General features: G+C 37.1%; 4 protein-coding genes across 11 annotated transcripts in view; 1 reads left to right on the forward strand and 3 right to left on the reverse strand.

Annotated features, from left to right (window-relative positions):
- Positions 1 to 6,869: 6,869 nt before the first annotated feature.
- On the reverse strand, positions 6,870 to 22,411 carry LOC126619348 (uncharacterized). 4 transcript variants are annotated; one of them, XM_050287700.1, is made up of 14 exons: positions 17,974 to 18,122; positions 17,694 to 17,837; positions 17,476 to 17,587; positions 14,827 to 15,095; positions 13,986 to 14,176; positions 13,820 to 13,880; positions 13,640 to 13,688; positions 11,346 to 11,400; positions 11,182 to 11,269; positions 10,187 to 10,305; positions 9,868 to 9,993; positions 9,378 to 9,471; positions 7,864 to 8,018; positions 6,870 to 7,649 (listed from the first exon to the last, which is right to left on the reverse strand). In XM_050287700.1, exons 2-14 carry the CDS (start codon positions 17,731 to 17,733, stop codon positions 7,596 to 7,598), a joined length of 1,413 nt encoding a protein of 470 aa, XP_050143657.1. In that variant the 5' UTR covers positions 17,734 to 17,837; positions 17,974 to 18,122; the 3' UTR covers positions 6,870 to 7,595. The 4 variants fall into 4 exon arrangements, with proteins under 4 accessions (XP_050143657.1, XP_050143656.1, XP_050143658.1 ...); XM_050287699.1 differs by having other exon boundaries at positions 9,868 to 10,011; XM_050287701.1 differs by lacking the exons at positions 6,870 to 7,649; positions 7,864 to 8,018; positions 9,378 to 9,471; ... (5 more) ...; positions 13,820 to 13,880; positions 13,986 to 14,176 and adding exons at positions 18,274 to 18,345; positions 18,455 to 18,491; positions 18,738 to 18,796; ... (3 more) ...; positions 20,474 to 20,613; positions 21,823 to 22,411 and having other exon boundaries at positions 14,892 to 15,095; positions 17,974 to 18,124.
- Positions 22,412 to 28,136: 5,725 nt separating this feature from the next.
- Positions 28,137 to 41,022, reverse strand: LOC126619358 (uncharacterized). Its single transcript, XM_050287714.1, has 7 exons — positions 40,399 to 41,022; positions 38,802 to 38,901; positions 38,202 to 38,267; positions 35,978 to 36,092; positions 35,190 to 35,272; positions 29,451 to 29,512; positions 28,137 to 28,750 (listed from the first exon to the last, which is right to left on the reverse strand). Exons 1-7 carry the CDS (start codon positions 40,596 to 40,598, stop codon positions 28,642 to 28,644), a joined length of 735 nt encoding a protein of 244 aa, XP_050143671.1. The 5' UTR covers positions 40,599 to 41,022; the 3' UTR covers positions 28,137 to 28,641.
- Positions 41,023 to 54,005: 12,983 nt separating this feature from the next.
- On the forward strand, positions 54,006 to 57,272 carry LOC126619351 (probable peroxidase 26). Its single transcript, XM_050287706.1, has 4 exons — positions 54,006 to 54,363; positions 55,607 to 55,786; positions 56,286 to 56,445; positions 56,633 to 57,272. Exons 1-4 carry the CDS (start codon positions 54,106 to 54,108, stop codon positions 57,058 to 57,060), a joined length of 1,026 nt encoding a protein of 341 aa, XP_050143663.1. The 5' UTR covers positions 54,006 to 54,105; the 3' UTR covers positions 57,061 to 57,272.
- A 116-nt stretch (positions 57,273 to 57,388) lies between these two features.
- LOC126619345 (uncharacterized) overlaps positions 57,389 to 72,089 on the reverse strand; it is a 17,754-nt gene continuing 3,053 nt past the window's right edge. For 2 of the 5 annotated variants that reach the window (XM_050287695.1, XM_050287691.1), the window contains exons 3-12: positions 65,245 to 65,343; positions 64,548 to 64,651; positions 63,104 to 63,912; positions 62,849 to 62,971; positions 62,617 to 62,705; positions 62,334 to 62,534; positions 61,412 to 61,807; positions 60,033 to 60,116; positions 58,914 to 59,108; positions 57,389 to 57,662 (exon numbers count right to left, since the gene is read on the reverse strand). In XM_050287695.1, coding sequence (XP_050143652.1) covers positions 59,067 to 59,108; positions 60,033 to 60,116; positions 61,412 to 61,807; positions 62,334 to 62,534; positions 62,617 to 62,705; positions 62,849 to 62,971; positions 63,104 to 63,912; positions 64,548 to 64,651; positions 65,245 to 65,343 — 1,947 coding nt within the window. In that variant the 3' untranslated portion in view covers positions 57,389 to 57,662; positions 58,914 to 59,066. Of the gene's footprint in view, positions 57,747 to 58,913; positions 59,109 to 60,032; positions 60,117 to 61,411; positions 61,808 to 62,333; positions 62,535 to 62,616; positions 62,706 to 62,848; positions 62,972 to 63,103; positions 63,913 to 64,547; positions 64,652 to 65,244; positions 65,344 to 72,089 lie in introns of all 5 variants that reach the window. The other 3 variants (XM_050287694.1, XM_050287692.1, XM_050287693.1) reach the window with 3 other exon arrangements.

A 72,089-nucleotide genomic window follows, 5' to 3' on the forward strand; every position in this document is an offset into this window, starting at 1 on the left:
ATCTAGTAAATTGGAAAAGGAAAAATAATAACAGACTAGCATCATAAATAATTATCATTATAAGCATATCAAGGACTCTCCTTGCACAATCTCAAGTTGAGACTTTCTTATTTAGAAGTGCTTTCCCTTTATAACTAGTTAATGTTTGTATATTGGTTGTTATTATATTTTCTCCAACTAAGTGTAGTGGAGTGTTTCTTTTCATTATTGTATCCTGGGTGGCACAGCTCCTCATGGACCTCACTCTTTCCGAGCTCTCCTTCCCTCTTTCCTATTAATAGGTGTGTAATCTTGTAATGATCATCAAGCATGAATATACAAAGTATTCAGACACAAAACTACTGAAGTATTCAAATACTCTAGCAGCAAATTCAACAATTTATCCATCTATCATATTTCATATACATACTGAAATTCAACGAATGTAGATGAACATCTTCAATTAAGTGAAAAAAAAATGTTATGACAAACTCTACAAGGACAAAGTATATGATTGTTCTGGTCCACATGGCGACAAACAGTGTGAATGAATGACTGGACCCCTTCTCTAATAATCTGAACTAAAGTGATTCCGACAACAAATCCATTGTCTATCTTCAGTACTAGTATTGGGCCTCAGATTTTGACATAGTTCAATAGGTTGCCATAACAATTTTTCAAAAATTTGTTAAGATAGACATATAACATAACAAATATGAATGTCAATAAATTGAATTCCATAAATTCAAATAACAAGAAATTCAAGAGCAGCTAGATGCTAAACAAACAAGCAGGGCATTAAGTATTCACACCCATCTAGGTACAATTTTTTTTAAAAAAAAAAGCCAGCATGCCATTAAGTATTCACACTGATATTGAAAACCCTAATTTAGAAATATACATTAACATCATCCTAAAATTTAATTAAAAACTAAAAATGGAAAAAAAAAATCTTCCACCCCAATAACACGAGCAGGATTTCTATAGCTAACGTTTCTCCAATATCTCGAAAACCCAATACATAAAATTAAAAAAATTTCAAAATTTTCACGATTAAGACAAAATTCTAAGAGAGAAAAAAAATGCAGTAATTTCAAGAGAGAGATTTGAGTACCTTTGGATAAGAAATTGGGAGAAAGGGTAGCTGAGATACTAAGTCGCCTTAGGTCAAAAGAGAGTAGAGTGTGATAGCAAGCAATGGAGGTATGGGGAAGACAAAAGAGTGATGGTACTCGCCGCCACCAGCAGTCGGTTAGCAAATTTAGGAAAGGTGAATGTCGGCTAAGAGAGGAAGTGGAGTGAGAGTAGAACATATGAATTCTAACGAGTTGGGGCTTTTGGATTTGATTTACTTTTATGTTTTTTTTTCTTTTTTTCTCTGTCTTCAATAAAAGAAAGGTGATGATTTGCCCTTCCTCACACTAACCCAGGTGGCCTTATCTTATGTTTTGTGAAGAAAGCAAAATTTTCGTCACCCAATATAATTCATCGGGCGGTAAACTTTGCCGCCTAAAAATTTAAGACTTTTAAGTGACGAACAACATTTCAAAAAAATTATGTATCCCGCACAAGTATGTATGTGACGGTTTCTTAAAATTCCTCACTTATTACACCAAATTGTGATGAATTTTTGGGCGTCACAAAAAATGTCGTCACTTATTCCATGCTTTCTTGTAGTGACTATACTTCCAGAATATGTGATATATGGTTTGAGGACTGTATTGTTAAAGAGAAACTCATTACTTCATTTTTGTTTTAGAGGAAACTATACTTCCAGAATATGTGATATATGTTTTGAATTGCATTTTAGAGATGTAGGTGCTCAACAAAGCAAATGAAGTAATAAGTTTCACACAAACAAATTATTTGAATAAGCACAACACAAACAAATTATTCTTATTACTGTAACAACACCGGTAACATAATTTATAGAACCTCCTTAGACCTCTTTCCATGTTTTTACTTGCGTTTTTATGACATGTTGATCCATTCACCATCAATTTGTATTGCAATTTAAATTTTAAATTGTATAAATGTTTTATCAATTTGTATTGGAAGAGAAATACTACTTGATTAAGTGCTTGTTGGTGATATGTCTTGTATTTTTAATGAAGAGATTTCTAACATTTTAGCCTCTAGTGAGTATGGACAATGGTATAAGACAGAATTTGGGAGGGAGATGATATGCATTCTCATTGGAAAAATTGTGTAGTAGGACCCAAGGATTTTGGTGATTGAGAAACTTTTAAAGTGAGCCCTTCCATCCACATTCCAGCAAGAAAATTAAATAAATTTGATAAGTATCGAAAAATAGATACAAAGTTTGCTGGTGTACACAAAGTAGACAAAAGTTGCAGGAAAAGTTTCACTATCTATGACCTAGTAAAATAATAGTTATATGGCGAAAGCTTCAAAAATAGTATTATCGAGGCTGCTATTGCGATAGAATCTTACACTTAACAATTATTACATTTAACAATTATATTCATGCACTATGTTGCGAGTTCAATCTTAAAAATCTTCTCTCTTAACAATAATATTTCACTCTCTAACTCTTTCTTCTAAAAATATTGAAAATACTATCGAGATATGGATGATGGACCATGTTGAGCCTGTAAGCAAAAAACACATTAGTACACACTCATTGCAAAGTGAATAAAAACAGAGTGATCAATGTCGATAGATTTCCTTTAATTTATAATAATTGCTAATTATTATTGTTTCTTTCTTTTGGAAAAAGGTTACTAAGAGAATAATTAAAAGTTTTTAAAAAGTGTTTCACAATTTTATAAATAAAAATATAAATGAAAGATGGATGAGAAAGGGAGGTGGTCTCTTAATACATTTGCTTACCCACTTTGTATGTATGAATACATTTGTTTAGAAAATGAAAAGGAGAGAGAGGGAGAGAGAGATCATGAGGAAAGTGGGAGGTTTTTGTTTTTGGTTTTTTTTTTTTTTTAATATTGAAGGTATTTTAACATCATCGGTAGGTAAGACTTCAATAAAAAACAGTAAAATTTAGACCTATTACATTATTGCCTATTGTTTTTTTTTTGTGATAGAAAACTAAGTAGTCTTTTCATCTTATTTTGGTTGACAAAGAGGGCTTCATTAATTAATAGAGATAATAGTGTGATATTATAATTTTTTTTACAAGAATATAATAGTTTGAAATTTCATTGATCAGTCAACATAAATATAAAAATGTCAATTGGTTACAATGTTCTAATGACCAAGAAATAATCTGAAGTGAATTTGCTCATACAAACAACTACATTAAGCTCTTAAACGGCTACCACATGTACGAAGATTAGAAACGCCACCAATACTAATTTTCCATAAAATGATAGATGCACCAGATATATATTAGCAAATACAACATGTCATCGCCAAGTAAGGAGGGCACATAAAGTCATTGCGGAAGATCGAGACCATAAGTCATTGTTGGTAGATGAGACGACGTAAATCATCGCTCAGGCGAAGAACACATCTAGCCATAGTTGTAGCATGGCCACAAAACAACAAAATTGCCCTATGCTGAGAAGGGACCCACCAGTTAGCTTATCAAGCCACAACTACCTGCAACCTCATCGCTCGACCAAATTTGAAGTTTGACGCGACAGAGCCGCCACATCAACCACGCCTATAGCGGCGAAACCCAACATAACTGGTTGTTAAAGGCGGTGTAAGCGCCAGATCCCAATGCATAGGGTAGTGCAGCCCACATAAGCCGACATATCAGTGCACACGAGGTGGTAAGTGGTTTAGCCATCCGATTTGAGGGCATAAAGTGGCACAACCACAAAACAGGTAGGTGAGGTTAATGCCACTACAGATAGAGGTAGATCCGACCCACCAACAACAAAGAACCACCCAAAATCCTAAATCAAGCTCTAAATCAAAGAACACGGCCTTGAATGAAGGAAGATCTCGGCTTTGGGGCGAAGGAGTTGCTGGGTAGCACCTTGGAAGAGAGAGTAAGGGGAATTGCCGGAAAGGACAACACAAATAGTCAAGAAAGGGGAAGGGATGTGGTTGTAAGAAGCATGAGGGATAAGGAAGTGGTTGTGGAGGGGCTAGAAGGATGGGGAAAAAGTTACAAGGAAGAGAAGAGGTTGTTGCCAGCCCAAGCCAGAGCAAAGGCTGATGACGACTGAGGTTGCAGCTAGGGTTTGATTTTTGGAGGAAAGTATGATATTATAAATTTTTAAAATTGACTATCACTAGCTATTGATTTATTAATATTTTTCTTTAAATGTAAAATGAGGTTGTTAGGGCACAAAAATTTCACTACAAGCACAACAATATCTCATAGCCTAACTATCGTGAAAGCGTCACAAGCCAACTTTATGTTTACGAAATCGAGGGGTTTGTGAGTTTACGATCATGTCATGCCAATAAAATAATAATTTATATAATAGATGTTTGTATAACCACATCAAGCCTACACAATTCATGCATATTTAACATGCCAAGTCATGCTACGACATTAACGTTGTAAATAAATCATGCAAACCACGATGCATGCTAAAGTGGGCACAAGCCACATATTAGGGCTTGCCAAGTAGATCGTGGTTTGGATGGTTATGGAAGTTTATTATGCCTAAGTGAAGTTAAGGTTATGGAAGACACTGAGCTATTTGGGAGCACCAAAAGTCCTAACCCATAGTCTTTAGTTGTTTTAAAAACTAAAAACTCGTTTAGTAATCACTTTTAATTTTCAATTTAAAAAAAATCGAAATCTAGAACCAAAGAAGCTTTCACTTTTTGGTCTAAAAACTGAAAAAAATTACAAGCTAGAGTATATAGAATTAGTTACCAAACTAGTTTACAATTTCACAAAAATCATTATTTCATTTCAATTTGTAAAGAAACCAAACAAACCAAGATTTAAGTGGCATCTTATGTACCTTATTCTTCTCCAATGATTTGACTAGAAGACAAGACTAAGAAGCTCTTTTTTTTAGTACACCCAATACTATCTACACTAATAAAAAGATTGAATTAAACCTTACAATAGACTTGTCATAATAATTTGATTCGAATACGCTTTTAACGAAAATTCAAACATAAGACTTTTTACGTATAAGTGATTTTGTAAGAAAAATACCATTAAACCGTAGTACTAAGTGGTTCGATATTATCCCAACCTAAACATTTTGCTTTGTTTAACTATATAGAATGCTTAGAGAAATGTAGCCCCCAATCTCCTATATGCCTAACCCTAATTATTCAATTCCATTAAAAAGGTGGATGGTCATAATTAAGAGAAAAAAAATAAATTACTACATCGATATTTTTATATTAAGAGAAATGAGAGTTCAACTAAGCCATATAATGGACAGCCTAATTTGGTATCAAATTTGTCATATTTAAACCTAAGACCTCTCACTTTTAAGTGAAGATGAATACCATTAGATCGTAATACTGAGTGACATAATCAAGAGAATTAAATAAACTAAAAATAATTAAAATAATAGTTCATCTCGTCATGGTCTTCTGATTTTAATGAAGATTCCGTTAAAGGGGTCCATGCCTTTGCAGCTTTCCATAGCTTTCCTTGTCTGCATGTGTCTCCCAACTTCATATATACACAGAGAGAGAGAGAGAGAGAGAGAGAGAGAGAGAGAGAGAGATCTAAATTGGGTGATGAAATCATGAACGTCGTCGTTGTCAACTTGTCACGTACGAGTGTTAAACTTTTATTAATTATTATATACTTCTGGCCTGCAAATTATGAAGTATAATGGACCCAAAAAATGAAATAAAAAGTTGAGGATCATGGATGATAAGTAATAAGGTATCAAATATCAAAGAAAAATAAAAATAGTATACAAAAAAATTAAGGGCATCTGAATTATATATTCGCGTCATTTTATTTTTAAAAATATATTATCAAAATTAATTATCGTAAATACCTTGCTCTGATATTATATTAAAATTAAAACAATTCTCATTCAAAACCAATTGGTATTTAGTAGTGGTTGAAGAACTCCATGATCTTCACTTTCCCCGTGTTTTTTTTAATACAATGACATTTTACTCAAGTGAGGAGGATAACCTACTCTAAGGGAAGGTTAATTGAATCAGGTCAAACACTAAGTATCAAACTCAACACAAGTATAACGTTCTAACCATCCATATGAGTCAAACCTGAAGTCTCACAAATAAAGAAAAATACTACTTATACCGCATTACTAGTTGGTTCCAATTTCCCTATGTTAGTTAAGTCTATCAACATCTGAAAGCATATCTCTATACCTAGACCTGGCATTTTGGACCCGACCCGTTAACCTAACCCGATCCGACCCGACCCGTTAATATTAGTATTTGGATGGATGCTTAACGGGTCGGGTCGCTAACGGATGAACCCGTTAAATAACGGGTCACTTTAGGTCAACCCGTTAGACCCGTTAGCATCCGTTAGTCGAGGATATTTTAGTAATTTCAATAAAATCTTAACAATAAAATATAAACTCTATGAAAAAAAAAACAATAATAATCATAATTGTTAACGGTGAAACGGGTCGGATTCGAGTGATCCGTTAGCTTAACGAGTTGGATTCAAACGACCTGTTAACTTAACAGGTCAGGTTAAACCCGACCCAAACTCAATAAATCCGACCCGTTTACAGGTCTATCTATACCTATGGGATGGCTACACGGAAAACGATAACGATGAGAATTTGAAAAAGGAAGTTCACGAGAAGTAGTGAACAAAAGCTTGATGTCTCTCTTTATCCAACACCACCTCACAAGTCATAGGCACAGTTTTTGTATGCGTCTCACTGTAAGCGTCCGTGGAGGGATTTTGAACATGAATCTTAGTTAGGTACAAAATTATTGTATTAGCTAAAAGGATTCATTGATTTCACTTGCTCAAAAAATAAAAAATAAAAAATAGATATATATTAATATTACAAATATTCTTCACATGTAACATTCTTTTCGGCGTTGCATGGTATAGACGAATTAATAATTCTATGAAAATGTGGAAGCATGCTTGAATAGAAAACTACAGAAACAAGTGAAGAGGGTAACTAGGCAAGTAATAAAAGTGGATTCACCAGAGAAAAATACATGAAAACTATGAACTCGTTTGGATGTGCTTTTAAAATGATTGAAAGCGCTTTTAAAGAAAATATTTTTTGATTCCAAAAGCACTTAAAGTGCTTTCTGCAAGAAGCACTAGTATGTGCTTCTTTTAGAAAGTACTTTTAAGTGATTTTCCAGAATTTACTTGCATTTTTACTAAGGATTGGTTCCAAAAACATTGTCACCAAAAACGTTGTCAATCATTTTAAAAGCACATCCAAACGAGCTGTAAGACGACAGCAGCATCTGATCATTGCAAGAAATCGGAAAAGGTGAGTGATTCTGAGATATTATGTGGATGATTCCTACTGCTGGCGCAGTTACAGGACAGATCTCGATAGCCTATCCATATGAACAATTGCTAGAATGTACTCCCAAAGTGCATCGCGAATTTAGAGTGGAAAATAAAGAGGAACAAGTTTCAAACTTTCATCAAGACAGGGATCAGAGAATTGTACTTGAGAACGCAAAGCCTTGTCTGAATCAAGGGTGCCAAAGGCAACATCAGAGGAACCTATTTAGTGCATCCATCTCTTTGAGTGCTCCATGTATGGCTCTAGAAATCCAATAAACTGAAATGCCACAATGAACACAATCATTTTGTCGCTTCACGAAAATTTAAAACTAGAAGCTTTAGCTAATATAATGCGTTTTAAGTAAACGATACAACTGTGGTTAAGCTTATAAAAAAAATCCAACCGTATTAATTGGACACAATCTAGGGCCATGGTGAAACCTTAGATTGAGAGTACAGATAAAAACAAAGTTAGAAATGGATGCAGATACCTTACTACCATCACTCGACCACCGTGCACCATATCCTTCAGCAACCCTGATTTCAAAGATGGCGCCATGTGGTTGAACAATATGCACATTTAACCAGCAACAATGTGTCATTAAACGACTGATCACATCCAATGCAAGCCTGTTTTTATTGGAATCTAAAAGGAGAAAAAAACGTAAAAAAGCCTGATCTTAATACAAAAAATACAATAGTTTACATGTATGAATAAAACTTGGGTTTAGACACTATGAAAACGAAAAACTGTAAAAACTGTATGCTTAAAAAGACTAGTGGAGCACAAAGCTTGTCATATTCAACCGTGGAATTAACATTTGCAATTTATTACCACAACCCAAAAACATGACAAAATATTAGGAGCTTATCGGATCATTCAATGCTTTTAAGGAGGTCGACATCAGATCTGGTATGACAGATAATAGCGTTAGTCATTATTGCCCTTATCCTCAGGCCTCCAATTTTATGTAAATATCTAAGAAATATGAATGATTCTTCTTGTATTAGCCGTTGTATTTACCATTATCTATTACACAGATAATAACAGATGTGTTGTTATATTTACTATTATCTATTACACAGATAATAACAGATGTGTTGACTACTATCTATCAAACACAATCTATGATAAATATAAATGAATGGAAATAATATACTTGTAAGGCTGACACAATATCAAAAAGAATCATATTGCATAAGAGTACCCTACCCGTGAAACAAATAACACTATCTTCATGTGAAAGGGTGACTTGTATTGCATTAGGATAATTTATCTGTCCCACGAGCAGGGACAGAGCTAGGATTTTTTTTCTCGGGTGGGCTTTAACTCTAGTTTACATAACCTGTTAAAATCTTAATATAATGAAAATACTTCACATACAACAAAAGCAAGAAACAAACATGCAATGCAAATATGTAAAAGATAAACTACTTATAAAATCTTAATATAATGAGAATACTTCGAAGACTCAAAAAATTGCACAAAACAAGCTCAACAAACATAAACAACTGAGTACAATCCTCAATCACATAACCTAAATTAGGGGAAACATGTGAAGTATTAAAGCTTCTCAACACTTACTCAGGTGGGCTGACTTTGACTAAATCATTACAACTACTACTAATTTCCCTTCTAATATTCTCACTTGGGCTGCAGCCCAAGGCCTGCCCTCAAAGGGATCCATCCCTGCCCACAAATAAAATAGTTCAATTTTTTTCTCCATAATTTCTATTCATTGTAGGTCTTGTTTGATAAATACCGATGAGGTTTCCACGAGATACAAATTTGGAAAAAACGGACATATACAATAAAAGTTGGTGATTTGAATTTTGTAAAATGTAGTACCTATTATATTGCACCCTTTGACACTTAAAAGATGTATAAACAGTCAGATTCAGAAGTAAATATGATAATTATATGTGTCACTCAACCCATAAAAAACAAGATGGTAATGACATCTCCAGAACCTAGATTTAAATCAAGGCACTAAAAGTTGCTCACCGTTTCCATCTATAGTACCCCAATATTTACTGCTACTCCGCTCTGCGTGTTTTGCCAGGGCCCTAGCTCCATGAGTCAATGTGCTATGTTCAACCTTTAGCCAGAAAGAACAAAGTTCATTAAGCATACAAAGATACATAAAATCAATCTCCAAAGCCTCTAGCAATAAAAGACATGCCGAAAAGAGAACTGCAAATTTTCAGTATATTTTATTCCTTAATCAATCTATAATCAGACTTTGTTATGACAACCTGATCGACATTTAATTGACAGGGTCCAATGTCTGTTGAAATATATGTTACAGAAAACACCTGAAGATTGATGTGAATACACATGCCTATATGAAAATCAACAATCAAGCTTTCCTTTTTCAGATTTGATCATTTTAGATGTTAAAAAAGTTTAAATAAGTGGTTCCGAAATGCCTACCATACAAAGTAAAAGGGAATGCACAACACATTTTTCCAAGAAAAGATTATCAGTGTCTTACATTCAATTTATATGGCAGCATAAACGATGACAGAAGAGTAGATTTTGGAGGGGGAAGAACCTCTGGAATAGTCCCTGTGGTATGTGCCAGACCAAGAAGGCCTTGAAGACCTCCCTTATTCAATCCCTGAATAGAACAATATACCTATCAAAACTTTCATAAGACAGTGTGAACTTTTATCAACTCAAGGCAGCTTGATTACAGAATTCCTCAATATGATGGTATCGAGCACAAGGTTTACAAGTGATCAGACTAAACTAATGTACCCTATCCACACGATGAGGTGAATGTCTAAGATTGCAGAAAGAAATACACTTACAAAGAGCATGCCAGCTAATAAATCGCAAGGCTGGAGAGGCAATTTTGAAACACTAATCGCAAGGACACCATTTGACATTTCCTTCTCCTCTGTGTAAAACTTTCTGTATACTTGCACACCTTTAAGTAGCATGCCCTTTAGTCTTGAACAATTGTAATCAAGGCCATAAATCACTTGTTGATGATAAAAAATAAATTATTAAGACATTTAGGGCCTATTTGTATTGAATGAGTTCTGGTAATGGATTTGGATTCGGAGGTCCAAATCCAAAACCTGTTGTTTGGGGCTGGTTTTAGTAATTGAATTTGGATTTTCCCCAAAGACTTCCAGAATTCACAGCTAAATATAGGATTTCAAATTACTGCAAAATCCACAGTAAGCCCTCCCTCCTTCCTTTGATCAGTGTCTCTATGATATTATGTATCAGTTAGCAAAATCCAGAAACAATAAACTTCTGACTCTTCTTCCAACACATAAATTAGTTTCGCAACTCATATTGTAAATGCAAGTGCAAGGGATATGCTAAACTTTGCACCAAACCAGTATCGCTGCCTTTTCTTCCCCATCTTCTGCTCAAAAAATTCAGTTCTTTCTTATGCAACATTAGAACACAGAACACACGAACTAGCTCCACTTTTAATATGGTCATTTGACAGTTAATAACTTAATAGTACATGATATATCATTACAGCATGTGATTGAAGTGCTATTTTTCACTTAGGCAGATTGTTTAGACAGTTTTCTCATAATCAAGGACAGGCAAAAAAATTTGCACAGAATCTCCCTTTTACATTCAAAAGATTATATTTTCATAGTATTATATATATAGCTTTCTGAATAAGTTCCAATTCTTGTGAATATCAAGAATTGAGATACTCTCACAACAAGCGCTATCTTTTTTAGCCATATATTGAACCTTTTTATCATGGTAGCATATAAGCTAATAAATAATAACTACAAAGTAGCACAGTAGGAAATAAAATATAAGCAACTACCTTGTTCGATGGTTTCAACACCAGGAAGGACTTTAGATAGACCCTCAGCCTCCATCATATCAGAGAACAAAGAATAACTGCGAACATCCTGCAAATCCATTAACTCATAGCAGAGCCAAGGTGAATATAAGAAACGAGAAACTAATAACAAAAAGCATAGGCACCTGAACTTCAATTAGTATACATTTATTGAAGAGAATCAAAGATCCTGAGACAATTCTGCATCCATAGAAAATAAAAATTAAAAACATGAAAGATAAATTCATTCGATATACAAAACCCTAGTAGATGAATAACAACTATACACATTGTAACATTGATGAGATGGAAGTAAAACCCAAAATGAAGAGAAATCTAGATAAACTCTTTTCACTTAATCACACAAAGCAACAAAAGCATGGTCCATAAAATACATAAGCTCGTGCAACGTCAAAGCCAGTTCACAAGTAGCTATGAAAGCATAATATGCTGCAAGAATGAGATATTTTCTACACCAAATTAATATAAAAAAATGTGAATAGAAAAAACATAAAGCTTATAGTGGACAAGAAATTAAATAAAATATACAATCACCAAAACAAAATCAGTCACCAACAATAATCAGAGCACCGCTCCATTACACCCCCCATGAAACTTTTTTGTTCGGGAGGAAACATGATTATAGTATTAAGAATGTGAAGTACAATGCAGACGGAACAGCAGTGCGAGATCCACAACCCTCGTCATACAATAAACAAGAGAGCCAAAACAAAGAATATGACACTACAGCATCCACCCACGCCTAAAATAGAAACAGAAGACACCCAAACAACAGCCAGGGCAGCTAGAGAGAGAGTAGACAATCATGAAAGACAAAGAGGCCAAAGCCGACAGAGACCCAATTTTTCTCTCAAAAATTAACTTTTCCTTTCCTCCATCTTACCCAGAAAATAGCTAGCACATTATCCACATTCAAAAGCACAAAATTCTAGACACAAGTATCTACATGAAAAGGCCGCACCCTACTCAACGGTTGAGTGTCACCTAGAAACCTGAAAACAATTATAATGCAATCAAAAGGTCACTGAACAATGAACAAAGAGATGGTCAATGCTCTCAGCATCCCCATACAGTGAGATGTGGCATCTTCAGTTGATGAACCTCACTAAGTATTCACCCTTCCACGAGTAACAATTGAAGCAAAAACTGAACCTTAGCCTTACATATCTACAAGGGATGGACTGAAAGTGGGAAATTGTAATCCTCAAATAAGGAGCAGCAAAAGTTAAAACCTAAGGCTTGAAGACTCAAGATTTTTCATAAATTCCAAAAGGTGAAGGCCCAAATATTCTCAACCAATGAGATCAAGGAATACTGCAGTCTTGAGCTCACTCAAATTTCTGTAAATGTTCAAGGGCCAAATCCTTTGGCTTCCAAAACTAGATCTGATAAAACCAGTCTACATAATGCTATGCCTTCTAAAAGCCCTTTTCTCAGTGATATACTCTTCTGCCATCTCATATGCTACCACCACTCTGTGTATAATTTGGCTAGCTCTCACCAAAGGCACTTTGGGAAGGCAAGATTGAGTTATCAAGAACCTCCCTAAATCTGAACGGCAGTACTTTGGCTAGAACTTTTTATAAACTAGAAACAAGGCTAATAGGTCAGTAAGCATGAATCTTCAAGGAGTCCAATTTTTGGTTATTGAGTGCATGACTGTTGCATTTGCAATCCCAAAGATGAAAACACTATGACACCATCGTACCCATGCAAACCAAATCTCATGAAAATTCCCTGATTGCTAATCTTGAAACTGAGACAACTCTTGTATCCCATGCTACTGTTGTCACTCCAGACCTACCTTAAGAGGGAAGGAACACCCAATCCTTGAAATCTTGAGCCTTACACTCTACCAATTATTCTCCTGTCTGTGTTTTCTTGTTTCAGTTCCTGGAGCAAAATAGTGGCAAGAGCTGCTTTGAAACACATCACTGGGGTCTGATTTGAAACACATCCCTGTAAGAGATGGAGGACCCGAATTTATACCTATGTTTATCTTGTATATGCATTGTCTTTGTGGTTTTACATGTTTTTTACACAATTCAAAATCTTGTCTTAGGGCTTTCATCGAATAAGTTGATGGGTGTGAAAGTTCATTTTAGATTGAGCCTCCAGTTTTAATGACTCTTCATCACTTTTACTTAATGCAAATTACACACACCATTAACAAATAATGTGAAATCTACGTACAAAATCCATGGAAAAAGAACATAGCAATGCGTATAAGTAACTAATTAAATAAGACTCTTGGTTATCATATTAGACACCAAAACCCATGCCAGTCAATTGATTTTAGAGATCAAACTTCAATTCGAAACAAGAACTTGTATGGTACTTTAAACTGAAAATACAGATAAAACTATACCAATAAGCCTGCACAGAAACCGGTATATGCATAAAACTTGAATGGTCGTACCTACAGTAATCACCAATAGCACACCTTCCTTCAATTGTTTTGAGGCCATCTACAGGCAACGTCAATTAAGTTGATAGAATAAGCTTCAATTCATTGAGGATGGTTTATCATCCTATTTAAAATAAAAATTATAAATCTTCTCATGTGCCTGCAAACAGTTAATTTTATAGAAATAATTACCTTTAAGCTGTGAAAAGAAAGGCTCCTGAACATGAAGCTCAAAGTCAACAGCCCTTAACATCTGGTGACAGGCAACAAGTTTTTCTTCACTAATTAATCAAGCTGCTCTTAAAACTGAAGACATCAAGAAAAACAAGCAAAACCGAAAAGGCCAATTGTACTCTACATTGAATAATTCAGATCCCTTCTCCAATATCAGCTTCTGCCATCCATTTTTTTCTTCTTTCAAGGAACTTTCCTGAACATCCGAGGCCATATTGTGACGTGTGCCAAGAAAGGTGCCAGAAATTATGGATTCGTGCAAAGCCAATGCCAGACGCTTGTATAAAGGGTAGGGTGGAATCCCTTGAAAACAATCTGCAAACAATTGCCATATTTGAACACAATACAATCAAATAGTCCCATGAATATAATTCAGATCAAAAGTCAACCTAGACATCATGCACTGCAAATATACGTTTATGGTTCTATGCTTACATTTGCTAGTACCATGTTGCCAAATCATATGACTAGTTACAACAGTTTTGATTAGTTTGGACATCTGTCAAGATTAGTTAGTTAAAACTTAAATATGATTAGTCATCCGTCAATGTATAAATAGCCGAAGTTTAGCGTAGTTGTAATTTAGTTCAGCTCAATTGAATGAAATCAGTTCTTCATTTCTTCTTCGTGTTATGCTTCCTTAAGAAACCCTAGAATTTTCTTCTCTTCGATTCTTGCTGTGAGAAAAGCTAATTTTAAGGATTATGACGGATTTCATGGCTTCGATATCAGCATACATGTGTGTGTGTGTGTGTATATGTATATATATACATATATACACACAGTTGTTAGTCATACACATACGTATGCATGAACACACACACATTGGGCAAGTTCTCTGTTTGGTAGATAGGAAAAAATTTGAAAATTCAAAACTTTGAGAAAATAAACCCATAAAATTTTGGCTAGAAATTGTTGGAAAGCAACGGAAACAAAATAAAATAGAAAAGGATGAACTGATTTACCTGTAGTATCGGAGGGGGAAGGGGGGAAGAGGTCGTCGTTCGGTTCGGGTTCGGGTTTGGGTTGGAGTAGTTGAGAGCAGAAGTCCTTGGGCAACCCTAGATCGAGTTCCAGGGTTCCATTTACGAAAGATTGGAGAGTGAAGTTGAGGAGCTCTTCGAGAGTGTATGCCAGGTTAACCCGCTCTGCCATTTTCTTGCTCAGCTTTCTGTTTCTTCTCCCAGTTTTCTTCCTCTCGTTCGCCTGCCAATTGGACCGCCTTTTCTTCCCCCTTTTACCAACCAAACAAATCAAAACACGTGTTTGGCGCCAAACTACTATTTTGGCTTTTTAACCTCTCACACTCTGATTATCATTAGTGTTTTTGTTTGATTTATTCAATTCGATAGTAAAACAAAAAATAAAAAAGTGTGTGAGAAATTAAAATACAAATAGACGATACAAATGGGATGGTGTGGAGCACATGTGGTCGTTAGATTTCATATGTGAGATAACCTGCTTTGATACCATAAAAGAAGTTGAGGTTTCACTTTACAACCTGTTTGGGTTAAAACTTAAACTTTGGGCTTAGAAGGGAGTTGGCCCAAAAAGAGGAGAAAAGCCCAAAGCTCAGCCCAAGCCCAGAAGGCAGAAAAGGCCTTTCCCAACTAGGTGCATATCATTTGCACCACTTGCTCACCTACCCAAGGGTCAAGTGGTATAGACCAGCCAGCTAATCAGCCCAAAAGTACTTTATAGTGGCAGTACAAGTAAATAGCTGATGAGTCACTATCCTTCAAAACTGCATTCGGGCAAGATTATTGCTACAGGAGGCCAAGCCAAAGTGTCTATAAAGGGAGACAGAAAAATCAGAGTCAAGGACACTCAAACAAACCAACAAATACAAGCACAAACTCTGCTCAAAACCAGATTTGCCTTCAAAACGAAGCTGTAGTCAGCCCAAGCCTTCATCCCTTTCGGGATAAACCCTTTGTAATAGCTCTGCTATCCTGTTCAACTCTTGTTGTAGTATCGATTTCTTTCTGTAAACTCACCTCCCAACCCCTTTTCTAAGCTTTCAAACCTCCTGATAAACCACAAAGATAGGAAGTTGCAAGACGATCAGCCTTGCCCGACCCTCTTTGTTTTTGTCTTTTTATTCATTTAGCCTAGCAATATGTTGTATACTACAAGTTGTATCCAAATTATTTCTAGTAATATGGCTATTAAAAGACTCTCTCAATGCTTGAATCCGATTTGAATATGTCTTCACAGTTCAAATCAGATCTAAGTTCTAAGCCTTCGGGCATGTAAGATTTGATCACTCAAAAAGTCCTTGGCCTCAAGGCATAAAAAAGAACTTGATGTGGACTTAACCCATCCACGACAAGCTTTGATAACAAGAAGTCCGAAGTTACTTGAGGCGCAAGTAATCGACCTGTCACTTAGTTTTATTTCTATTATATTATGATTACCATAGAACGTTCGAGTACGGAATGAATTCTGATGGGAAGCCTCAAGGTCTATTCAAGGCCCTACAAAGGCACCTATTTGGATTCATCCTGTTCCTCGGGCTAGAACATTGAGTATAGAAGGAGTTCTGATGGGAAGCCTCAAGGCCTATCTAATGCCCTACAAATGCACCTATTTGGATTCATTCTGCTCTTCGGGCTCAGGTAATCAAAAGTATAATGGTTATAAGACTCATATAACCAAGAAAATGAACCTTATGTATTCGAGTACTAAGTTAGTTATTAATGGGAAGCCTCAAGGCCTACACCTAAAGCCCCACAAGGCACCTGTCAATAACTAACATAGTCTCTCGAATATATATAATTAAAACTCAAACATCCGTTCTACATCTGCCATGTTGAAGATGGCAGTGGCACGCCTGAGCACTTAAAAGTTAATCTTGATTGTGAGCCTTAAGGCCTACACCTAAGGCCTCACAAAGACACATTTCAAAGTTAACTTTGTCCTTCTCTTTCAGCCTTGCGCGACAGGCTTTGCCCGACAAGCCCGCCAGTAAAGCAGAAGCCCGACAGAAAGCATCAACCGGCGCCGACCTCTCGAGGAGCTGTGTGCTCGTCGGCTAGGAAGTATCCCCGACGGAAATTCCTGCCCCGAACACAACCAATCGGCAATATGGAGAGTAGCCCAGTTTACTTATAAACCTATGCAAGTCTCTCCTCCCATCAATGGAAGATTCACTTTCAACAGTATTCCCTCTTTCAAATATTTTCTCTTGTTTTTTTTCCATTTATATCAGTGTATGTACATGTACAATTTTGTATCTCTAGTCTATGTATAAGAACTCCGATGGAACTCGCTTGCGCTTTTCATTCCATGTATCTGAGAATTGGTTGCTATATTCTATGCTAAGCTAGGATTTGGGTTGTTCTTAACGGCAGTAGCTGCGCCCAACTCAATCACATTTTCTGTTGCAGATACAGAACCATCTGCAGAATGATGGTTTCGTTCATGACTGGCTTGTGTTGTCCACAACAGAACCAACAACACCATTAGTATTGCAAGAAAGACCATTGCTGCCCAAACCATCTTAGCGTATCGCTTCAACGGTTTGCAGTGTTTGACAAGGATTTCGGAGAATGCATCCTTCACTGTCTGACATTCTACTAGGCTTTCCATTCCTGGGTATGAATTTAGTATACCTTGTATTGAACTTGTGTAGAGTTCCACCAGTTTGTAAGCGCTGTCCGATATAACTGTTCCATTCTCGCAGGTTCCACTGTTGGAGTCTGAACAAGTAAGTACTCTCAAGACCTTCGGAAATTATATACAGATGATCGAGGGTTAGACAGTGATAAGTTCCCAACATGTTAAAGCATAAGAGCCTTGGTCAAATTCATAAAACCTGTATTGAGCATACCTCTGGGATGCCTCCTATTGGAACGGAATTCTTTGGACATTTTTGCGGTTGGTATTGGTACTCTGGTGGTTCTGAGAAGGGATTGCAGACATATTCTATATTCTGAGATGATGTTTCCTGTAGAGATGATATGTCTGCATTTACCTGGAGATTTACCAAAGGTATAAATTTCAGATTTGCAACCATTTTTATGTTGAATGCAGTCGACAAATTAATTTAGACTGCTAAACCAAAAGACATTAATCACTCTGCTAAACCGAAAAACATTAATCACTCTTACCTCATTAACAAGGCTATAGATCCCGGAACCAACATCATTTAGAAGCGATTTTGCGGAGACCAATTCATCGCAGGGGAGGATTGAGCTCAAGCTGTTGTTGTTCGGATTTTGTTGGAAATTTTCGAGAGCTGTGCATGTATCGTTTGAGAACCTGAAGTAGAACCAACAGTTTTCAATTAACATTCCCAAACCTTTTGTTGTATATTGTTTCTTGTGTTTTCATTTACGGAGTCCTATCAAATGTTCTTTGAGAATATACATATATAGAACACTTAAGGAAAGGAAAAGAGCTACACATACTCTGCCAAGAAGAAATACAGCCCGAAAAATAGCCAGCAAAGAATAGTTAACAACCAGCATAGTATAATGAGCCTGCAGTAAACAGAGAAAAAACATTGTGTTAGGATTTATATCGTTCTAAATTGTTGCAGAACTAATTTAGTACTTGTACAAATCAATTTAGTAAATTTTTTACACTTACAGTTGAACTAGCCGTCGTAACTTCAAAACTCCAGACACTGCAACAGGGAGAATTACAGCTTCAGCAATAATTACAGTTGAAATGATATACAAGAATTCCGGCAGTTTTAATAGCAACTAGTGGACATATCGATTCTTAAAAGGCTTATATTGCTTATGTTGCCTTGATCAGACCTTCATGGAATCGACCTAATGTGTGGTCCTGATTAACAATCTGACAACAAAACATTTACGAAGAACTAGTAAAGCAGATGATAAATTTTGCAAACAACTCAAACACCCACCTGACAGAGCAATCACTGCAACCAGGCCCAAGGAAATAGGCACTGTTGTTACAATATACCTGCAGGCGCAAATATATCACATTATTATTAACATCCAATGAAGAGAGTCAATTGTTACTTGAGACTTAGGAGGGAACTGAAAGTAGAAAGACTTACACTATCTTGAGACCCTTGTCGATCAAACGCCGGTTCTTCCTAGCCTGCCTTTCTATATCTGCAGCTGCAGTATCAAGCTTTTCGGATGTGGAGGTGAGGAAGCTCGAAACCTGAGTGTTTCCAGTTGAATCAAAGTTGTTGCTCATTTCTTTCATGGCTCCTGTTGTGTTGTACACGGTACCTGATGCTTCATTTGCAGTAGTTATGATAATGTCCACCACTGATTTCGCTTGTGAATGAAATCTCGCGTTGCCCCCTAAAACTAATCCGAATGCAACTCTGCACGCATGGATGATAAAGGAACTAGTATCATGAAATTATATATTTGGAAGTCATTGGAGAAACTTGTTATCATTTAGAAAAATACAGAATTTGTGTGCGAAATTAGATTTACGTGTTTTAAATTCGGTGCTAGAGTTGGACTGACTACTTACATTGCAAAGACGGTGAAGAATATGGCGAGGAAAATGTGCCATTGCCAGAGGTAACACTGCTTATGACAAAGTAATCTTTTCTTCAGCTTTCCACTCTTCCTATTTTTACAACAAAGTTTGGCTGCTAATAGGAAGCATCCATATAAAATTCCACACAAAAGCCACAGCATCCCAAGTGCATATCCATGAATTCCAGTAAATATCGTTGACTGCATAAACACCATCAAAGTTAGTTACTTTTGGATCAAATTCGAATTCGAAGCAATGGATGTGCATTTGAGCGCGGGCGTAGAGAGAGAGAGAGAGAGAGAGAGAGAGAGAGAGGGGAAGAGGAAGGGCTTACACTCCAGTAGTGCTTGTTGGTAATGTTGTATCCTCCTCTATATTTTTTCAAATCATCTAAAGGATCCACCCTTACAGTATCATCTGACTGTGTCAAGGGTTCTGATACATTGTTTGCCTGAAGCAAATTGCTCCCTGGAAACAAGAATTGAGGTAGTTAGAATTGAATCCCATTCCACTCCCTCAGTAATCATGTTTGGGAATTAATGCACTACTTAAGCAATATTAATCGATCTATGCTTCTATCTATATTAAGAATCTGTGATTTTCTCAACATTTTTCATCCTCAATATTGTAGTGGTGGAAAGTAATAATGCTTATACGCTCTAGTGTAGGTTCAATCCACACCGATCTTCCTCTCTCTTAATATTAACAATTTAACTCACTAACATAATCGTTTTAGAAAAATAAAAAGAATCTATGATTTTTTTTCATGACTTGGATTTTTTACTGTGTTTGACTTGCTTTTTCTTTATTTAAAATTTTTTTAAACTTCGAATTGGAGAGCATTTAGAAGTGTTTCCAAGATTGGAATCATAATAGGAATACCTTTTGGAATTTTTTTTTTCGAACACAGAATTTCGGGTGCACAAAAGCTCTTAATTAACCAGCTAAAAGATAAAAATAAATAAAAACGACGCGTGTTTCCATGGCAGGCCGTGTTGAAAAACTTACCAGCAACAGTGTATACAACATTTATGTGCTTTTATCTTACGTTACAAATGGGGAAGAAATAATGACGCATAAATTGTACAGCACCAAGATGCAGGAAAGTTCACTACGAGCATATGCTATGCAACTCACCTGGTACTTGTGGTGGGGGTGCAAAGTTGGTCGACCCAGTAGACTGTCCTTGTATTTCTGTGATCATCCTCAAGGATAAAATCAGCATCATGGAAACAACTAACGATGTGCTATATGTGGGAGCCATCTGTAACCTTAACCTGCCCAAGTAAGTAATAGATCGATGCTCTGATTAGCAAGATGATCACAATTCTTTTGCAGAGAGAGAGAGAGAGAGAGGGAGAGGGAGAGAGAGAGAGGAATGACAATTTGAATGATTTTCATGCTTTAGTATTGGATTAGTTGTGATTAATTTATATCGGGTGGTGCTACATATCCACGTACCCATTTTATCTTTCACCACCCTCGATTAATTTGTGTTTATCTTCTTCAATTTATTGGATTGGATGGTTGAAAATTAAGAATAATGTGTGAAAGATAAAAAATGAGTGCGTGGTGGATAGTATCACACTTTATATTTGAGCAAAAAACGTCGCAAAAGGAAACTAAATTCTCAAAAGAAGCATGTATTTTGGGATTTGCATGAATTTAATACTAATGACATTTCCGTCTTCTACAAAATAGACTAATTATGTATCCATTCAAATTAGTTTTTATCAGATTTTTTATTAATTTTGTGTTGGATTTGTTTAACCACTACAATATGCTGATGCATGTATATACATGTTTACGTACTTAGAATGTATATGCAATTTCTTCTTCACAAAATAAAGAACAATATTAATTAATTTATGCAGCAAAATTTTGATCAAGAATGCCTCTCAGGTTAGTAGGGGCGCACGGCCCACTAGGAATGGGTAGCAAACAAAAAAAAAATTGATCAAGAATATAGGAATTAGGTAAAGTGCGTATTAGGTAACAAAGGGATGTGATATCCACACACCCCTTTTTACTTCTCTCACACCCTTTTAATTTTCGGGCGTTGGATCGAATGAATAGAAGAAGATCAAAGGACAAAAATAAAGGGTGTGGGAAAAGTAAAAAGATAGCACATCCCTTAACAAATTACTTTGTAATGAAGGAAAGAGATGGTGTTTTACCGCAGAGACAGAAAATAATGATGTTGCGGGTTCAATTGCCACCAATCTCTCTCCTTTTAATAGCTAACTATTTAACTCACTAATGTTATCGTTTGTAAAAAAATAAAAAAGACGATGAAGTTCAATGAATTGTTTGTAAAAAAAGAAAGATATGTTGAAGTTCAATGAACGGCAGGAAATTTAGGAAAGAAAAAAAGTTAACAATATTTCCCGGAAAAGAGGTCGGTGTGGACAATTTACTAAAACAAAACCATTAACGTGCGGTAGAAATAAAGGAAAACTCGTTTTAATTTAACTCCACGAAGTTACCTGAAATTTAGAGATGAAGAAGTGCAGGTTTCTCAACGTTGAATGAATACAGATCAGTTGCCTCCAATTCTTCTTCAATGGCTTCTTCTTTGCAAATCACTAATTGCTTTAAATAACTCAACCAAATAACTAAATAACTTCAAAATCTTTGTCTATTTCTTCCAAGTGATCGATCAGCCATCTGTGTCTTTCAAAAACATCAGAGATTATTTGATGAATTTATGTACGTGTCTTTATCTAGAAACTGAGACTCTTCAAATGCTTGCATGTCTTGGCTTCCTTCTCTCCGTCCAAGTGCTAAAAGGCCAAAACCAAAGTCAAGAACCTCAACTGAATAATCTTTTTTTTAATTTTCAAACTCGCAGAAGAAAAGGCTGCTGCTCCAGAGCCTCCTGATTAAATTGGAAATTAAATAAGATAGAGATGGAGAATATGTGAAGGCTAACGAAACCGTGTCAAACACTATATACTTGTTTCGTCTGCAGATATCATCATATTGCTAGAGAGAGAAAGAGAGGAGAGAGAGAGAGAGAGAGAGAGAGAGAGATTTGGTTTAGTTTTTCCTGCTTAACCCATTTCTGACGTTCAAACTACTTCATAACTAGGTTTATATATAAAAGTGTACATACATGGACATATTATATATATATATATGATAGGTATCACTATCACCCACATTTTATGGAGTTGGAAATTAAATACATATGCTTCCCTACCAGAACCTCTCTCGAGAGAGAGAGAGTCAAAAAACAACAAATACTAGTCTGGTCAAGTTAAACGACTTTCAGGTCATGGAGTCGATCGATCGAGGGCAAATACATCAGCTAACTGTTGAACACATATGCTTTGATTCATTTTCCATTATTTTTTCTAGTAAGGTGGGTGCGTAGAAAGAAAATGTAAATACGGCCAAAGCTCAAGAACGCTAGAAATTTTTAGTTGTGATAGGAATACGAATGGTACACCACGTGTTTTTATGTAAGTAGTGAAATTTTTTAATTTTTGAGTTATTAACATTTTAGCATATATAACCCACTATTTATATAGACACCTTGTGTACCACCTTATCTGACAGTCACACTCAAAAATCTCTCATAGAAGTAACTTCACGTTTTCAAAAGGAAACCCCCTTAAACAAGATAAAGGTGGCTTAAAGCCTGAAGTAACAAAACCAGAGACGGCTCTCTCTCTCTCTCTCTTACTTTTTTTTAACGACATAAATAAACTACAACGAAGATGCCCGACAAATTTTAAAACCATACATGTCAAAATTTAACCTACGAATAACTAAACTAGAAAAGTTATTAAACTGGATACAAAATTAAGAATAATAAGATTTTTTTTTAAGTCAAAATGATCTCTGAGATTAACATAACTCGTCACTTTGATCTCCAACATTTGAAATCAATAAAAGTAGTCATGAGTTTGTTCACTATTAATCATTTTGCTCATTCCGTGAAAATTATGTTAAACAACGACCAAAATGACAAAAATATCTTCAACTTAATAAACAATGAGCCAAAATTATTTGACAAAAATTGAGAGTATTTTTGTCATTTTATCTTTATTTAATGAAATTTTTTTATGGAATAACCAAAATGTTTGATGGTGGACAAACTCAATGACCAATTCTATCGATTTTAAATCTCATGAAATGTGAGAAATTATGCAAATCTTAAGAGCCATTTTAACTAAAAAACAGAATAATAATGACCAAGAGTAGCAAATCCGTCAGCTACTGTATTTGCTTCCCTATATATATATATGTAATAGTGACATAAGGAATTTTCTCGTTCTCTTCCTTTTCGTCTATACTTTGTAGATGGTTCTTTTCGAAGTTTTTCTAAAGAAATGGAAAGTCAAAAAACATACAAAATAAAAGAAGAAAGAAAAGCAGCCCAAAATTGTCAAGGTTCTTTGCGTCAGGTACCGATGGTTTCACGGCAAAGTAGCTCATGCGCTACGTATATCCAAGATGTGACTGGTATGCATTGGACTTTGGAGGTTTCTAGGGTTAGGAGTTAGGACTATATATGGTAGATAAGATTAAATTCTTGCAACACATTTTTTAGGAAAATATCCCAAAATTTGATAATTTCTTAATCTTGTGACAAAAATAGGACAAACCGGCTATGCACACTATGCACAAAATCAAAATTACTAAAATACCCACATATAATGAGTTATTCCTTCCATTTTCTGATTTCTCTCTCTACTCTTTCTTCCTTCCTCAGATCTCCGAGCTCCGATTTCGAAGAGATGGAAGTCCAAAGAGATGTGAGAAAAGTAAGCTGGGTTTTGGGTTCACCTTGTACCTCTGATTTTGAACAAGGGGATGCGAGATAGAGGTGAGAAGAATGAGTTAGGTTTTGTACCATATTTTCTATTTTGGCCGGAAAGTTCTATTTTTTCCAGCGACTGAAGCTTCGGCAAGCATAGTAACGTGGGGTGTTTAGTTCCAAGTTCCTTCATCAATGATTTATGGAATAAATAGGTTGTTTGTAAGATGAATTAATACTTAGAAGTTAAATTAGGGTTTGTGTTTCATGTTGGGGCGTCTTGCTTGTGGAATAAATTTCAAGTTTTGACGTGCTACAAGACTGGGATGGAACAAATTATGGTTCAAGTGTTCAATTGCATAAATTTGTGAAATTTTTTCCGTCATGTGCATGTGGTGTGCATATGGTATGCATGGCTACATTTTAATATGAGAAACAGGAATGTTCACTAGTTATGATGCACGTATGTTGTGCTCCAGAATTTAGCAAGTATGACCACAACCTAGTTTGCCTCAGCAAAAAACAAAATTAAGAAAAAACTTAGAGGCCGTTATAGGTCATGCGTGTTCGTGAAATAACAATAACGAATATCATGTTTTCCACATACATGGTTAAGCGATGGTTGATATACGTAACAAGACTTTTAAAACTGTCATTGTAACCTTATATACATAACAATTATGTTTTAATTGTATTCACTATACCAATATGTTGCCGTTAAAGTTTCTCTCATTCTGTGCATATCATATGCATGTATTGTACATATTATGGGCATGTGGTGTGCATATAGTGTATTATGTGTAGATTGTGTGTATTTACATCTTTGATATTCTTCGCATTAACGTAGTTTACTACTTTTTCCTTTGATTTAGAGGCAGACCCTGCAAATACGAAAAAAGCGAACGAGTTTGTGAAACATTTCCTTTGATTCAGTTGGATTCGTTTGTACCCATTCAAATTGTAATTTTTTTTTTCTTCAAATTCTTAAAATATTTGAACCCAATCAAATTTGATACCAAATTCAAATTAATGAATCTTAGATTCTTCGTATAAAGTTTAGGGTCATTTATCTGATTACGTCATTTTTCTGATTTCGAAAAGAGAACTGTGAGTTATGGGTTTTTGAGTTGAACTCAAATTTGTGAGCATAACATGTGCATGTCGTGTACTTACAATGTATGAGCGAGCTTAATACGAAGAGAGCGAAAAAGTACACGAAACAATTTCGTCCACATCCTTCTCTCTTCCTTCTTTCCACTTTGATTTCTCTATTTTCCCTCAAATTTATCTCTTCTCCAAAAGACAACTGACCTTTAATACGTTTTTTCATTTAATTGCAACAAAAGCCAAACCCTAATTTAGTGTTTGTAAATTTAGATCGAGAGAGGGAGCAAAGGAGAAGACAGAAGAAATGAAAACCCACATATAAATCAGAGAAATAATAAAAAATCAAAAATCAAAATTTAAGGATTTGGGTTCCTCCAAGAAACACCAAAACCAATCACTTCAACTCCAAAAATTCATCAATCAAAAAGCAAAATTAAGCAAACCCAATTCACAAAACGTACGAATGAAAAGGTAAAAATCGAAGAAGATGAGTGAGATAGAAAGAGTTCTTGTGCATATTCGAAATGTAGAGAGAGAAGAGAGAGCTTGGATGAAGAAGATGGGTGGGTTAGATGATAGGAGCATATTTATGCAACTTTGTTATCTTATTTCTTACCATTTACTTAGTTAATTTCAATTTATTTTGGTAATCTAAGTTATTTTCGTATTATTGTATGTGCAGTTGGTAAAGATGACAATAAATAGTCAAATGAAGCAATTTGGAGTAGTTTTGGACTTGGATTGGATAGCATGCGTGGATAACATATGAGCTGAACGTTTTTGGTGTTTAAATGGTATTAGACATGTGCTAAAATCAAGAAAAATTAAAGTTGAGGCTTGGAAGGCAAGGAATTACACAAGAAAGATGAATCATAGTTGGAAAGGAATATTATCTTATCATATCTTATCTTATCTTATCATATATTATCCTACATTATCTTATCTTATCTCTAGCTGCAAGGAGGAATCCTAATCACATTCCAACACTCTCAACTTGATTTTTAGAGTTCTAAAATAATTCAAAACGCCAAAACCCTTTCCTCCTTGGATTCACCCGTTCCTTCCCTATATATATGAAATTCCTGCATTGATTTAGGTGTGCCGCGCCTACCATTCATCCATTGAAGTTGCTGGAATTTTCAGAGTTCTTTCTCTCTTTGTTTTAAGTTTCAATGTTTATTTTAGATTGTTTTTCAATTATGATGAACATGTGTAACTAAGTTTCTTTTTAGCTAGAGGTGAATTCAAAGTCATGATCATATGTTTTATATAAATTGATTACATCCAATTATTGTTTCATAAAACGTGAATGCGGTTTACTTATCTGCTTTATAGAGAACTTATTCTTATATGTTTGTTAAGGATGCATACTTAGTTTGCATGTAGGGATTTGATGCTAGAATATAAGAGAATTTCACCTAATTGTTATAAACTTATATTTGTAAGTAGTAAAAGTCACTAGTCATGATTGAGTTAAGTAAATTCTTAGCAGGAGTATCATGCTTTTTATAGTTACAAATGTTTTGTCAATGCTAATGATTTTCATAGAACTTAATCATCTTTGAGATGTATCTCTATCATGCTTTTCATAGTTAGGGAACTTGAGAAGAATAATTTGGTTCCATCACTAAGTCCAATTCAATGAACTTAGGAAAATCTGATAATTAATTAGTGTTGTTCACAATTAATTTGGAGCATTGTCATTCATGGTTTATAGAAAGAATAACTGGAAATTGATTTGTATGCATATGTTTCATGTGTGGAGAAGAATCCTTTAGCTATCCTTTCATCGATATTTCATTCACTACTTAATTTACTTGCTGCCCTTTACTTTTGTTTTAATTAAATTCGTCCAAAATCCTCCCAATCATTGTTTTGATGTTAATTTAACTTAGTTTTCAGTTTTATAAGTTTAATTTGTATTGATTAGAATCCCTTCTAATCCCCTGAATAGAACGATCCTTACTTACTCGTACTACGATTGCATAATATGTAGGGTTTAATTTGTGTGTTAGTTTGTATCACATCATTAGAAAGAGCTCTTGGATGAAGAAGATAGATGGGTTTGGGTTTTTCAAACTATAATTGGGGGAGAGAGATTTTCTCTCTCTCCTCTCTGTTTCTCTCTCTACAAAATGAGAAATGAGAGCTGAAATTTCTGAATAACTCATTTATATGGGAGGACAATTTAGTTATTTCAAGGTGTAAGAAAAATCCTATTTTTGTCCGGTTGTTGTGCATAGAATGTGTATATTCGAAATGTCCTATTTCTGTCACAAGATTAAGAAACTATCATATTTTTTTAGTATTTCCCTATTTTTTAAGACAAAATCCCATCACCTTTTAAACCTCTAAATAAAATTCAAATTTCAGATTGCCAAGTACATAAATAAGTAACCTACTATAACCAAATATTTATAAATATGTCATAACATCTTAATTATGATAATGATTTTAATTATCCACCATAATTATGGCAAATAAATGCCTCCTATTTAACATTTATGAAAGTAGGTTAAAGGTAACTTACCTTCATAAATATTAAATAGGAGGCCAAAATATTCTCTTACTCACTTCAAAATATTATCTTCACTTATCAGTGAGAGATTTTAGGTTCAATTTTTGTCAAAGATGAATATGAACCACATTATTGCTAGCCCATTTGTGAGGCTAAGTCCACCCCTTTCCGTTAGCGTAAATAATATAGTTTGTTAAAAAAAAAAAAAAAAAACTACTACTCTAGAAATAAGGACAAACATTCCACCCTATAGTATTCTCCCTGTGAAGAGATTATGAAGAACAAACATTCCACCCCATCCCATAACTATATTCAATTATCTTTCAGCTTCTTCATAGGGAGAATACTATGGTGTTTGAATGAAAATGCATGAACATATCAAGTAATGGAGATCTTTGACGTGTTTCACCTTCGAAAATGGTAATAATTGCCCATATGTTTTGCTTATTCATTAAGTTTCACCGAAAGATACAACAAGTATCAACAACAAAACCTTATCCCACTAAATTTCACCGAAATATACAACAGAAGAAGAAAAAAAACATGAATCAAGTACTTATTCTTACTCTTTCATTCCCCCAATACATACGAAATACAGCAGAAAGAATTTTATTTCCTACTTTCTACACGAAAGCTAAGTCATGCCTAGCTATAGAAACAACATCATGAAATAAAATCTGAAATACTAAAACATAAAAGGGAAATAGGAAAAGATAAAAGAACTGACATCTCCACAAACAATTAGATCCCCTGCAGATTTTGAGATGGCAAAGGCGGGTCAACTCCGTTTTGTTGCCTGGAGGCCAGGATTTGATTTGAAGAAACTCCGGCCAAATTGGGCGTCTGGATGTGTTTTCGGTACTAATCAGAAGCCCATTTGGAAACAAAGAACGCTGATGGAAGCCGAATAACTGATCATGATTGCATCTGATGGGGTGGGATGCCCACATGGCTTGCTAGCTCTTCATTCATTTTCACCGGAAGTGGAGGCATCTGCTTCATTACGTCTGGCATGTCATTCAAGCTGTAGAGAGATTTGAAAAATAGGTTTAAGAATATATACACACAAATGTAACAATTCAACACGTATCAAAGTTCATCGTTTTAACAGAAAATCAGATCACTTGAGGCATTTTCTTCACTATCACAGCACATACAAAGTCAGCACTCATGGCCGGTAATCAGACAGAACAATAATTTTTTTACAATAGAAAGCTGTGAAGGTAAAAGCAATGATGTCAGATTATGCACTACAGAACTCATGCACTTGAAGAACCCTACAATCAAGGTGAGTTTGGTACATGCAGACTGCCCAAGGCCAATATGATGTAGATCCATGGACACAAGTACCTATCCTGCCAAGATAAATGAAGCCGTGTTCCTCACAGGACGATCTCCAAGTACTTCATGTTCTCTATTGTCAATGAGCTGTCATTTAAAACCAAAGGTCTACAGAGTAGAAGTTCTGAAAAGGTGGGTTTAATAGCTAGGAGAAGGGTTCAGAGTTGTAGGAAACATAAGTACGTCAATTTGTCAATATCTGTTCTTACAACATAAATATAAACAAAATATAAAATATGGCATTTAAGTACAACTGTTCGCATCTAACAAAAGAAAGAGAACACATGGGTATTGCAAAAATGAAGAAAATGCCTTAAATGATCCCGTTTAAGTTTATAATGAACAAAAGAAAGAAAAAAACAAAGGTAAAGATTACAGCATACTCATTCATGATCTTGAGGATGTTATCTCGAGTTTGGCAGAAGAGGTTGACATTCTCCTGTATCTGAAAAAGGACAGGAAAAAAAAAAGCCCACTCCAGTTACCAAAGCGCCAACAACGTATCTACGAGGGGCATTATCTATAGAAACAGAAAACTTCAACAGTAAGTTTTCCTGATTGTATTGAATGAATAATTCAGTTACACAGGTGTCAATATATATAGCCTTAGCTGCCTTAGGCTAATTACAAAAGTACCCTCAACTACCTAAACTAATCACAGTTACTAACAAAAACAATTACATTTATCTTTAACAACTATTTAACAGTAACTATATTGGATGACTTATCATTCTCCCTAATACACCCCCTCAAGCTAAAGGAGGAATTAGATAGGATTCCGATTGGAAGCTTGGAACACAAATAAGAGAATCTGCTTTTAGACAAGGATTTGGTGTGAAGATCAGCCACTTGGTCATCACTGCGAACATAGCTGACTTTGATAAGCTTGGCAAGAACCAACTCCCTGATGTAGTGGTAATCAATCTCAACATGCTTAGTTCGAGCATGAAAAATAGGATTAGATGCCAAAGAGATTGCTGAAATATTATCACACCATAGATGAGGCAGTTTAGGTAGAGAGAACTTAAGATCTTTGAGGATTTTGCAGACCCAAGTTAGTTCTGCAGCAGTATGTGCTAAGGAACGATACTCAGCTTCGGTAGAGGAACGAGCAACAGTGCTTTGTTTCTTTGCACTCCAACTGATGAGATTAGAACCAAGAAATACACAATATCCACTAGTAGACCGCCTATCAAATGTGCAGCCAGCCCAGTCAGCATCAGAGAATGCTGAAAGATTAATGGGACCTTTGGTGAACCATAAACCATGAGAGATGGATCCTTTAAGAAACCTGAGAACCCGTTTGGCTGCTTGAAGATGTTGTTCTCTGGGAGCATGCATAAATTGGCAGATCTGATTAACAGCAAATGCAAGATCTGGGCGAGTCCAAGTGAGATATTGTAAACCACCAACTATAGCGCGGTATTCAGTAGGATTGGATAAGAGAGGTCCGCTATGATCCAGCTTTTGAGAGCCAAGAGGAGTGCAACACGGTTTTGCACCCTCCATATTCGATTTCTTGAGAAGATCAAGTAAGTACTTGGTCTGATGTAAAAAGATTCCTTTTGTGGATCTGTGGACTTCCAACCCCAAGAAATAGTGTAAAGGACCAAGATCCTTCACTGGAAACTGAGTACTAAGCTGTTGGATAAACTGTTGGCAAAGCTGAGAGTTGGGTCCGGTGACTAGGATGTCATCCACATAAACGAGGACAATGACCAACTGAGGTCCATTAAGAACAAACAAAGAAGCATCAGATTGAGATTGATGAAAGCCAAGTGTTCGAAGAGCTTGAAACAGTTTTTCAAACCAAGCACGAGGGGCTTGTTTGAGGCCATATAAGGATTTCTTCAACTTGCAGACAAAGTGTGGAGAGGTAGGAGCAATAAAACCAGGAGGTTGTTGCATATAAACATCCTCCTTTAAATCACCATGAAGAAACGCATTGCTTATGTCTAATTGGTTTAAAAACCAATTATCTTGGACAGCAAGTGTAAGAAGAATTCGAATTGTGACGGGCTTAGCAACAGGACTGAAGGTTTCTTGGAAATCAACTCCTTCTTGCTGGTGAAATCCCTTTGCCACCAAGCGGGCTTTGTATCTGTCAATGGTTCCATCAGGATTTTTCTTGATCCGAAACACCCATTTACAACCAACAACATTCTGAGATGGATGAGATGGAACAAGAGACCAAGTGCCTGTGTTGATTAAGGCATTATATTCATCCTGCATTGCTGCTCTCCAGTGAGAATGCTTTGAGGCTTGCAAGTAAGTACGAGGAACAAAATCAAGATCAACCGGAAGTGGGTGTTTGGTTGCTGCATAAGCTCTAGACATGTGAAGACCAGCCTTAGATCTGGTAATCATAGGATGTGTATTCCGAGAAATAGGTGGTGGCCTTGACTGTAGTGGTGCAAGAGAGGAGTCATTGAGAGAGACAGAACTGGAGGAACTGAGAGAATGATCCACGGACTGAGTACAGGAAGAAGGCTCTGTGGAAGATGGGATCTGAGTAATAGGTTGAGGTACAGAAGGACACTGTGGTTCTGAAGAGTTATTGGCTGGAGGAGAAGGAGAGACATGTTTGCTGAAATGAAGATCCAAGGATGGTGAAAAATCAGAAGATGAAGTTTCTGAAGTGAAACTGTTGAGTGGCAGTGATTTAAAGGGATAAGTTGTTTCATCAAAGACAACATGTCTTGATATGTAGATCCGAGTGGTGAGAGGATCAAGGCATCTATAGCCTTTATGTTGAAGACTATAGCCCAAAAACACACAACTTTTGCTCTTAGCATCCAATTTGCTGGGAGTGTAAGGTTTAAGCCATGGATAACATTGACAACCAAAGACTTTCAGTTTAGAGTAATCTGGAGGTTGATTGAAGAGAAGTTCCCAAGGTGACTTTGTAAGACCAGAAATAGGAAGTCTGTTAATAAGGTAAATTGCAGTGGAGAAAGCTTCAACCCAAAAAATCTGAGGAACATGAGAAGCAACAAGTAATGTGCGAGCTGTCTCAACAAGATGTCTGTGCTTTCTCTCTGCACAGCCATTTTGTTCAGGCGTATGAGGACAACTGAACTGATGTAATATACCATGTGCACGAAGAAATGAAGCAAGAGAATGACTAGTAAATTCACCCCCTGAATCTGAACGCAGAATCTTGATTTTATTTCCACTGAAGTTTTCTACATAGGTTTTGAAAGTAACAAACGTAGAAAATACATCGGATTTAGACTTCAATGGAAAAAACCAACTGTATTTGCTAAAATCATCAACAAACAGTAGGTAATACTTGAAGCCACCAGTAGATGTAACAGTAGGTCCCCACAGATCACAATGCAGAAGCTGGAGACTCTGAGTTGTTGATGAAGAAGACACTGCAAAAGGAAGCTTGTGATTTTTAGCAAGCGCACAATCTGAGCAGAAAAAATCAACAGTCTTCTGGCCTTGCAGTGGAAGATTATTAGTGGATATAACTCTTCTAAAAATTGAGGAGGAAGGATGGCCGAGGCGCTTGTGCCATACAGGGACAGGTGCTTGAATGCTGAGAAAAGCTGAAGGTGAAGTGGGAGAACTGGTGGAACTGTGAAGAGGATAGAAACCATCCTTAACAGGGCCTTGCAAAAGCATCTTCCCCGAAATGCGATCCTTGACAGTGGATCCATAAGGGTCAAGAGTCAATGAACAGTTATTATCCTTAAGAAACTGATAAGCAGATAAGAGATTATGTTTTATGAAAGGAACATGTAAAACATTTCTCAGCTTAAAGGAAGTATAAGGAGTGTGCAGAGATGAAGAACCAATATGATGAATAGATAGTCCTTTACCATCTCCAATGTATACTTTGTCTTCTCCAGTGTAAGGAGTAGGAGAAGAGATGTTAGCTACATCATTAGTGATGTGAGAAGTAGCTCCAGAGTCAATCAACCAAGGCTGAGAGGGTTTTGCTGAATGATGCACACACATAGCAGCAAGTTTGGCTGGAGGAATTCTACCACAGATATCCAGATTCATTCGATCAAAACAATCAAGTGCCTCATGACTGGTAGATCCACAAATCTGACAAGTGACTTTAAAATTGGAAGGACCTTGATAATTGTGAAAGCCTTGATAATTGCGATTGCCACGATTGTTGATGAAATTACCCCTATTATTGTTATGAAAGGTGCGATTGCTGCGATTTGAGGAGAAATTACCTCTAAATGTCTTACCACGATTTGAGTTAAATCGAGAAGCAGGATGAAATGATTGATTTTTAGCAGCAAAGGCAGATGGAGTAGGAAGCAGGGGAGGCTGAGATTGCACTGAGAATGCTTGAAAGGGCTCAGAGGATGAAAGAACAGCCTTGCGACGGGTCATAGACAACTCTTTGGTGAGTAAGAGACCATGGAGTTCATCAAGGGATGTAGAAGAGAGCCGCAGCATGATGGAGTCAATAAAGGACTCGAATTCATCAGGTAATCCATGTAGAGTGGCAGCAATTAGGTCACGATCAGACACTGAAGCACCAGCAGCTTGCAAGGAATCAGCAATTTCCTTGATTTGTTGAAGATACGCAGAAATGGACTGAGAACCTTTCTGAATCGATTGAAGTCTGGACCTTAATTGATGAATGTGAGCTTCCGAAACTCCACCAAATCGCTGTTCAAGCTTTACCCAGAGCTCACGAGAAGAAGAAACTCCAACCGTGAACGGAATGATCTCTTCGGACAGGGTAGAATTAAGCCAAATCAAAAGATTTTGATCTTTTTCATACCAATCCTCAAAGGCAGGGTTCATCGAGCGATCAGGCAAGAATGGCGAAGGACAAACCTCAGTGCCGTCAATAATACTAAGAAGCTTGTATCGCCTGAAAATTGGAGCAAACAGTGCTCGCCATGGCAGATAGTTGGAACTTTTCAGCTTGATCGGCACCATACTGCCAATGTTGTGAATCGTCAGAGAGGTATACGAATTCAGAGGACTCGGATTGGAAGAGGAATTAGGGTTTTGAACCGAAGGAGAGATGACCGGAGAAGACGATCCAGTCGGTTGCGACGCAGATTGAGCAGCCATAGCTTGCAGAAAACAAGATTCAAGAGAGATCGAGAACAAAAAGTGAAGAATCAGAGAGAAGAAAGCAAGAATCGATCAAGACACGATCAAGATGACGTGCGGAAAAGAAGGTCGGTGCTGTAAAGCAGAATGGCTCGATACCATATAGAAACAGAAAACTTCAACAGTAAGTTTTCCTGATTGTATTGAATGAATAATTCAGTTACACAGGTGTCAATATATATAGCCTTAGCTGCCTTAGGCTAATTACAAAAGTACCCTCAACTACCTAAACTAATCACAGTTACTAACAAAAACAATTACATTTATCTTTAACAACTATTTAACAGTAACTATATTGGATGACTTATCATTCTCCCTAATATTATCACCAAGATATTACATCATCTTTTTGGACAAGTCCTATCTTAAAAGTATGCATAAATTGTTTATATGCTAATAATAAAATGAAAGATCAAAAGATTTTTAAAGCGAGTAATGAACGGTGAGGTCAAACAAATTATGATTTTTACAGACAAAAACATGAAATGATCCTGCGATTCATCAACCACATCACTGAGCCATCCATTAGAAACAATAGGAATACACGGATCAAAAAGTTGTAGGTTAAAGGACTCAAATATAACATTAAGGAGAAAACTGATGTAGATTTCTAGAGTTTTGGCATCTCTTTGGCCATTGGTGTCATCAGAATTTAGGGAAAGCACAGTTCTGCTGTATCTTCAGATTGAAGTCCAGCAATTTCTTAATTTTCTGTTGATGTCAGGGATGTCTTGCTCCGTTTTGGTTGACTATTGGTTTTGGTTTTTAATCTTTTTTTTTGCTTTACAGGACATCTTGACAATTGTCTTGTTTCCCTAAAAATAAATAAATAAATTTGAGGCCAAGGAAAAATAAATGCAATTAACACATACAATTACTTGGCGTTCTGTTGATTATCATCACCATGCATAAACGGCATGTGCTTTAGAAACCTTTTGGCTTTGAGATTTCTGATACCATCAGGAGTTCGGATAAAATAATAGCTAACATGACAGGAAATAAATAATTCCATGACAGATCTCTACCTGGAAAGCTGCAAGGTTTGCTGAAATTTGATTCAAGGCTTGGGCATTTTGCTCCAGAAGCTCTCCTGCAATACCGCCAATGGCTGAAAACAGAACAAGCAAATATTAACAAGTCATCGCAAAAATACATTTCAAAGAAGAAGCTCTAGAAATTAGAAACCAAAAACTTCTTAATTGGAAAGCGAACAACCAGCAGTCCATATCTATAACATCAACACCACTCAACTGCAAATACGTAGAATTAATGTACGTACTTAATTTAACTTGAACGAAAAATTTGACTTGACTATTATTATTATTATTATTATTAAAATTATGACAGAAGCGTTCAGGTTATACTTGCACATACCAAGGTCTATATCTTAGAAAGACACCCATCTCCTCCTCAAAGACATGAAAGGGGAATGCAGAATACATCCCAACTAGCTGTTTCATATATTTTGCTTTGCCTTCCCACAAATAAAAATGTAAGAACCACGGCTCCAATTTTATATTTAGTCTAAATGGCTATCAAAGTCCATAGGTGCAAACACCGCCCCCACTCCGCCAAGCCCAAAGAAACTTAATTGACATATAGTGAGCAACTCAAACTAATAAGTAGAGGTTCATAAGGAAATCAGAGAAAGCACCATTTTTTAGGCATTAATATTTGGGTTTGGTTGAATTCCTTTTTATGATAATCACAATACATTCAGCAATAATTCTTTCTCGTGTGGGATATGGATTTAGAAAACAACGCCAAAAGTATGTGAACCTCTGCAGAATAAATAGAGAGTATATATCTCGACCTTTGTATGGGATACCATCATCGTTGTCCATAGTAATCATTGGGGGAGCATAGGGAGCAACATTAGGCCGGGCAGCAAAGTGAGATGGCTTTGCTGAAGTATCATTTACTCTCTCCTGAAAATCAAATGCAAAGATATTCAATGAGGACTTTGGCACAGAAAAAACAGGTATGCAAACTTTAATTTCAGGGAAAATGATGCAACATTATATACGCAATGTCATGTTCGACAAAGAACGAATTCGGGATAATCCACGACCAAAACAAGATGAAGAAAAAAGACTTCTCACAGCTCCTCACTTTTTCTTATGAAGTGAGAGCACAAAGAAATACAGTACTTGGGCTGGAGAAAACACTACGTTCTGTTAAGAGCACTGAGTAATTGTTTGAAATGAGTTGTGAGGCAATTAAAAATCTAATAGCACAACTGCTGCAAAAAAGTTCCAAAATCCTGTTTATCAGTTTTTGATCCAAAAATGTTTTGAAATTCATTTTATCTGGCCGTGTAAGTTTGTAGTTTTTCAAGATGTTGCTAGGACATTGCAAAATGTGTTGTATCTGCTTTCTTCCTCTACAGAAATATAGTAAATTATCTGTGTATCTGTACAATCTCAATTTTAACTTGATTTCATAAGTAGATTGCTAATAAAAGAGTGTCATTTTACCAGTCTTCCATTTGCTTATATATGCAAGTAAAGAAAACAAAAAAAAAAATTCTCTTGGTCTATCAGACTAGTCTATCAATTAGCAAAATTTGGGCTTTGTTAGCGTTGTTGCAATCTTGTTCTTTGGGCTTTGTTAGCGTTGTTACAATATTGTTCTTATATTTATGCTACATTAGGGATATTATTGTAATATCTCATTTCATGGTATTTGGATGTCTTTCCCCTTTTATGCTGATTGCTGATTGAATATGAATGTTTGGAGATGCTTTTAGCAAACCAAAACAATATTATGGTGTTTGCTTGAAACAGGCAGAAAATCGTGACAAGAACTGAGTGCTCACAAACAATACCTAACGAACAGGTGCGATTTCATAAAGACTACCAGTTCTATGTATTAGTAACAAAAGTGAGGTACTGAATAAAATGCTTCAGCACCACATATGATGTACAAATACAGTTCCCGAGCAAAGCTGCTGATTAACCCCAATCCTATTCTCTCCCTATCTCTTCTCCTTCTATTCACAGGTAACCCGATTCTCGCAATCCACAACTTAACATGGTATCACTAGATCCTGAGCTCAAAACTCTGCAACTACAATTTCCGCATTCATTTTAATTCACTACACTAGGCTCTCTAGCGGCGGAAAGAGGAACAAATGAAGGCAGCTTTAGAACATAAAACAATTGTTAGCCAGCATACTTATAGTTTAATTTGAGGAACAGTAGCAAACCAACAAGATTTCTCAAACTTACACAGCAATTAATAACCTTTATGCTCCTAAGAAGGGACAAAAAGCATAAAAGAAGCTTAGATGCAAAACTGTAATCGGGCAACATTTTATACTTTACTGGAGAAATAGATAAGGACTGGTACGACTATAAAACATCGAAGGCAAAGGCGAATAGGCAATACACCAGTCCTCCACTACCAAGCTAAAATTGTTACAGGCTTGAAATCAGATAAAAAGTTTCCAAGACCACCATAACCTCAGAAGAGCTACTATACATGGCTTTCTAGATGCAAGAATGATGTATATCACCACTTCAGCATACCATTAATGAAACGTGGTAAATAGGACTGGAATCACGAGAGAGAGAGAGAGAGATTAAATCCAAAACGCCTTGATCCTATGTTTAGATGAGGGATGAACGAGCTTTAGACTCGATCGTTAAGAATGCACTATAAAAATACTACCAATGAACTACTCAAGCACTACAAAGCTACTACTAAAACACTAAAATGCACTACAATGACATTACACAAAGGAATTTCAAATGAGACCTTTCAAGGTGTTATGCCATTTGAGAGTTCTCCCAAATGTAGTGCATCTACTCAGTTCAAGTCCGTCTATCTAATTTCTGTAGTTCCCCCCTAACAAATTTAACATTCTGTCAGAGGGACATGACAAATTAGAATGTTTCACACAACATACAGAAACAGATATGTATTATAGACAAACCAAAAAGCTAAAAAGAAGAGCATAATCAACCCCTATTTTAATGCACATGAGCCTCAGGTCAAGTGTTAAAGGATGGAAAGGGTGAGAGTACAGATTGTACCTTTTTATCCTTGCTTTTCCTTGTTAAGTTATGTTCTTCCTTCCTTCTCTTGCTGATTTCCTTTTTCTGGGAAGTAAGTGAACCATGAAAACAATCAAAATATAGTTTCAAAGTTCTACCCAAAAAAAAGTACAGATTAAAGATGGTAAAGAATATTTCAAACAGATGCTAGCTTCAGTAACATGATGTATTTGCATTATTTTGCTAGGTTATACCTAAAAGCTACAGGTATCAATGCGTCTCACAAGTCACAGTAGATATAATAGGGATAGTACTTTATGAAATGGTAAGGGGATAAGCTTCAACAACTAGCAGTCTACCATACAACTTGAGAGCAGCCACTCCATGTACAAAGGCCCAAGAGGGGCCTTATGTCACAAAGATAATGACCAAGAGTAAGTATTGTATGTCTTATTTAAGCAAATTTCAAATATAATGTTAACAAGTAATTTCACTAGGCTATTCACATGTTTTCAAACTTCCAAACAAAATATAGTAGTTAATAGTTATATCAACATGAGTAAAACCTACAAGCCCAAACCCACAAACATTTGAAGTCTTCAAGAGCAAAGGGCAGGAAATAAGGGTAATAAAGCTTACAGTCATCCATCTGCAACGTAAAGCGACATCTCGGACAGTCTTATTCTGCAGCTGCATGGCTATCTTTGCATACCGGATTATGTTTGATTCGGTAGGATATCTGCAAGAGAAAATACAAAGGCCATATAACTAGATACCCTCTTGAATGAACAGGAATCAGGAGGAAAAAAAGTACATGAAAACTAAATTCCACAGCACAATTCGAAAGTTTTGTAAAGAGTAAACAACCATCATCATATGGACAGCAACTTAGATGTTGTTTTTTCACTTTTCTCTCTGTCTGGAGAAACTGATATGACCATAAGTTTTCAGCATATATTTTACTCATTTTTAATGCATATGGTGAGGTGCATCATATCACTGTTTTGGGTTTTTACTTTTTGTACCAAAACAAGGTCGTACCCAGTGCACAAGGCTCCTGCTTTACTTTTTGTACCAAAACAAGGAATCAACAAAATGTAATAAAAAGAGAAACAAGAAAAGCAGCAAAGTTGTATGTATAGTGGTAGAACTTTGGCTTTGGTCTCCAGCAAGCTACTTTTTCAGACTCAAATCCCAATTCCTAACAAGCACAACATACCAATAACCAAATATCTTGCTTCAGTAATACCCTACTACATATCACAAACAAAAACTCCTTGATAACCGGAATTATTTCAACAACTGATCTTTTAGGACATGGGACCCAAATAACGAGCAAATGAAACATATTTCTCAAGCTACCAAACAAGCAATTGGTCAATTTCATATTCATCATTCCAACACATCCAAAACCAATTTGAACGTATAAAACTCCAACAGAATAGTGCACTCAAATTACATGATCGTCAATAAATAAGGAAAGAGACCAAATGACCAACTATAGGTGTTAGATAGATGAACGTATGTATGTATCTGGCATGTGCATAAGATATCCTAACTTCTACTCTGCCGCTTAACTGAAATTTTCCAGCGAAGTTTCTTATTTGACATGTATGTCAGAATGGAAAAGTATAAAAGAAACCCTAGATAGCTAGACTCTGCATAAAAGCTTCGTTTTGATTTCTTTCAAGTACTCGAACTGAAGATTACCAAACAGCTTCGCAAGTATGCTGCCACACATCCTGGCATAAATTCACTTAGCATCACATAATTATTGACCAGGTTAAGTTCTTTATATGCTACTTAGAATCTGGTTATGGCACTCTACAGCATTCTTAAGTCATACATGCATTATATTTCATGAATCTTCCTCCAAACTATATATTGCAGGCTATTTGAAGGCTTCACATTCCATAATTTTCATTAAATACCATAATACCTGTAATTCCTATAATCTAAATATCAAAGAATTGTAAATAAATAAAACTTTTTATAAACTCCTACAAGCAAACAGTCGCACACAAAAAATGAAAAATATTATACTCTAAGACTGAAAATTTAATTTATAAGAATAGAAAAGCTCAAACTTCAGGCAATTTCCCAATTCAATCAAGCGCCCAAAAAATGATTACAATTCACCTAAAATTCAAAAGAAACTTTAAAAACCAAGCTGAGTACACACTACAAGAACCTCAAAGAGTCCAAAAAAACAAAAATCCCCAAATTTACAACTTACTTGGCGAGTCCATCTTCAAGAATTGCCTGCTCCTCTGCGCTCCAATCCATAGAAATACCCGGGTTATGTTTCATGGCCATGGCGGCGCCGGAACTCTCCGGAGCCGACACCGGCACGGAGTTTCCGTTACTCGGGTTGGTGCCGTTGAAGGACGATGAAGCGTGGCTAGGTTCTTGGTGGTTCCCAGATGGGTTCGCCATGAATAATTCTTGAACTTTTCCTCAAAATTCAAGGAAAAGTGAACAAATTTTCAATTTTTATGGCGAATCTGAGCAAAACCCAGTTCTCAGAATCACGTAATTCGGCCGTTGGTTCCCGCCAATTTCGATGTCCCCCTCCACGAAATATCGAAAACCCAGATAGAATATATGCGTATATTGAAAACCAGAAAAACAGAGAACGGATAAATGAGAGAGAGAGAGAGAGAGAGAGAGAGAATTTACAAATTCAAATTATTTTACATGTGAATATACAAGAATTGAAGACTGAAGGGAGCTCTAGGCAAAGTGATGTACTGAAAAAAATGGAGAGTAAGAGAGAGAGAGAGGAGAGAGAGGTGTACGGAAAATCAAAGGGGGAGGGTTTTCAGTGACGTTTGAAGGTGTACTGTTTTACTAATGATTAAATATTCATTAAGCATCTAAGAAAATGATTAGAAATTAATAAAGTGGATTTGTATTTAATGTTGATATTTTGTTTGGACAAGTTTCTATTTCGTTGGTCCTGCAACTTGCGCCGCCGTAGCCCACACCGAATAAGGAATATCTTTTTGCACAGACAGAAGGGAAAGAAAACGATTTGACAACATCGTTCTTTTTCCCACTTTGTATTCTTTTTTTCAAGTTTTTATGAATTTACATTTCACATGATAGAAATTATCAATTTTCAACTACGTAATGTTTGAATAAGTTATTCAGGAATTTCAAAGTGAGACGATTACAAGAAAGATTACCTTGTCTTGGTTAGTATATGTAGTTTGCTCGTATGAGCATGTACTACTCTCACTATTGTCATCTGAAAGGGAAATGATTACAAACACTTTTTATGTGCTACACCACCTTATTTAATTTTGTTCTTAGTCAATGTGCAATGATCAACTGGCACCGAACCTTATTAAGACTCGAGTCGTGGTGGACTTTATAGTGGAGTTCACCTCTTCTGGAATAAATGACCAACCAACTCTGGTTAGTCAACCTGCGACCAATGCACGCGCAACTCAAGGATCCTAAGTTGGCAATCTCAACCAAGCAGATTGTCTGCACGACATGTGGCGCTTGCATGCATATGGATCTTTTAACCATAAAGGTACAAGTGTAGGACTTGTACTGGTAACCACTGATGGATTTATGCTTGAACAGTAACCCTCGTTTGGATTCAAGGCCTCAAACAACGAGGCAAAATATAAAAGCACTACTTGCTGGCATACGGCTAGCAAAGGAATTATTAGCCAAATCCATTTTGATTCTCTGCTGACCACCAATTAGGCATCCAGACAATACACGACAAAGCACTTGAGGGTGATCCGATACTTGAAAACAGTTCAAAGCTCTTCAAAGCCTTTCCAGTCTACACTATAACACAAGTTTCCTGAGCAAAAAAATCTCATGTTGATGCCCTTGCCAACCTCAGATATACCATGAACCACCAATTCCGAAACTCAATCCATGTTGAACACCTCGAATGACCTAGCATTGACGAGGTCCAACCCAAAGTAACGCAGATTGACACTTCGTGTAGCTATTAAGACCTTATCATCGATTATCTTGTGAACGAGACTCTTCCTTAAGAAAAGTTGAGAGCTCACAAACTACAACACAAAGCAGTCTGCTTTTACATGAATGGCGGTGCCCTACACCGTCAAGGATTCACTGGTCTTGACTTGAATTTCATCCCTTGCCCTGAGATCCTAGCTATCATGAGTGTCATACACGAGGCCAATTGTGGAAACCACACTAATGGCATATCACTTACCTACAAGGCCCAATGCACAAGCTATTGCTAACATACCCCTTGCCAAGATGATGAAGACTTAGCCAAGCAATGTGACAAGTGCCAACATTTCAAGCCCTTCACAAACGCACCAGTTAACAAGCTCCATTTGCAGTTCAGCCCTTAGCCTTTTCTGCAACGAGCCATTGCTCTAGTTGGCCACTAGAGATAGGAATTAGGAAAGCCACCATGCTTATTGTAACCATATACTACTTCACTAAATGGGTAGAGGCTAAGCCAATCACCTCTACCACATAGGTGGCTATCAAGAAATTCTTATAGAAAAACATAATTTTTCGTTTTGTAATCCAGCATACTATCATTAGCATTAATGGGCCCCATTTTTTTGGCGCAAAATTTAATGAGTTATGCGAAAGATATGGCATACAAAAGCGAATGTCAACCCCTCAATATCCTCAAGGAAGTAGGCAAGTCAAAGCTTCCAACAAGACCATTCTAGATAACTTAAAGAAGAGGCTACAGAGAAAGGCAAATGGGTCAAAGAACTTCCCTGAATGTTATGGGCATAGCACACCACCAGAGGAAGACCACTTGGGTCATTGTTTCTTCCTTGCTTACGAAATGGTGGCTATCATGCCTTCTCACATCCTAGTCTCTTTCCCGTTTACCGATATGTCAAACTTGGAGCAAGATGTGCGAGAAATGGCAACCAACAATGATCCCTTAGAAGAAAATTGTGACAAGATTGTCTTACGAATCCTACTAGCAAAAAAAGGTTTAACCTATATATTTCTTAATTTGAGGAAAGTTTACGAAACCGTAAGGGGAGAAGGATCCTGAAAGCTAAAGGCACCATAGAATGATACTACATCATAGATTGAGTCGGTGAAAATAAGAATTACACCCTAACTACCATGAATTGCATCATCCCAACACTGTGGAACACCTCCAACTTGAGAAAGTAATATGCGTAGGTAGTCTATTGTCATAAAGCATGCCTAAGACTAAGGCAAAATCTATCTTTATTTTGATATTATTATCTGCCAACACTTGTGTAAAGTCTGCTTCAAGCTATCGATAGCCACATAGTAACACTCGAGGTGGTAAGAAAACTCAACAAGCCAGACTACACATATGACAACTTATTTTTACTACTGCTCGATGACATTTGAGAACATGTCATTGGTGCATGATACCCTATGGGGATGCCTAACTGAGGCAGAACACCACAAATCAATGGTCAATGCTTCCAATGATGTGCTCAAGAAGTGTAAGCTATTACTCTTATATTCATGGTCTGCCTTATGAGTATGAGTTAAAGCCGATCAACCAACTTCATCTCAAGTCCGCATGGTTTGTCCTAGGATACAAGATCTAATCCCTCATTTTCAATTATTATCTCTAGAATCTCAAGGTATGATTTGGTTTTACATGATTTGCTTTAAGAGCCTAAATCGAAACTAGTATGCACTTCCAAATATTAGCTCTAGAAGTGCTAAACACTGGCTTAGCTCCACACAGACCGCCTAAAGAGCAAGTTATAAGCTAAAACTCCATTTGCATGGTCTGTCATAGGAGCACGAGTTGACGTTATTCGGCCCAGGTAGAAACTCCCTTCAGTATGGTCCGGCCTAGGAGCATGAGTTAACAACAATCGGCCTCTCAAAATTCGTCTCTGCATGTTATGCTCTAGGAATCTAATATTGAAACCCTCACTTCCAACGATCCGCTCTATAAACCCTATCTAAGACTTGGCCTTGCATGACTTGATTTAAAGGTCTAAGTTATAACTGGTTTGCTCTTTCAATGACTCCTTCTAAAAGTGCTCTGCTAATTTTAACCTTTCTTCTAATGACCCGCTCTAGAAGCTCGAGATATGACTTATCTTGGCATGATCCACTCTAAGAGCTCAAGTCGAAATTAATCTGCACTTCCAATGACCAGCTCTAGAAGTGCTGGAACTAAACTTAACTTTGCATGACGACATTGATCATAACATCCCATAGCAATCTCAGGAAGTTCGATGGCAAAAGGAAATGATTCTCGTATGCTTAACCATCTCATTCGACGAGACTCAAGAGTTTACACCTTTAACAGCTAATAAAAAGGCGAAAACATGCGTAGACTGATTCCCGACAATAGCCCACACAACATGCCATCATTGCCAACGTTTAGTAGGCTGAATGCCGACTAATGCAAAAAAACGTGCCCTACTGTCACGCCCCGATCCCAACGTACGTCCAAGATCGACACGCGACGTCACTAAATGCTCGTAACTCAACGTACCTCGCCTTTTGGATATGTACCAAATATAATTCAAGATCTAGATGCATAATAATTTTGCATATACTTTATGGCTGCATCTAACCTCTTCGTTAGACTGCCTACGTACCCTCAATAGGGATCAAGCCATTCGTAGTTCAACGTCTTTATAACTCGACATATAACACGATTCACTTAAGCCAAAAGGCATAACATTCTTCAATCAAACATTTGGACTTGACAAGCATGAATTATTCAATTCAAGCTACATAACAACCCACATGATAATCAAGGTTTCTATTTCATTCATCAAATACATCATTATGTTTCAACATAATCGTGCAGGCGTTGATCACCCAACGCATATATACCAGGCATGATCACCCCTGAATACGTATGGTCCCCCCATCGCGAATATACCAAGCAGGATCATCCATATACCTCTGCTACATGGTGCAATAACTTCAACACACAACTCATCCACATCTCAACACTTATGAGTTTCAACATAGTCATCTATACCATCAACTTCTCAAGGCCATCACTAATACGTCACACAAGCATGTGAGTGCTACCACATACTTCTAATAGGATTCTAGGATAACCTTATCATATAAATAATCATACACATCATTTACAGTACTAAAAGATAATTAAACTCAAATATATCCCAACCGTCATCAGTACACAAACCAAATCATGTTTAATAACATAAGTCTATGGCTAATATATAAAATCACATTTCAATACAGATCCCAATTATAAGACCAAGACATATACACATACGATATTAATAAAAGAAAATAAGTTAAAAACCATATCACATATACTCAAGTCACTCTCTAACCAATGTAAGCCCACTAGACTTCAATTAGTTCCCCGTAGTACTAATTTTAGTATTTAGAACGTTTCGAGACATGTTGACCAAAAGTCAATTCTCGGTCGACATCAGGATCCACAATGCTACAAAATTTGATCCAGAAGATCCGCACATCATAATCTAGATCCGTAACTTCCTAGGGTCCACATTATTCTCAAAGAACAATATACTAAAATCTCATCACGATCCGACGGTCGGATCTCCGCCCATTACTAGAATTAGGTGGTGGTTAACAATTAATTTTACTAACTTATAAATCTAATTCAGGAAGATCCGTATATCGGATTCCAGATCTGTAAGTTCCCATGATCCCCAAATATTACGTACTATAACATATTAAAGTTTGGTGACGATTCAACTGTCGGATCGTCGATTTACATTTTGACCTATTCACGTATCAAAATGAAACTAAGTCCAAACAATAAAATTACGTCATACGGATATCAAACATGAACCCAGGCATCTAATAGTGCTTAAAAAGATATCATCGGTCCACAGGCCACGCGCCGCCGCGGGTGGCGGTCAGCCGTCCCAACTCGCCGGAAAATTCAACTATTTTTAAAAATTCTCAAATTTTACAGACAAGTAGATCTCAGTGAGGGGAGCAATTTTCATACCTAGGTCGATGTCCAATTTGGCCGGGAACCACCTGAAATCAGCCTTAATCCGCAACAACCCTAGAATTGGGTGTTCCTTGATTCGTCCTCAAATCAACTCCGACGCTCCAACCAATGATTAGGCATTGTTCCTAAGCTCAATGGAAGTTGTTTGATGGTGGAGATTGACGAGAAGGGTCGCAAAAAACGACGAATTGTTGCCAGGTGTCCTCGAAGCTAATGGCTTCGGTTCTTCCAATTTCGAGCCCAATCAATTCTGTTTTTGGATGAGAAAGGAAGGTGGGACAATGGTGAGTTGTTTCCAGGTGGTGGCTCGGCTCAAATCGTCGGAATTTGGCCTGAATTTCGTCTGATTTTCTGCCCAAAACCGGGTCATGTGCGCGGGTCTAAGGAGCCATTTAGGTCGAGGGGGTCCGGATCCCCTCCCTCACTCATTTCCCTCCTGTTGTCCCTTCTTTCCTTCCCCATTGGCCAGTCACCTTCCTCTCCTCACCCATTCGTCAGTCACCTTCTTCTCTCATTTTCCCCTTGGTCGAGCCTTCCTTTTTCTTCATTTCCCTCGTTGCCCTTAGGCAGCCTCCCTTCCTCCCCTCTTTTTTTTTAATTTTTTTTATTTATTTTAATTTTATTTTTTCCTTTTCTCTCCTTCCTCTTTGGTCAATTCCCTTTAACTCATATTAATATGATAGGCCTCTTTCCCACAAAATGGGAGTTTAAAATAAATTTAAAAACTATTGTTTAGCAACACAACTTCAAATATCCATAACTATACCGTTAAAACCCGAACTCACAAACGGCTTTCGCTTATGCGTTCGTGATCTCGAAATCTATTCAACAATATAAATTGTGACCTCGAATGGTCTACAGATTTTAAATAATTAATTTCCCAAAAAATAATATAAAATCTCTATAATACCAATACGTAGATTATAATAATGAAATCCAAGAACATGATTTCACACCTACCCTGCCCACTGCTAACAGACGTTGACAAAATCCATTGGCATGACATGTTCGTAATGAGTTGTGCCAAAAAATGTTGACCAATTATGCCAAGACAAGTGTCCCACAGATAGACCCCAACATGGGTCATCGGCATGATGAGTTCGAGACAGGCCAAGATGAGTCAACGTTGTCACGCATAGCCTTCGCCTACACTGTGCCCTCCCAACAGTTTTGAGCTCATTACAAGATGACAAGTCAATCAATGAGTCATACTAAGCGGAAGACAAACGACATAATAAAAGACATAGTTTCCAAAATATTTGAGCAATCAAGTAATAGGAAGAAGACAAAAATCTCTTTATTCAACAACGGAAAAGAAGTTTGACCAACGACCAATTAATGGGAGGATACTCATCGCTCTTGCATTCAAAGGAAGATATTCTAAAAATTTCATGCACAAAAATAGCCAAAAATATTCAGAAGACTTTCTGAAGAAATAAAAAAAAATTAATAATAATAGAAGGGCATCGCACCAGGCATCAGCCCAACTAGACATGGCAATTATGTTGTGCGTTACCATATTCGTATCATTTTCGTGACATACTCGTATCTTAACGGATCATGTTGTGTTAAATACATTAAAATGATGGGTAATATGGCTCAACTCGAACTTGACCCATTAAAATTAACAGGTAATATGAACCGATTTGTCACCCGTTAAAAATAAATATATTTTACTTCGATAAATAATTAAATGAAAAACATTATACTCAATTAGTATCTACATACCACATTGTCACATAAATATTACTTCAAACCATAAAAACACAAAGTATTACATGCCCAAAAATAAGAGCCTAATAAAAAAATATTAGTACATTACTACAAAATACTAAATGTACAAGGAAATACAAATTGAAAAATGAACGGATTCTTAACGTATCAAAGCACATTAAATACGCTTGTGGTCGTGGTAGCGGCTTGGATGGAGACTGAGAGATGGTAGAGAGAGAATGACCATTGAGAGTTGAGACAGAAAGAATAGAAACAGAGATGGTATTGGGTTACTTGTGGATAGTAAGGTTTTTTTTAGTAGTTAAAAATTATCAGACTAACTTTTTCTTAATAGGTTGAAACGGGTTACTCTCGGTGGACCTGTATTAATGGGTTCTTAACAGGTAGCTTGATAACGACTCGATTAGTTAACATGTTGATCCGAAACCCATTGTTTTCATATTGTTTCGTGTTCGATAAACAGGTCGTGGAAGAAATTATCATGTTTAAGCCTAACGCACCAGCGCACTTGGCAGGAGGCTCAACCGTGCTATTTCTCTCCCTTTTTGCGAGCACACCAGGCCTAAAACCACATGAGCCCCTCACCCCATCTTTAAGCTCTACGACCCACTCTCTTCTCCCTTGTGCAACTTAGCATCAAAGGCCAGCGGGCCGCCTTCCTCTATCCTTATCTAAGCAGATCGAGACCAGCGCCAGGCCTAGTCAAACTCTGCAAGGTAGGCCTAAAGCCCGCCTCTCTTCCTACGACTCAGCCTGCGCCAGTTCATTTGCATCGCAGCTCCCAGCCACTTGGCTACAGCTGAGCTACTCCAATTTTGCATCGCGTCCCTTTTCGCACAATTCTTCTTCTTGACTCCATACCGAGCTGCACCAACCTAGCCCCACAGCATCCAGGCGTGTCGTGGCACACAAAAAAAAAAACTTTTCTTTTTCTTACCTTGGGTGCGGCGACAATGACACAAAATATGACAGTCAACTCTTCAAAGGGCAAACAAAGAAGAAAACTGGAGGAGGGGAACAATTTCCTCTAGTTATATTTCTTTTTTGTTTGAAAAAAAATTGTTCTCTAGGTTTATTTAAGGGTAATGCTAGGGAAACTAAATTTTTTAAACCCATTTTGCAAACCAAATGATGTAATTGTAGATGGTTGGATTATTAATTAAGTATCGGTTAACGTGTTTGTTTCTTATTGGTGACATATAATTTGATCTCCCTAGCATTATCTTTTTTTTTTGTCAACCAATATATTTTGTTATATTAGATGTTAGATTAGCCATCGACGGGGTTCGAACCCATGTCATCATGCAAGAGCTCAACACCTTTCGTTAATATAAATTCTAGAATAAGTTGGATTCCTTTTCCCATAAGACCTTCGTTTCAAATCAAAGCTCAAAATCTAATGCAAATTAAGAAACTACTTTGGGCTAGCCTACTCAACTTGGAATCTCTACACCCTCATGCACATTTCTACACACAGCACAGTAGGTGTTGAGGTATTTGTGGAGTAAAAAATAATCTGAAAAATCTTGAAGCTGAGACGTGGACTTTTATATTCAACTGACGAGAATGCCCTTATTAAATTGGTGAGACCCACGTTTGTTTCACGATGAAGACCTGAGCTGATGACTACAATCTCTCCAAGCCTTGATGCCCAATGCAAGGAAATAAGAAGGGAAATAAAGATAGGACTAATAACTAATCCTTATCTTTAAGCTTTTCTTATTAAAGATCAATTAAATCAAACAAAGAATCACAACTAAGGATAGATAATCTCAAGATATTATTTAATTAATAATATATTTGAAACAATTCTTTTCTCCATCCTACGGATGTCGCACATTGGTCAATTAATGACGACACATGATGTAGAAAACCATTAGCCAAACTCTTATAAATACTTCATTCTACACTAATTTTAATAAGATTTTGTTACGCAGTTAAGTCTTAAACTCTTTCTCTCTTTAGAGAAACTGACTGGATTTTTGCTACAATTGAAGGGACATCATGTCAAGGAAAATATTGAATCATAAGGGAAGATGTAACTAGTCCCACCCAAATAAAATAAGAAGAATAAGGGGTTGGCTTTGGTTAAATAAATGGGAGGCATATTCGCATGCTCATTTATTTTGACGTAGCTTAACCATAATCATACAAATATAAAGACACAGGAGAGCATGAAAAATGAGAAGCAGAGAATCTGCCTCCCATTTATTTAACCAAAGCCAACCCCTTATTCTTCTTATTTTATTTGGGTGGGACTAGTTACATCTTCCCTTGTGATCCAAATAAATGAGCATGCGAGAACCCAGAACTGAGTTGGAGTGAAAAGGCTGCAAGTCGGCCAGTAGCCGAACTTGTTGCTTCAGTAAGTAATATATTGTTGAATGCTTTATGCTTTACCCGTCAAGTAATCAGTTAGAGATAAGCAAATGGATCAGCTTTCACACCTGATTAGACTGCATTAATTAACAACTTAACTTAATAGATATTGCTTTGACCAGAGAAGACATGCATGTTGCTTCTATTTTCCATATAGAAATCTAATTAAGCCAATAGAATTTGAACTGTGGAGCATGCATGGCAACTTGCATGAATATTAATAATTGAGCTGGCTGGGGTTGACAGCCTTTGTGGAATCCAGCGTTCGCCGCCATATTAATATCACAGTTATTGGTCAGTTGGCTCTTTAAATATTTTAATACTGAAACTAATATAACAGGCTCATCAATTTCCATTTTAGTGTAGCTGGGAATTGAAAATTTTGTATTTCAGATGCATAAATGTAACGTATAGATTCTAATATATGAGTTTTCTATGCCTGTGTAGAGGTGTCAAATCCCGCGACGTTGGCTGTGTTTGAGCTAACACACTTAATAAAACATTAAGCCCAACCTATTTTTAGGTTCGTCTGGCCATTTTTTACAAATATTGTCGTGCTTTACCTTATTTAAATATGTCAGTGCTCATGGCCCCCACCCGTTTGACATCTCTGTGCTCGTGTGAAATGCAATCCATATCCATTTGCAGTTAACAAGCGTAAAGAAAAATGATTTTTTAGTCAAAATGATTTTTCAGATTATCATAACTCCTTATTTTGATTTCTGAAATTTAAAATTAATAGAAATGATTCTTGAGATTATCCACCGTCAATCACTTTGATCATTATGTGTGAAGAACCTATGTTTCTAAACTCCAAGTTTATTATGAATGTGTTTTTTTTTTGGGCAAAAAGGAATGGAATTGTTTTCTTTGTCGACAAAAAATGCGGTAACAAAATTGTGAAGTTTACAACAATCAACGCAAGTCATTGAACAAAACATATGTAAATATTAATTCCTAAAATTTGTCACAATGCAGGGCACTGATCCTCTTTTTGGTAACACTGTCAGGCCTTTCGTCTAACATATAGGGTTTTAGGATTCAAATAAGGGAGGTATCGGTCTCTCTCCAGATGGAGAAATTTTTAGTTGTGACGGAAACAAGGATGATACATCATGTGTTTCTATGTAAGTAGTGAAAAATTTTAATTTTTAAGTTATTAACCTTTTAACACATATATCTCACAATTTATATAAAAACATGTGGTGTATCATTTCGTGTGACAGTTACACTGAAAAATCTCTCATCCGGATGAGGAAGTTGGCGACCTTGCAGGCCTCTAGATCTGAGTCATCCTACCGAACTCAGTCTTTTCTACTCGAATAGAATTAGGCATATATACTATACAGCTAGGGCACCTGACCCCAAATATCTCAAGACCGACCCCAGAATTAGCAATAAAATTAGAAGGTTTCTATGGAGCTTAGCTCATGGTAAATGGACGGTCAAAAGTGTTGATATGCTTTTGATGCCGATAAGTTAGCTTCAAGTTTCAGTGTACTAACACGAGGAACTCAAACTGTGGTCTACTTTTAGCACGCGATTGCCAAGAAGGACAAAAAGATATTAGTCGTCGGATACATATGCACACCAGACTTCACTTTTTGCCAGTCAACAATTCCATAGCTAAGTTATATCATTGGCCTCTGGCATACATGCATGTATTCTCATTTTATTCAATAAAAATGGGGATTAGTTGTGAAGTTCATACTACATCGAATTTTAACAATTCAAATCGTTTATTTTTTAAGTTGTACCTCATAAATCATTCTTGCAAAATATTAGCCAAATCGGAAATGTTCAAGACATCTAATTGAGTTCAAAGAAATTAACGAATACTTTGTTATATAAGAAACAATAAAATTTTATCTTGATAATTAAATAGGCAAATGGTTTCAGAGTGAATTGAATTTTTGCAGGGATGATCTATGAATTGAGACTTACAAAATAGACGATTCAGATCGTTGAAGTTCGATGTAGAGTGAGCTCCACACCTAATCTCCATTTTTTGAAAAAAATAAGAATCGATTTGCATAAAGGGCCTTATTATATATTATATAGAATAATGTTAGAGAGAGTATATGTTTATATATTAGTCTCGTTCTATGAAAGCATCTTTAAGTAATTTTAGTTGAGAGACATCTTGTGATGCTCATTCTTTAACTTTTTTTAATAATTCAAATCATTTATATTTTAGTGTGTCAGTCAAAGATCATCCTTGCAAAAAATTACCCGCATCCAAAATCACCAAGACCTATCATTGTAGTGAAGAAAACGAACTAGTATTGTCTTTCAAATAAACACTAATATGACTACCATTTAATTCAACGTTCAAATGATATTGGATTTGTGTGATTGTTGGTAGAAGTAATTTTTAAATAAAGATCTAAAAGATAGACGCTTAGGTCATTGGAATACGATGTAGATTGAGGGATCGCTTAACGAAAGGAGAGTGTTATATATCATGATGCTTGAATATATAGTCTTAGCAAAGCTTTTTCAAGTCTTAGGAAAATGTCTTCAAAAACCTTCAATATTCTTCAAATAAGCATGATTTAAAAATAAATAAATATTAAAAAAATAATGGGTAATGAGCTAACGAGTTGCCAAACCTTCAGCCATATCCAGCATGTCGAATAACTAAGCCTATATAGCACTTATGAACTTTATTTTCTTTACATAAATCATAAAACTCCTTAAGTACCTATAATTCTCATAAGTGTTTCTGTTAAATGTGCTTTTATTGTAAGTGTACACGTTAAGATTTTAATTGAAAATTCACATGCTTCATGAAAATTGACTTGTAAATGTTTTTTTGAAGAAGCATCTAGCAAGACATTCTCTTAAAAACACCTTTATGGGCCATTATAAGACCTTTTAAATATTTTCTGCTAAATACAGTCAAAAGTGCATTCGTTAAACAGAAATGGTTAAAAGCATTTTCCAATAATCAAATTCATTTTTTTTACAGTGCTTGGCAAAAGTAGCACGAAACATTTTTCTGTTTACAAAGTTATTAACCTAATCTGAAGGTATTAAACTAATCTGTCACAAGCTAGTGATCGACTCAAAATTCAATCAGTCAATTACTACTAAGTTGGTAACTTCATCAACCAATACTTGCACATATCAAATGTTAACAGCTGGTATATGCATCGAGTACCAGGGACATCGATCTAATCGTATAATTTATGAACCTGGGATTCTAGAAATTTATGGGATCACAGAATTTGTCTTGGTAATAAGATTAGATTTCAAGCCCTAAAACCTAGGCTGAGCTCGCATGCATTGCTAAATTGGAGGAATTTTTCAGCGTGTTGGGAAAACGACTTAGTACACCTAATGTTATAAAAAAAAAATAAAAAAAAATAAAACTTACAACTACTTGTATTATAACATTTATATTGTACAGGTCCGTTTTTCCGACACTGAAAATTTTCTCGCTAAATTGGTCCATGTTCCTTTGTAATTACGATATTATTTAGCTCGGTTATCACGTACAAGATAGCGTGTAAGAAGGTTATTGAAGCCAGCCCTTGCCCTTGGTGCATGTGAACAGCCTATTTTCCCCCGCACTTCCGTCACACGGTGCCGTAACAGTGGGATCTAAGTCACCAACATCTTATAGCTATACCACCCCCAAGGCCCTTAAATAATAAATAATTATAATAATATACAGAAAATTACATATCCAACTTGGCATTGTCGGTCACTCCATGTGTACAAACCACAGAACCCTGAAAAGTTCATGTATATAAACCCCCTTAGGGTTTCTGAAACAGTACAAATCTCAGTGCATGCAGAAGAGCTAGTACTCGATCGGAACTATTTTTTGAAACGAGGGTTTTTTGGTGGGAAAGAAACAGCAGATTAAAGACGATGAGAAGCCAGATGAGATTTGTGCTTCTCGTGCTCCCATTTTTGGGTGTGGTTGCAGTGAGCTTCTGTCTAGGGTTTGTGAGTGCAGATGGTTCGACAGTGCCAAGGCCGAAGTTGACTTGGCATTACTACAAAATTCACAATACTTGTGATGATGCAGAGGTTTATATCCGGCACCAAGTGGAGTTGTTTTGGAAAAAGGATAAAAGCATCACTCCCAAGCTCCTCCGGTTGGTCTACTCAGATTGCTTTGTAACGGTACGTATTTCGTTTCTACTGTCTACCACCTCCTATTCGTTCTATCACAGATTGGATCAATTTAGTTTGACGTAATCTAGAGATACCATCTACAAAATATTATTTAAGTAGATGATCTTCCTAGCATTTTCGTTGAAGTAGAGCAAAGAAAATAATACAATATTAATATATCATTCCCTAGTCAACAATCACTCACCTTTCCCACGAACTACTTATATAAAATATTCTAGGTCCTCCTGACTCGAAGGCAAGGTAATTACTAAAAAATAACACGATAAATTTCTAACATTGTTTAAGGGTATTGTTATTAGCACTCCAAAAATCTCATTTTACACTTCAAACTTTCTATAATTAAAAAAAAAATACACTTGTGAGGAATGTAGAATGAGATTTTTGAAGTGCTAATAATAGTTCCCTTGTTTAACTCCCTTAGTAAATTGTGATTTGTACATTCCTCACAAGTGTATTTTTTTTCTAATTATAGAAAGTTTGGAGTGTGAAATGAGATTTTTGGAGTACTAATAACAGTTCCCTTGTTTAACTCCCTTAGTAAATTGTGATTTGAGTGTGTGTTGGGCTTTTTTATTATGTTTTTTTTTTCTAGTAAATATCTTACTTTTATTTTTATGATGTAAGTTAATGAGGAGAAATAAAGAGAGTTTAAACTTGAAATGCACTAAGAGAGAATTTGTTACTGAGTATCTGATTGACTTTTTTTTTGTTAGAATATCCACCTCATTGTGGTAGCAAATAAAACATAGGGTAATGCTATCGAAACCAAAATTTTAAATCATATTTTGTAAATTTAATGATGTGGATGTTTAAGTGTTGATTAACTTATTTATTTTCTATTGGTTACACACAATTTAGTTTGTCAGTTTAAAATTTTTAATCTCTCTAGCATATCCTAAAATATATCACACAAGCAAGGATAAATTCTCCATTTCCTTTTTTTTTTATTAAACATTAAATTTACCCTCCTTTTTTTGTGAATATAACCATGAATATTTCTTTCGAAAATTTCAATTGAGGTAAAAAAACATAAATTTTGGACATTAAATTAAGCGAACCTACATTTTATGACCCAAAGAGAGCTCGGTAAAAAGAAATTTTAGCACGTGGTGTAGAACTTTTTTTTTCAGTCAAAAGTATTTCTATTTCAGCTATATGATGAAATAACAAATCATTTAAATTTCTCTGTTTAATTTTTTTTTATAATATTTTTATACATATGGAAATGCAGGGTTGTGATGCATCAATCCTCCTTGATGGTGAAGACTCAGAAAAAACTGCACCACAAAATTACGGGCTTGGAGCTTTTGTTGTCATTGACAAGATCAAAACCGTCCTCGAGCAGCGGTGCCCCGGTGTCGTCTCTTGCGCCGACATTCTCAACCTCGCCACTAGGGATGCCGTTCATTTGGTACCATATTCTCAAACTATAAATGAAACCATATTCTCAAACTATATATGAATCGAGATCCCCTTAGGATTTCAGGGTCCGGAGCTGATAGATCCCAAAATTCGAGTCACTTATTTTAATTTTATGGCTCCAGTTAACCTATTCGACTGGCTCACATCACACAAGCTAAGGGTCCATATCTCTCTTTCCCTCTCATGAACAATTTGGATTTCTCGATATGACTCAGTTCCATACTACTAAGATTCGAAGAGGATCTGAATTCTACCGTATATATTCTATGGGTCTGGCTTCAATATATGTAGTACTCAGTGTTACGAGTATTTTAGCCGTTATATTTGATTTCTAACTGTTAATAATTATTCGGACCCCTCAGTGCTACGTACCATTAAAGAAAAATTGATGATTCTCATGAAAAACTACTATTTGCACCCAAAATTTATATTGTTATTATTTAAAAATAGTACTAATTATCCATGTATTTATTTAAATATATCAACAGGATGGCGCACCATCTTATCCTGTTCTGACAGGAAGAAGAGACGGTCTGACATCAACCAGGTCATCAGTGGATCTTCCCTCACCCTCCATCACATGGGAGGATGCCCTTAAATACTTCGACTCTAGAGGCTTGAATGTACTGGATATGGCAACCCTCCTAGGTAACACCACCATCCAAAATCGAAATTGAACCGCCGTTTCATTGAAAACCATTTCGTTTTCAGTTTTCAATTTCACTAATAACAAAAAACGAACGGCCCCTAAAACGGAAAATTAGATCATCGCAAGTGTAACTTTGATGTGGGATCATTGGTTTCTCAAGCTAAAATGCATTTCGATTGGTTTCAGGTGCACATTCAATGGGGAGAACACACTGTCGCTACATTCTTGATCGGCTGTACAATTTCAATGGCACAAAAAAGCCAGATCCAAGCATGGACCCTTCACTCTTAAACGATCTGAGAAGGAGCTGCCCGCCGAGAACGAAAAAGGGACAGACCGACCCTCTGGTGTACCTAAACCCGCAATTCGGTGCCGACTACAGATTCACACAAACCTACTACTCCAGAGTTCTATCGCACAAAGCCGTACTTGGAATCGATCAACAGTTACTGTACAGCAATGACACTAAGGAAATCACTCAAGAGTTTGCTGCCGGTTTTGAAGACTTTCGAAAGGCGTTCGCTATGTCTATGTACCGGATGGGAGAGTACCAGGTTTTGACAGGAAACCAGGGCGAGATACGCGAAAATTGCCGAGTTCCGAACAAGAAGTAGATGGCGAGTAGCTGTCTCTGTGAACCGTTGAGGGATTCAGGAAGGGAAATACGGTCATCTCGGTGGCGGTGATTTGTGTTGGTTAAGGAGGAATAATTTGGGTAATGACCTAAAGAAAAAGTACATTTCCAATTCATAAATAAAATTAGGGAGTTTTAATAAAACACTCCCGATACTGTCTACTTTTAACGAAAAACCACATTTTTACCTTTAATTGACACTATTCACTATACCTTTAAAAAGAGCTTTTCGTTAAAAGAGAAGTTTTTTGGACTTTTTGTTAGTTTTCCTATAAAATTATCCAACAAAGTTTCTTAGATTGTGAGACTCAAGTAACTCTCAGCATACGATATTTTGTATAACCGTCAAATAAAACTCTCCTTCCAAGTTTTCACATCCTCTACTCCACAACATATAACGAAAACTAAACAGACTCTTGGAAGTGCAAGCGTCATGAAGTAAGGAAGATTACAAGATTAATAAATAATAAAAAAAAATCATGTTTTCCAAACCTGTAACAGTTATCCATCTAAGCTTAAGCAATCAGAACTCCAAGCACGAAAACAGAGAAACTTCTTCCGACTTTGCAATGTCGCTGCTGGCTTCAAGATAAGGAAGAGAACAATATAAGCTCTGGCAAATAAATACTAACTGGAAGCATAGAGAGGAAATTAAGGAATATGCTCCTGAAAATCATTTCAGGAGTAACACCATAAATTTGTTAATATCGACCTGCTCGAAAGTTAAAAAAGAAAAAAATAGACAATTAAGGAGAAAGGGAAACAGTTATGGAGTCCAGAGCCGACAGATTTTAGGAACAAGTTTGTTACTAGAAATCTAGCAAATATTTTGAATACAATATCTGCTGGGGAACCAAATATCTCCCTTTTCTCATTGCCTTTCCATAGAGATATCAAAATATATGGTCAGACACGAAACAAGCGTAATTAAGGGTGACAATTCGTGTTAACAGATTGTTTTCGTGGCGTGCAATTTACAGTTCAATTCGAAAAGTAGTCAACCTTAACCAGACCCATATGATCAACCCGTTTATAATAGCACGGTATCATGTTCAGGTTCTCCAACGTATGTTGTGAAACTAAAAACTTCAAACTAAGTTTCCTCTATTTCTAAACTAAACCTGTCCTTTATTGCACCAAACCTGTCCTATATTTCTAAACTAAAACTTCAACCCATTTATAAAAATTCACAACTGGTATGATTGTGCCGTTCACTGTCCCTTATGGTTTATCCTAATTATATCTTCACCTAATTAAATTTTTTCCTCATGTGGCCAGAAAAATGACCACAATGCAAAAGCAAAGCATCAAACATACAAGAAGATCCCATCTGATCGGAAAGAAAGATCAAAAGATAAGATACTTATATCTGAATGTGACCAACCAGTTCAAGAATAAGAAGAGTGGTAGAATTGGCAGGAGAGAAGGGACGTAGACCAAACTACGTAAGCTCAAACAAGATGCCCAACAAAAATCCAATTACAACAGGTCCTTTCAATAGGCAGTCCAATATTACCTTCCTATGGTATATAAGCAAATAATTACTATTAAATTGAAAGGTCCTAAAAATAAATCTAGATTCCACTCTGCTAAAACATAAATACGGATTCACTTTGTCATTAACCCCATCGACAAATAATATAAAATAACACATCATGATTTTCAGACAAAACAAAAAATAATTATCATTTGATTGAATGTTATGTAATGTACCAAAACTAGGAACAGGAAAAGAGAAAGCACTCATCTAGGAACATTTCCAAATCAGATCAAACTGAAACGATTGCGGGGTTTCCATACAAATGAAAGCAAAGAGAAGTACATGATATTTACCTTGCAAAAAAATGTGATGGAGACAACATAAGTGCAAATAACTGGACCGATCTGCAAACCGCAATGGCACGTCAGCTTGAACTTATGACTATAATTAGATCAGAGTGCCAACGCTGTGCTTCAAGCATGATACTATCTGGGAATGAAGAAAGCCTAGTCACCATTCCGAGCTGCAGGGCTGTTTCTCCTGATAAGCTGGTTCAAACAGAAGTTTCAGGAAAAGCATCCACAAAGCAATATCCACAGTTTCAGGCAACAAAATGGTAGTTCCATATGCAGAAATGGAAAGTCTCTGTACATTTTTATTATCGGCCACCTGTGTTTTTGTCTCATTCTTTGTTTATTACTTATTTTCTTTACTTTTTCATCCACAATCAGTCCAGTGCATTAAAAATGATGCCTTCTGTTATATTATATTAATTTTCTAACTTTTCCAAATTATACGAGCAGACTTGCAGTGCATCATAATTATGCACATACAATCATGACCTAATCACAACACCTTGTTGGATGCTTGAAAGTTGCACCTGTGGACATTATCTAAAGCGGACGTCCACAAAAGAGACTACCTCTATATGCACATATGTAAAATGTATATATATGGTCCCCTCGAAAAAATCCCTTTTTCCTAAAAAGCAAAAGGGATCCGATTGTTGGGGTCACCCCACAATGTTGTCCAAGGATCCTAACTGCCTACGTTTTATGTCCACAATTTAAGAAAACTCTCTGCAAAAAATTAGGTAAACCGAAAATCGCTTAACAATTTAAATAACTAAATGGTTTTCCATTTGGATATTATTTCATAATGATTTGTGAATAGAGAAATAGCACAATGAGGGTTGGCCCCCTCATGCAAGCCCTTTTGCTTCTAATCGAAAGAGATCCCTGTTTATGAGTTCCCCCCACATATCTAGACACACACGTTGGATTTGAGATTGCAAATAGAGAAACTTCAAGAATAACAGAAGGGGGACATGCTAGCAATGTGTAGTGCTATCCCATGATTTATTTCTTAATTTAGAGAATGGTGAGAAAATTCCCTTCAAAATTTACAGAGAACTACCAGTTCTCTAACTCACTCAAATTGTTAGAGAGAAATAGTAAATCAAAAGATCTAACCTTGTAGAAATATTTCTTCCGAAGCTTGACCGCTGAGCGGATGCATCTTTTCACATTGATTTTCAGCAACTTATCATTGAAAGTCTGCGGAGCAATGAATAGTGTCAAATAATGATTGTAATACTATTAGCTGGGTCCAACCACCCCCCCCCCACCCCAAAATATACACATATACAGTAATTGTCCCTTGATGCTACATACATATATATACACACACATAATTAATTTAAATCCAAAATTTTGTGAAGAGTTTCTTGTAAAAAATAAAAAAAAAATTGTTAACAGGTACAAATCCAACCAAAATAAATCGGACATAATAAAATCTCTTAGCAACACTTGCGCAGCTTTGACTTTAGGATACCCCATATCATTATAGGCCTCTATGAAAACACACATACTCCCAAAAAATTAATACATATACTCCCCGGGTGCTAACATTTTCAATCCATATCATTTGACGCTTATACAACTTTGACTTTTTAAATCTGTATCATTCTGCACTCGTGTTCACAATGCAAACTTGGTCGCGGCTGTTGGATGTGTTTGGAGTGGTGAGGGGTGTCCTTTACATTTCTATTTCCTGTTGGTGGAGAGGTATTCCTTTTGGGAATGACAAGAAGGCAGTCACTTTCTTTTCTTTTCTTTTTTTTTTGAGAAGAATGATAACACTTTATTAAAAAATAACATGAATCACAAAATAGTGGATAAGAAATCCACCATCTAGCAAAACTAGCTAAGACCTCTCAAGTAGATCTATTTACAAGTAACATAACGTCAACCAAAATCATTTAACGGCTGCTAACAAGGCAGTCACTTTTGTGCAATATTAGCTCTTATGTGGATAGCTCGGTTGAAATGAGCAATTGGTTTCAGTGATGACAAGTGGGAATGAATTTTCTTTAGACATTCATTCCAAGGAAGTAAAAAGATATGCCTTTAATATTATTTATCTTGAATTAGGGTAATTTAAACTTAAATTTGATTTGAGTCCTTAGTTTGAAGGTGCATCTTAGACTTTACGAGCTTCTCATCCATTCTACTTAATACTTTTTTTCCAGTCTTAAACAAAGGTTGGGTTGCCACTAGCACTTTGGTATAGTGGTATTCCTCTAAGTGGGAGGTCTATGGTTCAACTCCCATGAAAGGCGACTTCCTTACCAAATTATGGCAGCCCATTGATTGGCTTAGGCCAATTCCCCACCGCCCAATATTGTTGTATAAAAAATATTAAAAAATAAAAAAAGGTAGTGTTTTATCCGAAAAACAAAAGTGCAGAAAATCTGACCCAAAATGTTATATACCAGGTCACCAGAAAAGTAACCATTGACAGGCTGAAAACAAACAGAGAAATTGAATAATTAAGGGATAGCAGCACCTACCTTTATCATATCATCAATTGAACGCGTCTCACGAATAATTTTCTGACGGTTCATGATGAGGATTGCTGCAACACAGAAGACCGGTAATTCATCATCTCCATTCCTCGTTGATGAGACCACAGAGCAGATGTGCATCCGGTCATTCCTTGACCAAAAATTCCTTGTCAACCCGCAAAATTTATAGGCTGATCCAGACTTCATTCCAGTGTCAGACACGGAGCATTCTAGATTGCCACTATTTGAATGTGATCCGCTCTTTGTATGACCACCACTCTCAGCAGTTTCATCCCTCAACTCTGCTTCAGAATCCCTCGGAAGTTGTACTACCAAGGCTTCCAGACAGTTGTCCTCTAAATTGTAAGCCAAGGATTCTTGAAAATCAGCGGCCCACATCATCTGCATTTAACATACTGACAAGTTAACTATACAAATACACACTGCAGTTTATGAAGTAAATATGTAGTAGAAAATATCTCATTCTAACTTATCATATACATTCCGGCCAAAAGAAACAAAGGATAATAAAAAATAAAAACAATATTATAGACATGCTTAGAGCTTACTCTCCAAACTCCTAACTCCATAGGCTAAGTTTCTTTCCCATTTGTAATTTTTATAACGCCAAGCTCATCATACGTACTACAATACAAGGAAATGCGCTTATAACCCTAAAACCAATATTATGAAATATGCCCCTTTGACGTCAAATAATTCAGGAAAAGTCACACAGCAAAAAGAAGCAGCAAGCCATCATTTACTCTATGAAGTATGGCAAGGTCACACAAATTAATATTTGCATCTAATCAATATCATAGTTCATCCATTTTGTAACTGTCAATGCAGGCTATGCGGTCCAAATTTTCATAAATTCTTTGGGTAGTCTACCATATCAAGCATGAGAGAGCAACTGAAGAGCACAAACCTCCCACATACAAAGAGCATCATTAAAAGACAACTCCCGACGAAAGAGAACGAGCAGCATCCGGAATGCAAAATGCAGGCTTTCAGCACCTATGTGTGACAGGTGTGAAAACATTTCCCTGTCTGTGAGTTCCAAGATATTCCACAATCCTTGCAACTGCTTCATTACCCCAGTCGGTCCTTCCATTTGGAAATTTTCACGCTGAAAGAAGGGTTTGAAAAGAAAATGTAAGTGATGGAGTATAGAACTATCAAGCTCAATTTATATGTAAGGTTTGGAATACCATTCTTCTTAGAAGCATCTCAAAGCACCAAAATGCATCAGCATCATCCTCAAAGAGAACCACAAATGGAGACAGCAAGTCACTCATACCTAAAATAACAAATTTCCTTTCAAGTCAAACTTACGTCTGCAGCTTTTGAGATAAGTTGGTAGCTTAAGATTTTACTGTTAGAGAGAAATTATGTGGTGACAGAAAAGAGCCTTAAGAAAACAAAACTAATAACAAAAACAACCTTGACAATATCCCGTAGCTGGATCCACCCATGCATAAACAGCAAGAATATCTGACATCCTAGCTAAATTTTTAGCATCCTCATAGAATTCAAGATGACTATCTGTTCTTACCACATCAACAACTGAAAAAAGGCAGATTTTGTCAATTTAAAATAATTCTTTAAAAATATCCATGGATGAGAACGAGCAAATTTCCCACCTCCATATAAAAGTACGTAAATACAAGTAAGAATAAGAAAGAAAGGAAAACTTACCTATTCGGTGGAGAGTCCAAAGCCATTCAGATACCCTGTCTTCATTCACAGCCCCTCCTTGAGACATGATTGTATTTCTAAATTCTGTTTCTGGTACATCTGATATTTTCAACCCGTTTACCATTTCTGTCTTGTTACCCATATTATTCGGCTGCATCACCGATTGATGGGCATCAGTAGAAACCAATTCAATTTCAGAGTTAATGGCACATGAAACTTTTTTGGATGGTGAGCAGTTTGATTCAATAACTAAGTCTACATTGTTATTGACTTGAAAACTGTGCATGCTGTCCTTTTTCGACCTGGACTTATGTTGCAGAGAAACATTATCATCGTGCACTCCACCTTCTTTTTTATCTTCTTCACACTTTCCGAACAAATCAGCAACAGGTAAAGGAGGAAAGTCAAAAAAACTTTGTGGTACATGTTTTGTTTCATCTGCTTCGCTGCCTAGCTTTGGGGAGCAGCAGTCATGTGGCCCTGAAGTACGTATGAAAGATGAAGAATCATATGCTACACTATCTGTGCTCTCCCTCAGACTGACAAGGTCAACCGAATCGCTAGAACTCTCTTGTTGGCATGCATATGATGTATCTGTACAATTATTATTCCTATCACAATAATTCTCTACTTTGTTAGTATTATCAAAAGAAGTTTGTCTATGTTCAACTTTAACTTCCCTCCCATCCTCCTCTTTAGACGGTGCCCTCACATCCATAACCTTGGACCCAACAACATAAGCAAGTGAACCAGTTCCAATGCTTGAATGGATCATTTGGCACTGCTTAATCAGGTCACTGTAACGTTCCCTGCATGCATAATGAAGATGTTGAGTACAAACAAATCCAACAGATTGTACTTCAATTGCACTTACTAATTCAAAAAATAAATAAATAAAATAAAATTCTTAACTGAAAAGAAAAGTCCATGGTGCATTTTAATGTGTAAAAGGGGAATAAAAGCTGAATTACGGCTTTTGATTTATTTTCATTCTTAATCCCTGTCTACACTAAGGATAAATCTACTCCAGAATTTATTTTACAGACTAACTTACACCATGGCTAGATGAGATGAGACCTGGTTTGCCATCTAGTTTAATAGCACAAGCAACATATCAAAGGTCGAGCTCGGGTGATATGCATGATAAGCCATATAACCAGTCACGTTATGGAGTAAAATGAGTCTAGAAAGGTTGGGGCATTTCCCTTCAGACCAAAGAAAAAACGATTTTGCATTGTCCTTATCTTTTGACTAAAGTGAATGGAAAGGTACTACATGCCCTGCATACGTGACGTCAAATTGACCCATCATTGACCACATGAAGGCCAGTGAATGAAGATGAGGACTTGAATAAGTGATCACTTTCCCAGTGGTACAAGAGATTTTAAAAAGTATAAAATTAAACAAAACAAGAACACTAAGAACTGAGAAGAAAGAACTAGACCTCCGGGCTGTCCGCAACTGCCGCCGAGACTCTTCAGTGCTACCCAGAGCATAACAACCAAGTAAAAATTCCCAGACTTCTGGTCTTATAGATGGATCGACACCCTATAATGCAGCACAAAATTGTAATCATAAGTTAAAAAGTTACATTAGCCATCTTTAACACAGGAATTTCAATACTTCAAAATCACAAAATGACTCAGCATTCTTGAAACAACACATATAAAACAAAGTTCGCTTTCACAAACAAATCAACACAGTAAACCAGACAATGATTACTGAAAATGCCAACAGAATACCACCTGAATAGTTAACGCTTATGCCATAGTGAAATGTGAGTTTTTTTTTTCGGTTTTAAATGAGAGAATATACACCAGAAATTCCATGCCTATTCACAGTTGATAGTACAAGTTGTACCAAATAAACAAATATGTCCAACTTCTCTTCAAACACGTTTACCACATTTCTAAAGGCGATGAAATCAAGTGAAAGGATTAGGGATGTTGCAAATAGAGGTCATCTGCAACCCTAATAATGATGTATTTATAACCCCAATCATGATCCTACTATTTGTAAAACAAATTAGTCATAAAATATAACATAAACAGACCTTTAATTTATAGAAAATTCAATTGAAATGTTAGAAGAAACTCGCTACCTATGAGACACATATTATATTCCATGGTAAAACAACATACCCCCAATGCTATTAATTTGAGTGCCTTCTGAAAACCAAAATTCTTCCCATCACTATCAAATGTTGCCTGCCACTTCTCCGGCTTAAGCATTTTGTTCACCTGAATCATTGGGACATAAAACATCAATGCTCCATAACAATTACAACAATGAACAAAAGAAAACTCATTAAGGTAATTTAACTACATGGAGGTCGATTAATGGTCCAATCTTCACAAATTGTTCCACCCTACGTTATGGTGGTCAACTAATGGTCAGTCACAAAATGTTCCAGCCTAGCTATGACTCTACTATATCATACGTAACTCCCTCACCCTTGTTCCAAAGGCCCAAACTAATAGAAAGATCTGAAGTAATTTATTTGTGACTCTAATATCACTTCTAATGCCCTCATCCTTGTCCAACAAAACCCAAACTACCTGAAGATTAAGACGTAGTCTGTGACTACTGGAGGATTAACCTACCAACAAGGCACAAGTAGAGTTCCCTTGATTTAATAATGACATTGGTGCATGCAGCGTTGGAAATTTCTTCGATATGGTTGATACTTTTGTGGAAATATCGAAAAATCAGGGAAAGATATGGAAACTGGGAATGAAATCTACACTTCACCCCATATCGGCAGAGATTTCGGGAAATCAATAAATTTCTTTGAAATTGTTTGTATCAGTGCAGAAATTTCAGCAGAGAATATGCAGATTGGTGGTCGATTCATTTTCTTCTTTGTTTCTTTTTCACGTTTTCTTTCGGTATCATTTGCTTACGTGAAGATTGAGTTTTCAATCTGTTCCGTGAATTCAACTTGCTGATTTCTAGTGTAGCAGAGGTTTGGGAAAGTTTGGCAGATCAACTATTTGATGGGTTTCAGGCTTTCAGCAAGGTTATGGTTTCAGTCCTTCTCGGTGATATATTTGGAGATTCGTTTGCAGTTGTAGGCACGATGTCATTCACTAGGTGCACGTAATCTGTGATTATAGAGTTGAATTATTTTTGGGTTGGATATGTATAAGCGACTAGATACCAAAGAAGGAGAGTTGGATATCTATAAACTAGCTAGAGCAAGGGAAAAGAAGACAAAGGACCTAAACCAAGTGAGGTGCATCAAGGATGAGGATGGAAAGGTTCTTGCTACAGAGAACGCGGTTAAAGACAGATGGAGAGGTTATTTTCATAATCTTTTCAATGAAGGACATGAAATGAGTGCTTCTTTAGGGGAGTTGAGTAACTCAGAAGAGTGTAGAAACTACTCTTTTTATCGTCGAATCCGGAAGGAAGAAGTGGTTGTAGCTTTGAAGAAGATGAAGCATAAAAAAGCAATAGGCCCAGACGATATACCAATCGAAGTGTGGAAACTTTTGGGAGAGACAGGTATAACATGGCTCACTGACCTTTTCAATAGGATTTTGAAAACGAAGAAGATGCCAAATGAGTGGCGAACGAGCACTTTGGTGCCTATCTACAAGAATAAGGGCGACGTACAAAATTGCATGAACTATAGGGGTATTAAGCTAATGAGTCATACAATGAAGCTCTGGGAGAGAGTCATTGAGCATAGATTGAGGCAAGAGACACGGGTTTCGGACAACCAATTCGGGTTCATGCCAGGGCGCTCAACCATGGAGGCAATCTATCTCTTACGAAGATTGATGGAAAGATATAGAGATGGGAAAAAGGATTTACACATGGTCTTTATAGATTTGGAAAAAGCGTATGATAGGGTCCCAAGAGACATTCTTTGGAGGATTTTAGAGAAGAAAGGAGTACGAGTAGCATATATCCAAGCTATAAAGGATATGTATGAAGGAGCAAAGACTGCCGTAAGAACTCATGAAGGACAAACCGAAAGCTTTCCCATAACTGTAGGATTACATCAAGGCTCATCCTTAAGTCCTTACCTTTTTGCGTTGGTAATGGATGAGTTAACAAGACATATTCAAGATGATATTCCTTGGTGTATGCTTTTCGCAGACGATATAGTGTTGATAGATGAAACTCAGGAAGGGGTAAATGCAAAGCTTAACCTTTGGAGAGAAGTGTTGGAATCTAAAGGTCTTCGCCTAAGCCGATCAAAGACAGAATATATGGAGTGCAAGTTCAGTGCAAATGGAGGCCAAAACGAGTTAGGGGTGAGGATCGGAGATCAAGAAATACCAAAGAGCGACCGTTTTCGTTACCTAGGATCTATCTTGCAAAAGAACGGAGAATTAGATGGAGATCTCAACCATAGAATACAAGCTGGATGGATGAAGTGGAAGAGTGCATCCGGCGTGTTATGTGACCGCCGTATGCCACTGAAGCTCAAGGGAAAATTTTATAGGACGGCAATAAGGCCGGCGATGCTGTATGGCACAGAATGTTGGGCGGTGAAACATCAACACGTACACAAAATGGGTGTAGCGGAGATGAGGATGCTTCGTTGGATGTGTGGGCACACAAGAAAGGATAAGATTAGGAATGAGGATATCCGGGGTAAAGTAGGAGTAGCCGAAATTGAAGGAAAGATGAGAGAAAATCGGTTACGGTGGTTTGGACATGTGCAAAGAAGGCCTACTGACGCTCCGATTAGAAGATGCGACGATGGGACAGAGGTTCAGGGCCGAAGGGGTAGAGGAAGACCTAGGAAAACTTTGGAAGAGACTCTAAGAAAAGACTTAGAGTACTTGGATCTAACGAAGGACATGACACAGGATCGAGCACAATGGCGTTCTAAGATTCATATAGCCGATCCCACTCAGTGACTTGGATTTTCCAAGTCTCCAACCGAGAAGTTTTCCTCACTCGGAAAATTAAGGGAACACTACCCCAACCTACATGCTCCACTCAGAAAGCTTCAACATACAAGCTTCAACAAAAGAAAATTCAAAGAACTTAGCGAAGAAGGCTTTGGTGTATTTAACACAATACGTTGAAATGAAGGAAAGCTTATTTATTGATATCCCCGATAAGCTACAAATATGTACATATACATGAGTCAAAATAAACACACAAGAGGGAGCCTTCACAAAGGTTGCTTAGGAGAAGTCTCAGCAGTCGGTAGAGCCCCAGAAAGAGAAGGCACCGGAGGGGGATCATTTGGAGCCTCAGTACTGGACAGAACCCTAGAAGGAGGAGACATCAGAGGTTGATCATTTGGAGCTTCATTACGCGGTACAGCCCCAGAAGACGAAGGCAATAAATGCCTTTGGAACAAACCTACAAATCTCTGATGATCAAGTAAAACCTGACCATCAGTTTCCTTCATCTGGTCAAGCTTCCTCTTCATGTTTGTAGCATAGTCATGTGCGAGCCGGTGCAACTGTTTATTCTCATGCTTGAGCCCTCTAATCTCCTGTTTGAGACTCATCACTTCAGCCGCCAATGATTCAACTTGGCGGGTTCGAGCAAATAGGCGTTGGGCCATATTAGACACAGAACCTGCACACTGAACACTGAGAGCCAGCGAATCCTTAACAGCTAACTCATCAGACCGTTTGGAAAGTAGTCTGTTATCTTTGGGAGTGAGAAGGTTCCTGGCCACCACCGCAGCGGTCATATCATTCTTCATCACGGAATCCCCAACTGTAAGAGGACCAGTAGGGGAGACGAAGGATGGGCGCCATATGTTGTCTGGAGAAGGCGGGGCTGCCTCTTCAACAAGGTTCAAGTCAAAACGACGGTCGGAGGGGCCAGACATTTTCAAAGGTGTTGAAGAGAGAAGAGGTCGGACAAATCAAGATCTTAGAAGTGCAAGAATGAAGCTTCTACTGGTGGAGATTCAAGTGTGCTTTGGAACTTAATGCCAGCCCTTATAAAAATCTGCACTCGACGGAGCTTCAGAAATCGAAGAGGCGCCTGCTCAGAAATCGAAGAGGCGTTTGCTTTCTCAAAAGCTGGGCTGCTTAGAGATCACGAGGGTTGATCTCAGAAATCTAAGAGGCGTTTGCTTTCTCAAAAGTTGGGCTGCTCAAAGACCACGAAGGCTGGTCTCAGAAATTGAAGAGGCGCTCGCTTTCTCAAAAGCTGGGCTCCCCAGAGACCACGAGGGCCGATCTCAGAAATCGAAGAGGCACCTACTTTTCCAGCCTTGTCAGCACCTGTCACACGCACACTCAGCTTTGCGGAAATTATGGGCATTCTGTCGAAGACTTCTGGGGAAGTAGAAAACACATGAATCTTACTGTTCAATCACCCACTTCCCACACGCAACAATAGCTCATGGGTACCACAGAAAACTTTGCCAAAGTTCTCTGCCAAAGTTGAGCATGTGAAGCTTGCAGCTCCCACTACATCGCTCTGACCAAGAAGGGTAAAAGAATAGCAAAGAAACAGCACTAACAAAGTTTAGACCCATAAATTTTGAAGGTCTAGCTACTATATTATTACCCACAAGGGTAAAGGAACAGTACCACTGCTGGATAATTGGACAGTCCCTGTGTGTCAACCTCTGTGCTTCGTGGCAAGGTAGACTAGCAAACATGCCCAACCTTTACTCACATTCGAGAAAACACTCCCAACAAGATTGCTTGCTCCAAAATCGAAGAGGCACCGTCCTCCGAATCTCGAGAGCCAGACTCCCAACATGACTACTTTCTTAAAAATCGAAGAGAGGGTAAAGGAACAGTACCATTGCTGGATAATTGGAAAGTCCCTGTGTGTCAACCTCTGTGCTTCGTGGCAAGGTAGACTAGCAAACATGCCCAACCTTTACTCACATTCGAGAAAACACTCCCAACAAGATTGCTTGCTCCAAAATCGAAGAGGCACCGCCCTCCGAATCTCGAGAGCCAGACTCCCAACATGATTAATTTCTCAAAAATCGAAGAGACACTGCTCCCCGAATCTTCGAGAGCCAGACCCCCAGCGTGTGCTTTCTCAAAAATCGATGAGGCATCGTTCTTCGAATCAATCGAAGAGGCGCTCGCTTTCTCAAAAGCTGGGCTGCTCAGAGACCACGAGGGCCGATCTCAGAAATCGAAGAGGCACCTACTTTTCTAGCCTTGTCAGCACCTGTCACACGCACACTCAGCTTTGCAGAAATTATGGGCATTCTGTCGAAGACTTCTGGTGAAGTAGAAAGCACACGAATCTTACTGTTCAATCACCCACTTCCCACACGTAACAATAGCTCATGGGTACCACAGATAACTTTGCCAAAGTTCTCTGCCAAAGTTGAGCACGTGAAGCTTGCAGCTCCCACTACATCTCTCTGACCAAGAAAGGTAAAAGAATAGCAAAGAAACAACACTAACAAAGTTTAGACACATAAATTTTGAAGGTCTAGCTACCATATTATTACCCACAAGGGTAAAGGAACAGTACCACTGCTGGATAATTGGAAACTCCCTGTGTGTCAACCTCTGTGCTTCGTGGCAAGGTAGACTAGCAAACATGCCCAACCTTTACTCACATTCGAGAAAACACTCCCAACAAGATTGCTTGCTCCAAAATCGAAGAGGCACCGTCCTCCGAATCTCGAGAGCCAGACTCCCAACATGACTACTTTCTCAAAATCGAAGAGAGGGTAAAGGAACAGTACCATTGCTGGATAATTGGAAAGTCCCTGTGTATCAACCTTTGTGCTTCGTGGCAAGGTAGACTAGCAAACATGCCCAACCTTTACTCACATTCGAGACAACACTCCCAACAAGATTGCTTGCTCCAAAATCGAAGAGGCACCGCCCTCTGAATCTCGAGAGCCAGACTCCCAACATGATTACTTCCTCAAAAATCGAAGAGACACTGCTCTCCGAATCTCGAGAGCCAGACCCCCAGCATGATTGCTTTCTCAAAAATCGAAGAGGCATCGTTCTCCGAATCTCGAGAGCCAGATACCACAGACCACTTTTTCAAAGTGCTCTGACAGAGTTAAAACATGTGAAACTGACAGCTCCCACTACCGTGCTATGACCAAGCAGGGTAAAGGAATAGCATTACTACTTGTTAGGGAGACTCCTATATATGTCAACCTCCATCCCCAACGGACAGGCAGACCTGCAAAAATGCTCAACCCTTCATCATATCTGAGAGGGCACTCCCAACGAAGCCTTTCGAAATATTCAGCTTTCTTTCCCCCCGATAATACCTCTGCAAACAAGCTATACTAGAGCAAGAATATCTCATATCATCAGGGTTAAAAGCAAGAGTATCCCATATCATGCTTTTTCCCTGTCTTTTCCTTTGGCCTTGTTTTTACCTGCAAGACAAGGAGAAAGAGAGCAATCAGTCAGCACTTGGAATCAAGCTTCCAGCCAAGAACTGACTGCCTGGAACCCCTTACCTGATTACTTACCTGGCATTGCTCTCGAGTACTCATCTTCAACATCTTATGTTTCCAGGGAAGATTCCGCATCTGCTTGAGGAACAGATAGGGCAAGTGCGAAGGATACAAGGAAGCATGTGGAGACAAGCGTAACAGCACACGTGCCGATACATCCATTACTCTGTCAAAAGCAAAAGTATCCCATATCAGCAGGGTGGAACGTACTCTAGATTTGATGGACTTGTTTTGACCCTCAAATTCTTCAGTCGGCCTTATACTCTGGAGGAAACCAGAAAACCCTCCAGCTCAGTTCAAGAATAAGCCTGTGGAAAGTTACTTCTTCAAAAGCAAAAGTATCTCATATCATCTCTTCTCATTTTTCTTCTCTTTATCCTTCATGCTGCTACAAGATGGGGAGAAGGTGAACAATCAGTCGGAGCTCTGATTGCTTACCTTGTCTGTCACCTCTTTCAGCAGACCCCCTAGCTCGGCGACTTGGGGGACTCCTACTACATGGTTTGTATCGCGCTTGACCAAGCCTGAAACTACAAGTAAGCTTCAAGTGAAATTGATACATTACCTTGTGCATCTCCACCAGTTAAAGATACC

The sequence above is a fragment of the Malus sylvestris genome, chromosome 4 (assembly GCF_916048215.2).
Source record: "Malus sylvestris chromosome 4, drMalSylv7.2, whole genome shotgun sequence".
Lineage (NCBI taxonomy): Eukaryota > Viridiplantae > Streptophyta > Magnoliopsida > Rosales > Rosaceae > Malus > Malus sylvestris.

Coding starts and splice junctions, on each gene's coding strand:
- LOC126619348 (XM_050287698.1), bottom strand. CDS start 20,600: ATGGCTCCCACATATAGCACATCGTTAGTTGTTTCCATGATGCTGATT. Junction 18,346..18,454: donor TTACGACGGCTAGTTCAACT/GTAAGTGTAAAA, acceptor TGTTTACTGCAG/GCTCATTATACTATGCTGGT. Junction 17,588..17,693: donor CAATAGGAGGCATCCCAGAG/GTATGCTCAATA, acceptor TAATTTCCGAAG/GTCTTGAGAGTACTTACTTG.
- LOC126619351 (XM_050287706.1), top strand. CDS start 54,106: ATGAGAAGCCAGATGAGATTTGTGCTTCTCGTGCTCCCATTTTTGGGT. Junction 54,364..55,606: donor ACTCAGATTGCTTTGTAACG/GTACGTATTTCG, acceptor ATGGAAATGCAG/GGTTGTGATGCATCAATCCT. Junction 56,446..56,632: donor GGATATGGCAACCCTCCTAG/GTAACACCACCA, acceptor GATTGGTTTCAG/GTGCACATTCAATGGGGAGA.
- LOC126619358 (XM_050287714.1), bottom strand. CDS start 40,598: ATGGCGAACCCATCTGGGAACCACCAAGAACCTAGCCACGCTTCATCG. Junction 36,093..38,201: donor GGAAAAGCAAGGATAAAAAG/GTACAATCTGTA, acceptor TTTGATTTTCAG/GAGAGAGTAAATGATACTTC. Junction 28,751..29,450: donor ATCCTCAAGATCATGAATGA/GTATGCTGTAAT, acceptor ATCTCTCTACAG/CTTGAATGACATGCCAGACG.